Source organism: Macaca mulatta, chromosome 11 (assembly GCF_049350105.2).
Source record: "Macaca mulatta isolate MMU2019108-1 chromosome 11, T2T-MMU8v2.0, whole genome shotgun sequence".
NCBI classification, from domain to species: Eukaryota; Metazoa; Chordata; class Mammalia; order Primates; family Cercopithecidae; genus Macaca; species Macaca mulatta.
In genome coordinates this window covers 56,029,717-56,099,159 of record NC_133416.1, presented here as the reverse complement: position 1 = coordinate 56,099,159, position 69,443 = coordinate 56,029,717, and the positions used below count along the sequence as shown (strand labels likewise).

The following is a 69,443-nucleotide window of genomic DNA, read 5'->3' as shown; positions in this document are numbered from 1 at the left end:
GACTTTGAACATTACCCACCTACTCCTCAAGATAAGATGACGCTTTCTTCCTTCCAGGCTTCTCCAAAGTTCTACTTGGTGACAGACTGCTGATAAGAGTATCTTTCCCAAGTGTTTTCTTTCTTTTTTTTTTTTTTTTTTGAGTCGGAGTTTCGCTCTTGTTGCCCAGACTGGAGGGCAATGGCGCAATCTCAGCTCACCACAACCTCTGCCTCCCGGGTTCAAGCCATTCTCCTACTTCAGCCTCCTGAGCAGGTGGGATTACAGGCATGTGCCACCACACCTGGCTAATTTTGTATTGTATTTTTAATAGAGATGGGTTTCTCCATGTTAGTGAGACTGGTCTTGAACTCCCGACCTCAGGTGATCTGCCCACCTCAGGCTCCCAAAGTGCTAGGATTACAGATGTGAGCCACCACACCCGGCCAGGTGTTTTATTTCTATATTAGCAAATAGATATCTTTCAGAGCTACAACCTCTCATAATGATAATGGAGAGAACTTTAGCTGAATGGTGGGCCAGTGGGGGGTCTTTGGACCCCTGAACAACTTGGAGAAGAGGATGACCTATTCCCTTTTGTCCCTTAGTACTCAATTTAGAATGCTAGGAAGTTGAGGGGAGCCCTCTTGTGGCAGTTGCTGAAACCTTCCTGTTATTTTGAGGGGACGTGGGATGAAGAGGAGACTGAACCTGGGAGGTAAATGCTTAGCACCCAGCTCTTAGGACAAACAGCAACCCCATCTTCCAGAACATGCATAGCATCAGTCATGGACTGGCAGAAGACTTGGACCCAGGGTCCACTTCAGGATAATTTGGGCAAGGGAGCTTCCCAAATGAGCCTGTAGAAAGCCAGTGGAAGGGCTTAGGTTGGCTAAGGTGGGATGGAGGGCAAAACCCTCCCCCTTCATTCCAGAGTATAGGGGCAGTGGTAGAGAATGAATGTATGTGTGGGTTTCTCAGTCTTCAGGTATAAGGTCTGAAGGCTCTGGGAATTCACTGCACACACCACTTGCAGTTCAAGTGCCTAGGTTGGTTACAGCAGGAAGTTGACAAGTGTGTATTTAGTATATTTGATGTTTTTAGGCATCTGCTAAAAGTAGGCATCTGCTAAAAGTAGGTCAAACCACTGAACTCAGGGAGGAGTCTGGGGGTCCGTTTCTGGGATGCTGTGAAATCCTTTTGGGATATCTGTAGTATACCACGTTGGGTAGTGAGAGTTGGGGGACACCCCTTCCATTGCTGCTGCTTAGTGTAGGGAGTGGTGTCTTTGGGCAACAGTCATATTATTAAGAAAAGGTATTTTTTTTTTTTTGGAGACACAGTCTCTGTCACCCAGGCCGAAATGCAGTGGCATGATCTCCGCTCACTGCAACCTCTGCCTCCCAGGTTGAAGCGATTCTTGTGCCTCAGCCTTTCCCGAGTTGCTGGGATTATGAGTGCACACGACAACTCCCTGCTAATTTTTTTTTTTTTTTTTTTGAGACGGAGTTTCACTCTTGCCCAAGCTGGAGGGTAATGGCGTGATCTCAGCTCACCACAACCTCTACCTCTCAGTTTCAAGCAATTCTCCTGCCTCAGCCTCTGAGTAGCTGGGACTACAGGTATGTGCCACCATGCCCAGCTGATTTTTGTATTTTTAGTAGAGATGGGGTTTCACCATGTTGGCCAGGTTGGTCTTGAACTTGTGACCTCAAGTGATTCGCCCACCTTGGCCTCCCAAAGTGCTGGGATTATAGGCAGGAGCCACTGTGCCTGACAGAAAAGCTTCTTTTCCAGTTCTGAAGAGTGTGAAGGTAGGAGAACCAGAATCCAGTTCTCTCACTTTCCAACTCAGTAGCTAGAGAGAGAAGAGTATCATGCTGGTCACTGGGGAGTAATAGGATCCGGATGCCTGGCTTTAGGTTATAGACAGGAGATGGAGAATCTGTTCTTGTCTTTGCCAAATCTTGCATTGATGGGATGATACCTCCTTGGTTAGAATAGCCATAGGGGAAGAGTGGAGGAAGGAAGTAACTGCTTCATTCTTGGATGAATGTGTGCATAAACATAACCTGAAAGAAAACATCTAGTCAGCTGGGGTTATGCATACCCTTGAAAATACAACACCAGGCCAGACACGGTGGCTCACTTCTGTAATCTCAGCACTTTGGGAGGCTGATGTGGGAGGATAGCTTGAGCCCAGGAGTTTGAGATCAACCTGGGCAACGTGGTGAGGCCCCATCTCTATATGAAAATATATATATATATATAAAATATATATATATAATTATATATATGATATATATGTACAATTATATGCATATATATATATATATTTTTACTTTTATTTAAAAATATAGAGATGGGGTTTCACTGTGTTGCCCAGGCTGGTTTCAAACCCCTGGGCTCAAGCAGTCCTCCCACCCCAGCCTCCCAAAGTGCTGGAATTACAGACGTGAGCCATTGTGCCCAGCCAAAAAAAATGTTTTTAATTAGTTGGGCATGGTGGCACGTGCCTGTGGTCCCAGCTACTCAGGAGGCTGAAGTAGGAGGATTGCTTGAGCCTGAGAGGTTGAGACTGCAGTGAGCCATGTTGCGCCACAGCACTGGTGACACAGCAAGACCTGTCTCAAAAAAAATCAAATTTTAAACCCAGATTTGTATATGCCGACTCAGGCTTTTACTTTATTAACAACCTGTTATAAATAAATACTTAAGAACATTTAAAGAGCAGTGTTCTGCTTACTCTTTGGCACATAATAGGCATGCAACCTTGATGAACAAATAGATGAATTAATAAACACCATTGTCTTTAATCAAGCTGGGCATGGTGGGTGCCCCATGAGTCTTGGAAGCTGGGATACTGTGGTAGGGTTTCTTCTACACACTGACAGAGACACCTTTGAGGGTGGAGGCTTTTCTAGGAATGGTTCTGTGATTAAGTTGTATCTCCAGCCGGGCGCGGTGGCTCAAGCCTGTAATCCCAGCACTTTGGGAGGCCGAGATGGGCGGATCACGAGGTCAGGAGATCGAGACCATCCTGGCTAACACGGTGAAACCCCGTCTCTACTAAAAAATACAAAAAACTAGCTGGGCGTGGTGGCGGGCGCCTGTAGTCCCAGCTACACGGGAGGCTGAGGCAGGAGAATGGCGTGAACCCGGGAGGCGGAGCTTGCAGTGAGCTGAGATCTGGCCACTGCACTCCAGCCCGGGCGACAGAGCAAGACTCCGTCTCAGGAAAAAAAAAAAAAAAGTTGTATCTCCAGCCAGGGGTGGGTCAACTCTCCTACTTTTCCAGGAATCATGTCACCTTTCTCTGTTGTTTGGATTTCTTCTAACTTGATCCAAGGAAAAAACTCCTTCTCTGGTCCCTCCAGGGTGCAGGTGGGCTTGTGCTGCCTGTGGGTGGATATTGTCTTTAATAGTTTTGCCCTTTCTATTTTTACTACCACCCTCTCCTACTCTACTCCTCTTCCCCTTCAGGTTCCTCTTCCCCTTCAGAACAGAGCCTCAGACCTGGATAAGACAATAGCCTTCCACCTTCACGACACTGTTAGAGTCTGCTGATATATCAGTGCAGTATGCTGTGTCATTCTTTTGCTTAGAAACTTCCAATGTGTTCCCAATGCCTTAGTCTGACATTCAAGGTTCTTCATAACTAGCCCTTAATTCCCTCTCCAACCATCTTGCTCTAGACTCTGGCCAAATCCCTTACTTTAGACAAATCAGTCCATTAATTTTTCCCAAACATCTGGCCCTCTGCCTTTACCTCCTTTCTCACTTGTTTAAAAATCCCACTCCAAGATCTAGCTCGTTTCACCTCCTCCACAAAGCTGCCTGTGCCCCCTGCAACCACAAGGACTTTTATAGTTTTTCCCCACGTTGGCTCCTTTAGCTCTGTTAGCACAACTCATTTAACACCTCCCACTCATTCCCCTGTGTCACTATATATCTTGTTTATCCATATAATATTTAATATTAAAAATTATTTTCATAACCTGAAGTAACATCTGAGCAGGAAAAAAATTATTTTTATAACCAAAGTAATTTTTATTGTAAAAGATCCAAACAATACAAAAATATACAGAGCAACATATGGGACATTCCCCTCTACTACTATTTCATGCCCAAACGTAACCATCCTCAGCTATTTGATGTGCATCCTTCTAGTTCCTTTTCTAAATGTATGTGCTGATACATGTTTGTGGAGGGGTTAAAATATAAATGGGCTCATATCGCATCTGTTATTCTGCTACTTGCTTTTTTTTACTTAGGGTATATATACATTTGTCTTAGATATTTTCTATATTAGTATAATTAGATCTTTTAATGCCTTCTCAGTATTTCATAGTATAATTTCTTCAAAATAAAACATACTGTCTAGAATCTATTATTTGGAGGGTATCGTGTAGCTAGTACTTAGCTCCAGACATGATTGCAACCTTGACCTTGCCATCAGTTAGCTGGCTCTGGGGGAGATAGGAAGGGAGGAATGGGGCATACACAAATAACTGCAACAAAAGGAAAAATATAATAATATCCACAAGTGTATGCCTGGAGCTCCTAGCTAAGAGAATCAGGACTTCACAGAGGAAATGATATTCGAGCTTAGCCTGGAGGGAGCTTGATAGGTAAAAGAAGTGTATGTGTGCAGGCACAGAGATGGAAACAGAAAGATGTAGGTTTGTCTGATGCCAGACCACAGTCCTTGAGCAGGAAGGGAGTTTGGCTTAATTCACAAACATTTACTGAGCATTTATGTGTCAGACATTAATTATACTAGCAATGAAGATTTAGAAATGAGAAACATGAAGTTCCTGTCTCTAAAAGGGATTCAGTTTAATGGAATAAAAGCCAAGTTTGGAAAAGCAGATTAGGGCCGGATGACAAGCTTTCAGTTGTCATGTCAAGGAGTTGGAATTTTATTCACGTGGGCAATGTGAAGCCATGGTAGGCTTTTTAGTGGGCAGATGATGGGACTGAAACTGTAGATAGCAGCAGTGTACACAATGGTCCAAAGTAGGGAGAGGCTAGGGATGAGGGGCTTATTTTTTGAGACAAGGTCTGTCACCTAGGCTGGAGTGCAGTGGTATGATCATGGCTTACTGCAGCCTTGATCTCCTGGGCACAAGTGATCCTCCCACCTTAGCCTCCTGAGTAGCTAAGACCACAGGAGCACACCACCATACCTAGCTAATTGTTAAATTATTTGTAGAGATAGGGTCTTGCCATGTTGCCCAGGCTGGTCTTGAGCTCCTGGCCTTAAGCAATCCTCAAGTGATCCTCCTGCCTCAGCCTCCCAAAAATGTTGGGATTACAGGTATGAGCCACCACGCCAAGACTTTTCTTAAACAAGATAGAAGTTTAAAGGCCAGATGCAGTGGCTCACGCGTGTAATCCCAGCACTTTGGGAGGCCTAGGCAGGTGGATCACGAGGTCAGGAGATCAAGGCCATTCTGGCTAACACGGTGAAACCCCATCTTCACTAAAAAGAAAAATACAAAAAATTAGCCGGGCGTGGTGGCGGGTGCCTGTAGTCCCAGCTACTTGGGAGGCTGAGGCAGGAGAATGGCGTGAACCCAGGGGGCGGAGCTTGCAGTGAGCCGATATCACGCCACTGCACTCCAGCCTGGGCGACAGAGCAAGACTCTGTCTCAAAAAAAAAAAAAAAAGAAGTGTCTTTCTGCCTCAGTTAAAAGGTGTCTGGGGCTGTGCATGGTGGCTCACACCTGTGATCCCAGCACTTTGGGAGGCCAAGGCAGGTGGATCACCTGAGGTCAGGAGTTCGACACTGGCCTGGCTGACATGGTGAAACCACATCTTTACTAAAAATATAAAATTAGCCTGGTGTGGTGGCACACACCTGTAGTCCCAGCTATCCGGAGGCTGAAACAGGAGAATTGCTTGAACCTGGGAGGCAGAGGCTGCAGTGAGCCACAATCGCAGCACTACACTCCCGCCTGGGTAAGACAGAGTGAGACTTCATCCAAATAAATAAAAATAAATAAATAAAAATTAGCCAGATATGCTCGCTTGAACCCAGGAGGTGGAGGTTGCAGTGAGCCAAGATCTCACCACTGCACTCCACCCTGGGCAACAGAGTGAGACTCTGTCAAAAGAAAAAAAAAAAATGGTGAGCTGGGCGTGGTGACTGACACCTGTAATCCCAGCACTTTAGGAAGCTGAAGCGGACAGAGATCACTTGAGTCCAGGTGTTCAAGGCCAGCCTGGGCAATATGGCGAAACTGCATCTCTACAAAAAATGTAAAAATTAGCTGAGTGTGGTGGCATGCCCCTGTGGTCCCAGCTACTTGGGAGGCTGAGGCAGGAGGATCACTTGAGCCCATGAGGCGGAGGTTGCAGTGAGCCAAGATTGCACCACTATACTCCAGCCTGACTGACAGAGACCCCCATCTCAAAAAAAAAAAAAAAAAAAAGTATCTAGCGGCTGGTCTGAAGATAGGCATCTCAATTGTTCACAGCCAGTTACAGATAGAACTCCTCTTTCCCCCTTCTCACTACTGCACTTGACTAGACTTTTTTTCCCCCCACAAAGAATGGGGCTTCAGATACAACTGAAAAATAAAAGTGTCTGGTGGTAGGCAATCCAGAACTGGCATGGTGGCTCTGCAGTTAACAAGGACTTATGCTTCTTTTTGCTTCACCATCCTAGCATGCAGCTTCCATCCTAATGGTCATCTCATGGTCTAATATGGCTTCTAGAGCTTAATTCATCTCATCTGCATTTCAGATAGCAGACAGAAGGAATGAAAGATGATTGGGGGAGGGAGAGGAGCACAGAAGGATGCTTCCTAGTTAACTCTTTAAAGGGCCTTCTTGGAAGTCCAAGACAATACTTCCAACACTTCGTTTATGTTCTCTTGGCCAGAACTTAGTCAGTTAGTCATATCCAGCTTTAAGGGAGACTTGGAGATGTAGTTTTGTGGTTTTTTTGTTTAACTTAAAAAATATTTTGATACGTAATTTGCAAACAGTGAAATGCACAGATCGTAAGTATAGTTTGATAAGTTCTGACAAATGCATACACCCATGTAACCCACATCCCTCTGAAAATATAGAGCATTTCATCACCCCTAGAAATTCCCTCCTGCTGAGGGGACTTTTTTTTTTTTTTTTTAAACAATACAAATGAGAGATAATGAAGGCTTCTTATCCTGAGGTGGGAGGGTTGTAGCTATGGGAATAGAAGGGAGGAGCTGGAGAGACTGTGGAAGGAGAATCCAGAGTAGACCCGTTGGATGTGGGAGATGAAAGAAGAATGAATGCTGGTAGCAGAGCCACTAACAGAAACAGCAGATAGGGAGGAAGTCCGGGTTGTTACAGATGGATTGGAAGAATGAGTGCAGTTAAGACTGTTGGCCGGGCGCATTGGCTCACGCCTGTAATCCCAGCACTTTGGGAGGCTGAGGCGGCCACATCATGAGGTCAGGAGTTTGAGAGCAGTCTGGCCAACATGGCAAAACCCCATGTACTAAAAATACAAAAATTAGCCAGGCGTGGTGGTGGGTGCCTATAATCCCAGCTACTTGGGAGGCTGAGAAAGGAGAATCGCTTGAACCCGGGAGGTGGAGGTTGCAGTGAGCCAAGATCATGCCATTTGCACTCCAGCCTGGGCGACAGGAGTGAAACTCTGTCTCAAAACAACAACAACAACAACAAACTCTTAAAAAGTGGGCTGGGCATGGTGGCTCACACCTGCAGTCCCAGCACTTTGGAAGGCTGAGGCGGGTAGATCACCTGAGGTTGGGAATTTGAGACCAGCCTGACCGACGTGGAGAAACCCTGTCTTTACTAAAAATACAAAATTAGCCAGGCGTGGTGGCGCATGCCTGTAATCCCAGCTGTTCGGGAGGCTGAGGCAGGAGAATTGCTTGAACCCGGGAGTTAGAGGTTGTGATGAGCCGAGATCGCACCATTGCACTCCAGCCTGGGCAGCAAGAGCAAAACTCCTCCTCCTAAAAAAAAAAAGTGAAGTCTGGCCAGGCGTGGTGGCTCACGCCTGTAATCCCAGCCCTTTGAGAGACCGAGGCAGGCGGATCACCAAGATCAGGAGTTTGAGACCAGCCTGGCCAACATGGTGAAACCCTTATCTACTAAAAATACAAAAATTAGCCAGGCATGGTGGCGGGCGCCTGTGATCCCAGCTACTTGGGAGGCTGAGGCAGGAGAATCGCTTGAACCTGGGAGGCGGTGGTTGCAGTGAGTGGAAATTGCTCCACTGCACTCCAGCCTGGGCCACAGAGTGAGACTCCGTCTAAAAAAAAAAAAAAAAAAAGTGAAGTCGGCTGGGCACAGTGGCTCACACCTGTAATCTCAGCACTTTGGGAGGCCGAGGTGGGCGGATCACGAGGTCAGGAGATCGAGACCATCCTGGCTAACATGGTGAAATCCCCTCTCTATAAAAATACCAGATTAGCCGGGCGTGGTGGTGGGCGCCTATAGTCCCAGCTACTCGGGAGACTGAGGCAGGAGAATGGCATGAACCCAGGAGGCGGAGCTTGCAGTGAGCCGAGATCGTGCCACTGCACTCCAGCCTCGGGGACAGAGCGAGACTCCGTTTCAAAAAAAAAAAAAAAAGTGACGTCTTTACACAAACATAAAGGGGTTATGTGTGCTGTCCTTTGAGAAGTTTGTTGATGAAAGGAGAAAGGAAGTAGTAGCACCAGAGGAAAAGGTCAGGGGTTTACCCTGTTCTTACAGGAAAACAGCGCCTTGCTCTTTTCAGCTAGCTTTTCAAAGGATAGGGATAGGACAGCTCCCTGCCCTCTTTCGGATATTTGGATCTATAACCTCCAGAAATTCAGGCTGAAGTAGTTGGAGGTCGGAGAGGAATGAGACAACTGCCTGGGTGGGGTGGGCCAGCCAGACACTGCCAGGATAGCCACAAGGAGACGTAACTTAGAGGAAAGAGCAGACAGCAACCACGTTGGACTCAGGCAGTTCTGGGTTTGAATCCTGTCTGTATCACCACCTAGCCTGATGACCTTGGGCACATCCTGAGCACCCTGTGCCTTATCTGTAAAATGGAAACAATTATGCTGACCTTTTAGGTTGGTTTTGAGGATTAGAGACTAGCACCTGACACACAGTAGGTAATCGTAAATGGGTGCTATTATTTGGCCCAACCCACATTATAGGACAGAACGTCTAATGAACGGGTCAGAACCTGCGCCCTCCGGATCTTGGAGGGTACAGAGGGCGCCCCTCGGCCTCCTCCCTTTCGGAGGTGGGGACAAGGTGGAGGAAGGGCTGCAGGAGGAGGAGCTCTAGCATCGCGACCCGCCCCGTCCCGTCCAGTCTGGCCTGAGCGCTGCGGGAACGCTGTCCTAGCCGCCGCCACCCGAACAGCCTGTCCTGGTGCCCCGGCTCCCTGCCCCGCGCCCAGTCATGGCCCTGCGCCCCTCACTCCTCCCGCTCCATCTGCTGCTGCTGCTGCTGCTGCTGCTCAGTGCGGCAGTGTGCCAGGCTGAGGCTGGGTTCGAAACTGAAAGTCCCGTCCGGACCCTCCAAGTGGAGACCCTGGTGAGGAGATAGTCCCTAACCTCAGCACCCGTGGACCGAGCCTTGTGGGGTAACACAGGGATCTCAACGAATCTGGGAGCCGGGAAGGAAGTACGGGAACTGAGTTGGGGGTGGTGCTGGGTCTAGGAGCGAGAACGGGATCTTTGGAAGAGCATCCGTGACCCCTGTAGTCCGATCGTAGGTGGAGCCCCTCGAACCATGTGCCGAGCCAGCTGCTTTTGGAGACACGCTCCACATACACTACACGGTGAGGGGTCTCGGGGGCCGGGGCGGGGCCTGGGAGGGGGTGGCGCCCTGCTGAAACACGTCAGCTTTGGCTTGGACACGTGGCAAGCGGTTCGGGAGAAGAAACTCGGGGCTCTGGGGTTGTCGAGCACATGGCGAGGGGAGAGGCGTTGCTCTTCCGTGCCTCTTTTTCCTCCTTGCTTTTCTGCCAGTTCCTACCTGGCACGGAGAAGTGCAGGGTGGAGAGATCTCCGAGAAGCGCCAGCCCTCTGGGGCTTCCTGTTCCTTACAGCGGTAAGGGGAAGGCTAGGCTGCCGCTGTAAGGGGGCTGCCGCCGCCCAGCGGTCCAGGTGTGTGTTGCGCGCCTGCTGGGAGGGAGAGGGTGGTAGGTGTATGCTCTTGATGCTCTCTCCCCCCAGGGAAGCTTGGTAGATGGACGTATTATTGACACCTCCCTGACCAGAGACCCTCTGGTTATAGAACTTGGCCAAAAGCAGGTGATTCCAGGTATGTGACCTGTGCCTCCCATTCTACCTCTTCACAACCTAAGCCCTTTCTTAGCCTCTTCAGCTCCAAAGCTGCCCTGGAAATTCCCCCCTGAAATGAGTAAGACCCTAGGGCTCTACCAGTTACCTTCTGAGGTTCAAACCTCACTTCTAATACTCCACTTGTCCCAATTGGAAGCCAGAGATTTAAGAAGTGGGGGCAAGGCCTATTGAGGATGGAGGAGGAAGACTTTGGTGTTCATGTCATGGGATTTGGGGGAGGTGGATAGCTTCCAGTTCAGTTGTGTCTTCTTCCTCAAGGTCTGGAGCAGAGTCTTCTAGACATGTGTGTGGGGTGAGTATCTGGGCAGGGGTGGGCCTGGGTACCCTCTTTGCATGGGAAGAGGTTTTCTCTGCCATCCTCGCTCCTTAAGAAGCAGGAGAATGTGGAATAAAGGACCCTGCTTCCCACTGGACAGGTCCAGGTCAGTGGGAACCCTGAGGGCATCCAAAGCCTCTGTGCTTCTTGCGCTGTTGCTTTTGTTGGGGAGTTGAGGCACATGGGGAGATGGACACCTTTGCTGGCCAGCCTGTTTGGTGTTCAGGTGGAAAAGTTCGTGTTTTGGGTGTGAAGATCCAGAGGGTTTTGCTGGAGGAGCTTCAGCTGGACTGAGGCTGCTGGCCTACCTCTCCTGCCTCTGGCTGTGACTGACATTCCTTCCCTCAGAGAGAAGCGAAGGGCAATCATTCCTTCTCACTTGGCCTATGGAAAACGAGGATTTCCACCATCTGTCCCAGGTAATCTGACTAGGCCTGTCTCTCAGGCCATCGAAATACCCAGTCCCTAAGAGCTGTAAGGAGCTATATACTTTGTCTAATGCTTGAGAAGGTCCAGACCAAGTTTGTTTAGACAGACAGGAGTGGCTGGCGCCTCCATCTCCAGGGCCACTTTTTTCTTCCTCATATCACCAACAGGGACTAAAGACAAATAACCTGATGAGGCCACCTGGTGTGACCTCTAGCAGCCAGTAACTTGTTAGGGAAGAGAACTGCCTGTGCCACCACCTTTCCCAGAACACTGGGCTTCTTTCCTGCCCTTTTCTACAACTCTACGCTGTGTCAGTTGTACAGCCGCCCCCCCCCCACCCCGCTTCCTTTCAGCCTCCATCAGGGAAGAGATAGTAAAAATAATCACAGTCAAGTAATTCAAAACAAAACAAAAAGCAACTGTTAAAGCCAAGTCTACCCCATAACTTTAAAAGCCATCATAGGTCACTGCCGATGTCTATTTTTGAAGGGTTGAGATGGACAGATTTCCCAAAATGCGTATCTTTTGCTTTCAGTTCTAACAAATGTTCTATTAGCTAAAATGTGTTGTACTTCACAGAGTATTGGGCTCGTAATTCTTCTTCTTCTTCTTCTTTTTTTTTTTTTTTTGAGACGGAGTTTCATTCTTGTTGCCCAGGCTGGAGTGCAGTGGCGCAATCTTCACTCGCCACAACCTCTGCCTCCTAGGTTCAAGCGATTCTCCTGCCTCAGCCTCCCGAGTAGCTGGGATTATAGGCGTGTGCCACCACGCCCAGCTAATTTTGTATTTTTAGTAGAGATGGGGCTTCTCCATGTTGGTCAGACTGGTCTCAAACTCTCAACCTCAGGTGATCCGCCTGCCTTGGCTTCCCAAAGTGCCGGGATTACAGGCATGAGCCACCGTGCCTGGCTGGGCTCATAATTTTTATTCTAGTTCCAGCTTAGAGGAAGGCCTGGAAGGAGGGTAGGGCAACCAAGGAGAAACTCTTTTACCCAAAGCCCTATACCTCCCCATTCCCAGTGCTGCTTATTTGCGCCTCTTCCGCCCACTCATTTCTGTTCCACCTGCCCCTTTACTTCTTAAGCAGCATCCTCATCCTTCTTCCTCTTCAGTTCTTATGCTGAAACTCCTGTTATCTCATAATCACGTTGAATGTGCTCATTGGTTGGTTGATTTTTTAAAGTCTAGTTTAAATCCATTTAATTTCAGACCTGCAAAGACTCTATCCATGTGGTTATTTGGAAATACGATAAGTTAGTAGTTAGTATAGAAGGTTCTCCCACTTACAAATAGAGAAGAGTCTTACATTTCATATTCACAGAAAGTTTTCCTGCATTCAAAGACTTGTCACTGGACCCAAGCCACATGTGTAGTTGGGGTCAACATGACTATCACTGAACTCTGCTCATAATCCTCCTCTACTCTTGTCTAAAGGAATTCAACCCCACATTTAAATCTTGTCAGCTTCATAGTTGTTGGCTTTGCTGTGGCCTACCCTCCCTATTTTCATTCAGATTCTGAGCCCTGGATAAAATGCACTGAGAGTCTAACCCTCTCCACCCCTCTGCCTCTCTAGCGGATGCAGTGGTGCAGTATGACGTGGAGCTGATTGCACTAATCCGAGCCAACTACTGGCTAAAGCTGGTGAAGGGCATTTTGCCTCTGGTAGGGATGGCCATTGTGCCAGCCCTCCTGGGCCTCATTGGGTATCACCTATACAGAAAGGCCAACAGACCCAAAGTCTCCAAAAAGAAGCTCAAGGAAGAGAAACGAAACAAGAGCAAAAAGAAATAATAAATAATAAATTCTAAAAAACTTCTTTGCATTCTTCATCTGATACTTTCTGAGACTGCCTTTGAAAGTGGGAATGAGGTAAAGGGCTGAGGAAAAAAGCATTCTTAGTTGCATCTTGCCTGGCATGGGGGTGGTTGTAGGCCCTGGATCACCTCTTCCCCTGGCCTCTTCTTGCTGTCCTAACTGACTTTAAGGATCTGGTCTTGAGTCTTCCCATAGGATCTCTAAGTCCTTAAGGTATGGGTTTTGGCTCTGATGGCGCCCTGATTCTGAGGAGGGATGCTTAATTGAGCAGTGAGCCTCCTGGTAGTTGCCTAGCTGTTCTCTCTATTCCCTGGGACCACAGTGTTCCTAGTGTCCTCAAAGAGGACTGCTCTGTCCAATATGGAAAAGATACAAGGAGCTCATAAACTCCATGGAAATTTTTAATAGCAACATCCGTACATCTCTCAAAAAAAAAAAAAAATCTCTAGGAGTTGAAAGATTTTTTTCCTTAGATCACAGGTTGTGGAAGATCACGTGGGCTGCTTCAATTATATTTTAAGTGGTTGGATGTTGTTTATCACCTGGATGGGCTATAGGTATGGACAAGGGCTGGGGTAAATTGCTTTGATAGTTGACTATAAAGAGTGGGTTGAGCTGGCTCAGCACTTCGTCACTCACTGAGATGCCATCCAAGTACTGCTTCAGCATCTCCCGCAGCTTTCCATTGATATCTAGCAGCTGGGCTCGTCTGTGTTGGAGGCTCAGTTGCTCCAGTTTCACTTTGTTGTACCTTTTCCAGAAATTCTCCATTCCTGTGTAGTCCACCATCACCTGGGAGTGGAGTTGTAGGGAGAAGGTGTGCAGCGAGACCCACTAGCAAATGCTGCCCAATGCCCCACCATCCCCCAGCCTTTACCTTGGCAAGCTCCTCAGTAAGCTCTTCTAGATTATTCTCCTCAATCCCCTCCTGCTCCTTAGGAGTCAATACTGATGAATAAAAAGGCAGCACCTTTTCTTCCTCAGTTTCAAATTTCCTACATATTTCAGCAAGTTTAAGGATCTTTTCACCCTATTTGAAGCAGGAAGAGAGTTTATATTAGGAAAGGGAGTGGAGAGGGAAGCTAGTGGAGTTGGTTCCCCTGTTTGAACCCAGGGAAGCTACTCATCCAAGTGGGAAACAATAACAATAAATACATATAGCAAATAGAGGTTACCATGTAACACACACTATTCCAAGTATTTTCTATTCTTATTGTAAAATTAATTCATAGCCTGGGAAACATAGGAAGATCCCATCTCTACAAAAAAATTTGCAAAAGCCAGGTGTGGTGGCACATGCCTACAGTCTCAGCGACTGGGGAGGCTGAGGTGGAAGAATCACTTGAGCCCAGGAGGTAGAGGCTGGAGTGAGACGAGATGGTGCCACCACACTCCGGCCTGGGCAACTGAGTGAGACCCTGTCTCAAAAAAAAAAAAAAATCATTCATTCATTATTAATTCATTTCTTTAAAAAAAAAAAACAACTCACTTTTTTTTTTTTTTTTTTTTTTTTTGACAGAGTTTCACTGTTGTTGCCCAGGCTGGAGTGCAGTGGTGCAGTCTTGGCACACTGCAACTTCTGCCTCCAGGGTTCAAGCGATTCTCCTGCCTCAGCTTCCCGAGTAGCTGGGATTACAGGCATGCACCACCATGCCCAGCTAATTTTGTATTTTTGGTAGAGATGGAATTTCTCCATGTTGGTCAGGCTGGTCTCGAACTCCCAACCTCAGGTGATCCGCCTGCCTTGGCCTCCCAAAGTGTTGGGATTACAGGTGTGAGCCACTGTGCCCAGCCAAAAACTCATTCATTATTAATTCATTTCTTTTGTCTTTTCTGTCCTTTTTTTTTTTTTTGAGACAGGGTCTTACTCTGTCACCCAGGCTGGGGTGCAGTGGTGCAGTCATGGCTCACTGCAGCCTCGATGTCCCAGGCTCAAGTGATCCTCCCATCTCAGCTTCCCAAGTATCTGGGCTCACAGGCGTGTGCCACTATGCCCAGCTTTTTTTTTTTTTTTTTTTTTTTGGTAGAGATGGGCTCTCCCTATGTTGCCCAGGGTAGTCTCAAACTCTTGGGCTCAAGCTATCCTCCCACCTTGGCCTCCCAAAGTGCTGGGATTACAGGCATGAGCCACCACGTCTGGCCAATTCATTTCAATTTAAAATGTAGACCAGACGCGGTGGCTTACACCTGTAATCCCAGCACTTGGGAAGCCAAGGTGGGTGGATCGCTGAGGTCAGGAGTTGGAGAATATCCTGGCCAACATGGTGAAATCCTGTCTCCACTGAAAATACAAAAATTAGCCGGGTGTGGTGGTGCGCACCTGTATCCCACCTACTCAGGAGGCTGAGGCAGGAGAATTGCTTGAACCGGGGAGGTGAAGGTTGCAGCGAGCCAAGATCATGCTACTTCACTCCAGCCAGGGCAACAGAGTAAGACTTCATCTCAAAAATAATAATAATAATTAATTAATTAAAATGTAAGAGGGAGCTCGATGCAGTGGCTCATGCCTGTAATCCCAGCGTTTTAGAAAGCCAGGGTGGGCCATGCGCAGTGGCTCAAGCCTGTAATCCCAGCACTTTGGGAGGCTGAGACGGGCAGATCACGAGGTCAAGAGATCGAGACCATCCTGGCTAACACGGTGAAACCCCGTCTCTACCAAAAAATACAAAACACTAGCTGGGCGAGGTGGCGGGCGCCTGTACTCCCAGCTACTCGGGAGGCTGAGGCAGGAGAATGGCATAAACCCGGGAGGCAGAGCTTGCAGTGAGCTGAGATCCGGCCACTGCACTCCAGCCCGGGCGACAGAGTGAGACTCCATCTCAAAAAAAAAAAAAAAAAAAAAAAAGAAAGCCAGGGTGGGAAGATTGTCTGAGGCCAGGAGTTTGAGCCAACCTGGGCAACATGGCGAAACCCCCTCTCTACAAAAAATACGAAAGTTAGCCATGCACTGGGGAGGCTGAGGCAGGAGGAACGCTTGAGCCCAGGAGGCAGAGGTTGCAGTGAGCCAAGATGGCGCCACTGCACTCCAGCCTGGGAGACAGAGTGAGACCCTGTCTTCACCAGAAAGAAAGAAAAAAAAAAGTAGGAAGGGGCTCACCAGGGTGGCTCACACCTCTAATCTCAGCACTTTGGGAGGCCAAGGCAAGAGGACTGCTTGAGGCCAGGAGTTCATAACCATCCTGGGCAACACAGTGAGACCCCATCTGTAGAAATACATAAATAAATAAATTAATGTAAGAGGGGAGGAAACATGGAATAAAAAAGGTATTCCAAGTGTCCACTCAGCCAGGAAGCAGGAAGAAGCCTTCGCTATCCTTTCCAAATTCCTTTAACCTTGCAGGGAGCCAGGTTCCTTGACTTCGTTCTGACTGTCCTCTCCCTTGTGTTACCTTATCAACAATCTTTCTCAGGGCCTTGAGGGTGGCATTACTTTCCAAGGTGAGTTTGACTAAGTTCTTCTGGGATGCTGCCCGGGCCTGAGTCCTTTGGGCCTTAAGTTTTCGCAGTTGTACAAGGACCAATTCCTTGTCGTTACGGATATACCGGTTCTCATCTTCACTCTCACGGCTGTGTATCATGATCTTGCCTTTTGAAATAGTTATGGCATCCTAGAGGAACAGATTAGGGGAAACACTTGGCCAAATGAGGGTCTTCAGTGAGACAGGTAAAAGGGCTGCCTGGGGACTGAAATCAGAGCATATCATCTTTTCCCAACCAATCAGTGATGAGGCCCAGGGGAAACGAGGGGAGGCAGAAGAGGGGATAATAGAGCAGTTAGAGCAGTGAGTATTTCACTGTGAGTAACTCACAGGTTAGTGAGTATACACTAACCTGTAGTTTCTGTATTTTTTTCATCTGTACTTCAATCTCTTTGGAGCTCTTCTCATCCTTCACCTGTAGGGTCTCAAAGGCAGCCTTTCGATCCTCTGTGGCATCAGTGTAATTCTTGAGTACATCCTGGAACTTTCTCCACAGATCTTCTACTATGTTCTCCAGGTGCAGCCTTAGAAAGTGCTTCTCTTCTAAATTCTAGCAAGTGACCCCAAAATAGCAAATGTTTGGAATTACCTCATTAGTGCCCTTTCACTTCCACCAGCAACCTCACCCTCTTGAACTGTTTGTAGCATAGTTTAGTACAGAGGTCTTCAATGAAAATGCCTACACAAGACCAGGCAGATGATATAAATAAGTTTTGTGGGCCGGGTGGGGCCTGTGGTGAACTGGAGAGGAAATGCTGCATTTGGGAGGAGGAGGGGCAGCCACTGAGCTCCACATGAGCCTTGCCATTTGGAAATGTGGCCCAGTGTTGCCAGATCTTTAAATTTTTCAAGGGAAGCTGAAAATTTGGATGTTTTTATGAAATCTCCAATTTTCAAGTGTAAGATGCTTATTCAAAAAATTTTATAAAACACTATGGGATAAATAAAAACAAAGAACTCCATACCCAAACCTAGGTCTGTGGGCTGGCTAAGTTTGCAACCTCGAGGACAACGGAAAGCACTTTGGATCAAGGGGCAGGAGACCTAGATTCTCCTGGTTCTACCACAGACCAGCAGCATGACTTTGGCAGGTCATTTTACCTATTGGGCCTTACTTTCTTCATCTGAAAATCACAGGGGTGAAGCCAGATGATCTCCTTGGTGCTTTTTAGCTCTAAAATGCATTCCCTTGACATTTTAGAATGGTCCTCCCTCCCAACCAATTTTCACAAAATTACAAAAAGCAGTAGGGATACCTACAGTGGCAATAGATACTTTATTCACTGTGTTGGCTAAAGGGGTCTCTTCTACCTCTAGTAGCCTTGAGCATTTTAATTTTTTAATTTTTAAATTTTTTTGAGAGAGGGTCTCGCTTTGTCACCCAGGCTGGAGGGCAGTGTTGCTATCACAGTTCACTACAGCCTCCGTCTTCTGGGCTCAAGCGATCATCCTACCTCAGCCTCCTAAGTAGCTTGGACCATAGGCGCACACTACCACGCCTGGCTCTTTTTTATTTTTTTTTTGGTTGGGGGGTAGAGATGGCAGTCTCTCTGTGTTGCCCAGGCTGGTCTTGAACTCCTAGTCTCAAGTGATCCTCCTGCCTTGGCCTACCAAGGTGCTGGGATTACAGGTGTAAGCCACTGTTCCCAGCCTCCTTGAGCATTTTTCTATCACCTCCTTCCACTTCTTGTCTATCTACTCTCCCTCCGTACCATGTTTTTGAGATCATTCCACATGCTCTGGAACTCCAGCTTGCTTTCATACTCAGAATCTATATAGTTCTGCTCCATGGCCATGAAGATATCTTGTAGATAGTGAATCTCTTTCTCATGTTGGTCAATAATTGTCTTCCTGTAGGAGACAAGACACTGTCCCTGCTCTGAGGGATACAGGATATTGACCAATAATGACAATTCAAAGCAGTATGTAATAAATCTATATGAATGGTACAAACTCTTAGGTACTGATGGAGAACAGAGAGAGGGAAGGCTCTATTCTTTTTAGGACTAGAAAGAATGAATACAGTTATTTTATTTTGATTTCTGAATGGGTAATACATTCATGTACTTTCAAAAAAGTACAAAAGGTTACAGTGAGAAGTCTCTCTCCCATCGCTGTTCCCTGCCAAATGGGTAGGATTTTGATAGTTGAAAATGGGTAGCTGGCCGGGCGCAGTGGCTCAAGCCTGTAATCCCAGCACTTTGGGAGGCCGAGGCGGGCGGATCACAAGGTCAGGAGATCGAGACCACAGTGAAACCCCGTCTCTACTAAAAATACAAAAAATTAGCCGGGCGCGGTGGCGGGCGCCTGTAGTCCCAGCTACTCAGGAGGCTGAGGCAGGAGAATGGCGTGAACCCAGGAGGCGGAGCTTGCAGTGAGCCGAGATCACGCCACTGCACTCCAGCCTGGGCAACAGCGTGAGACTCCGTCTCAAAAAAAAAAAAAAAAAAAAAGAAAATGGGTAGCTGGTAAAAGGAATTTGAGGAGTTAAACTTAAAAAGAAGAAAAAAAGAGTTATTAAAAAAAAGTAAAACAATAACTTAGCCAGGTGAGGTGGCACGCACCTGTAGTCCCAGCTACTGGGGACACTGAGGCAGGAAAATTGCTTGAACCCAGGAGGCAGAGGTTTCAGTTAGCTGAGATCGCACCACTGCACTCCAGCCTGGACGGCAGAGCGCGACTCCATCTTGAAAAAACAAAACACAATAAAAAATAATAATAAATAAAGAAAAAAATAGTGAAAGAAAAAAGAAGAAAGTGGGTGGTGAAGGCACACAGATAGGGGGCCTGACGTAAGTAAAGGGAAGCTAGAGCTGCAAACTTAAGCCAGAGTTTGTTTAAAAGGAACCAAGATATTCTCTGCTGGGGGTCCTGTGATAATCAATGTGGGATGCTCCAAGATACTAGCCACTTGCTTACAGGCAACTCCTTGACACAGACTCTGGACACTCCCCTGGATTCAATTCCCCATCTTCTCTTAGGCCCCCATACCTTTCTGTCTCAAACTCCTTGGTTAGGGCTTCCAGCTCCATGTTGTAACTTTCCTCCAGGAGACTGAGCCGGTGCCTCTGCAGGGCCAAAAGCTGGTCAACACTGTGCAAGTGGCTGCGCAGGGCACGGGCGTACTGCTCCTCAGCTTCGGACAGATCTTTAGCTAAAGACTAGGCCAGAAAGAGAGAGTTACCATTCCAGCTGAATGGCATCTGTGTGAGAAAATAAAAATATATTCAGCTTGCAGTTTTTTATTTGTTCCTACTGCCAATTTGGCTTTAAGAATGCTAGTTGTCCTCCTCACTCGTGTAAAGCAAGAGTGATGGCAAGGGCTGAGCAAGGTGGCTCGCATCTGTAATCCCAGCATTTTGGGTAGCCAAGGTGGGAGGATTACATGAGCCTGGGAGCTCAAGACTAGCCTGGGCAACACAGTGAGACCCCCCCAATCTCTACAAAAAAAAAAAAAAAAAAAAAACATAAAAATTACCCAGGCTGTAGTCCCAGCTACTCACAAGACTTGGGCAGGAGGATTGCTTAAGCCCAAGAGTTCAAAGTTGCAGTAAGCTGAGATCATGCCACTGCACTCCAGCCTGGGTGACAGAACAAGACCCTGTCTCAAAAAAAAAAAAAAAAAAAAGGCCGGGCACAGTGGCTCACACCTGTAATCCCAGCACTTTGGGAGGCCAAAATCCCAGCACTTTGGGAGGCAGGCAGATCACGAGGTCTGGAGTTCAAGACCAGCCTGACCAACATGGCGAAGCCCCATCTCTAGTAAAAATACAAAAATGCCGGGCGCGGTGGCACAAGCCTGTAATCCCAGCACTTTGGGAGGCCAAGGTGGGTGGATCATGAGGTCAACAGTTCGAGACCAGCCTGGCCAACATAGTGAAACCCCGTCTCTACTAAAAATACAAAAAAAAAAAAAAAAAATCCGACCATGGTGGCAGGCGCCTGTAATCCCAGCTACTTGGGAGGCTGAGGCAAGGAGAATTGCTTAAACCTAGGAGGCAGAGGTTGCAGTGAGCTGAGATTGCGCCACTGCACTCCAGCCTGGGTGACAGTGCGAGACTCTGTCTCAAAATAAATAAATAATAAAAAGACAAATATTAGTTGGGTGTGGTGGCGCGTGCCTGTAATCCCAGCTACTCGGGAGGCTGAGGCGGGAAAATTCCTTGAACCCAGGAGGCCGAGGTTGCAGTGAGCTGAGATCATGCCACTGCACTCCAGCCTGGGCAAGAGAGCGAGACTCCGTCTCAAAGAAGAAGAAGAAAAAAAAAAAGTGATAGCAAGGAGCCCCATGAAGCCAGCCAGTGTCCTGTGGATGACTAACATTTACAGTGATGTAGCCACCCCTGAAAGGGATCAGGGATTCTTGGAGAAATGAGTGCTTTGAGGTCTGATGCAGAAAATGAGTTGACCCTGGGGTATCTTTTTTTTTTTTTGAGATGGAGTCTCGCTCTGTCACCAGTCTGGAATGTGGTGGTCTGATCTTGGCTCATTGTAACCTCAGCCTCCTGGGTTCAAACGATTCCTGCCTCAGCTTCCTGAGTAGCTGGGACTACAGGCACCTGCCACCACGCCCAGCTAATTTTTTACATTTTTAGTAGAGACAGGGTTTCACCATGTTGGCCAGGATGGTCTTGATCTTATGATCCGCCTGACTCGGCCATCCAAAGTGCTGGGATTACAGGCATGAGCCACCGCTCCAGGCAGAACCTGGAGTATCTTATCATAAAAGATAGCAAAGAAGCTATCAAAGACCAAAAGGGTCATGTCAGAAGGACCCAGGAACCAATATAAAGTGCCTCACTGAGGCAGATTTTCCAAAGAAAATCACAGCAATATCTCCCATCCTACGATTCTCTGCTATGTGACCTTGCCACTCCCCTATCAAAAGGTGGTGTCTCTTCTTCCAGCTCCTTGAATTTGGGCAGACCCTATGACTACATGGGTCAATAGAATACGGTGGAAGTGGCACTATGCCAGTCCCAGGCATAACCCTTGGCTGGCCTGGCAGTTTCTGCTTCCCGCCCCTTAGAATGCTTGTTCTTAGGATGATCCCTCCAGGAGCCTAACAGTCATTCTGTGAGAAGCCAAGTGCAATGAATTTTTATTTATTTATTTATTTTTATTTTTTATTTTTTATTTATTTATTTTTTTGAGATGGAGTCTTACTCTGTCACCCAGGCTGGAGTGCAGTGGCGCGATCTCGGCTCATTGCAACCTCCGCCCCCCAGGTTCAAGTGATTCTCCTGCCTTAGCCTCCCGGAGTAGCTGGAATTACACACCACACCCAGCTAATTTTTTGTATTTTTTAGTAGAGATGGGGTTTCACCATGTTAGTCAGGCTGGTCTTGAACTCCTGACCTCGTGATCCACCCGCCTCGGCCTCCTAAAGTGCTGGGATTACAGGTGTGAACCACCGCGCCCAGCCAGAAGGTTTTTTTTGTTTTGTTTTTTAATCAGTTATCACTGGAGGATACCAGACAACCAATTTTTTAAAAAACTTAAAGGCAAGAGAAATAATCAAGCATTTATCTTGCTTTTCCTGTATAAACTATAGCTTTGAGTAATTGAATAGAAAATGAGGGGAAGTGGCCGGGCGCGGTGGCTCACGCCTGTAATCCCTGCACTTTGGGAGGCCGAGGCGGGCGGATCACGAGGTCAGTAGATCGAGACCATCCTGGCTAACACGGTGAAACCCCGTCTCTACTAAAATACAAAAAATTAGCCGGGCGCGGTGGCGGGCGCCTGTAGTCCCAGCTACTCCGGAGGCTGAGGCAGGAGAATGGCGCGAACCCGGGAGGCGGAGCTTGCAGTGAGCCGAGATGGTGCCACGGCACTCCAGCCTGGGCGACAGAGTGAAGACTCCGCCTCAAAAAAAAAAAAAAAAAGAAAAGAAAATGAGGGGAAGTATCTCTTTTCAGAAATACTCAAGCTAATGAACAAAAAATGAACGATACTATTAGAAAATCAGGCCAGACACAGTGGCTCACACCTGTAATCCCAGATCTTTGGGAGGCTGAGGCAGGAAGATCATTTGAAGCAAGGGTTTGAGGCCGAGAGTTTGAGACTAACCTGGGCAACAGAGTGAGGGCCCTATCTCTATTTCTTTCTCTCTCTCTCTTTTTTTTTTTTTTTTTCCTTACTGGATCACTACATCTAGACCCCATCTCTATTTCTTTTTGTTTTGAGTCAGGGTCTTGTTCTGTCATCCAGGCTGGGTCAGGTGTCATGATCACAGCTTATTGCAGCCTCAATCTCCCAGGCTCAATTGATCCTCCACCTCAGCCCCCTGAGTAGCTGGGACTACAGGCACACACTACCATGCCCAGCTAATTTTTAAGTTTTTTTGTAAATAGGGTTTCACCATGTTGCCCAGGCTGGTCTCGAACTCCAGGGCTCAAAGGATCTGCCTGCCTCAGCCTCCCAAAGTGTTGGGATTACAAGCATGAACCACTGTGCCTGGCCCCATCCCCATTTCTAAAATACAATTTAAACATTTTAAAAATAAGCATTTTTGCATCTCCCAATGATTTAATGGATCAACAGCTGCTAACATCACAAAAAGAGAGCTAAACAATATGTGTCTCTTGATACAACATCGCTAAGCATCTAAATCCAATTACCCAAATAAAAATACAGAGGAAAAAGTAATGTGGTAAACTGCAATACAGAATACTATGCAGTTGTAAAATAAGAAGCTGTTTACAGGAAAATATGGAACAATCTCATATATATATGAGCACAATCTTGGCTCACTGCAACCTCTGCCTCCCAGGCTCATGTGATCCTCCTACCTCAGCCTCCCCAGTAGCTGGGACTATAGGCACATGCCACCACACCCAGCTAATTTTTATATTCTTAGTAGAGACAGGGTTTTACCATGTTGCCCAGGCCGATCTCGAACTCCTAGGCTCAAGCAATCCACCTGCATTGGCCTCCTAAAGTGCTGGGATTTCAGGCATGAGCCACTGTGCCCAGCCTCCAAGATACATTATTAAGTGAAAAAACCAAGGGGCAGAATAGTATATAATATGATCATTTATGTAAAGAAAAAAGAAAAAAGATTTCCTTATGAAACTAGAATTATTGGAAGGAACACTGGGTACCTGGAAGGCACTGGTGGGGAGGAACTTTTCTCTATATAACCTTTTTTTCTTTTGGATTTTGAATAATGTGAATGTACTACCTTCAAAAAAGTAAAACAAGATTAAACAGAAAAGCATTTATGGAATTGCCCACATGATCCAGGCACCTTGAGTCCACTCACTGTAAACTACCATGACCTCTACACAGAGATAGCTTTTACCTTATATGTTTACAATGATAAAAGGATCCTGTGAAATAGGTTCTGATGGAAGACTATTCACTCACTCAGCAAATGTTTACCTAACCCCTGCTATGTACCAGCACTGTGCAGGATGTTGAGGATTCAGAGATAAAAAGATATGCCCACTGCTCCCAAAGGAGCTTACAGTCTAGTAGGAAGAGTTACATAAATAGAAAATCACAACATAACATGGAAATTGCTATAAGGTTGATGATTTATTGAGTGACAATGAATATAAAGGATTGAGTGCCTACATATGACTAAGCACTGGGAAAGCCTTCACCAAAGAGATGTCATTTGTATCAACTCTTGAAGGAGGAATGAAAGTTTACCAGGATGGTCGGGCTCACTCCTGTAATCCCAGCACTTTGGGAGGCTGAGGCAGGTGGAGGTCACGAGTTCCAGACCAACCTGACCAACATGGTGAAGCCCCATCTCTACTAAAAATACAAAAATTAGCCAGCATGGTGGCGCACACCTGTAGTCCCAGCCACTCAGGAGGCTGAGGCAGGAGGATCACTTGAACCTGGGAGGTGGAGATTGCAGTGAGCAGAGATTGCACCACTGCACTCCACCCTGGGCAACAGAATGAGACTCCATCTCAGGAAAAAAAAAAAAAAAGGGCAGAGTGCAGTGTGGTGTATAATCCCAGCATTTTGGGAGGCTGAAGTGGGCAGATCACTTGAGGTCAGGAGTTCAAGACCAGCTGGCCAACACGATGAAACCCTGTATCTACTAAAAATACAAAAATTAGCCGGGCGTGGTGGCGTGCACCTGTAATCCCAGCTACTTGGGAGGCTGAGGCAGGAGAATCGCTTGAACCCGGGAGGTGAAGGTCACAGTGAGCCGAGATCGCTCCACTGCACTCCAGCCTGGGAGACAGAATGAGACTCCGTCTCAAAAAAATAAATAAATAAAAATAAAAATAATAAGAAAATTTGTCAGGACAACTGGAGAAGAAATGGAGATGAGAATTCCAGACACAGGGAATAGCATATGCAAAGGCACAGGTAAGAAACAAGGCTGGCTGTATGAAAAGTACAGGTGGGCAGAGGCCGGGTGTGGTGGCTCACGCCTGTAATACTCAGCCTGGGCAACAAAAGCGAAACTCCATCTCAAAAAAAAAAAAAAGTACAGGTAGGAACCAGATCATGAAAGGCTTTGATGTTCTTACTATGGAGTTTGGATTTTTTCCTGTAGATGGGGGAACCACTAAGATTTAAGCAGTGGAGTGACAGGATTAGATTTCTGCTTTAGAAAGATAACCCTAGTACTCATGCCTATAATCCCAGCACTTTGGGAGGCCGAGGTAGTTGGATCACCTGAGTCCAGGAGTTAGAGACCAGCCTGGCCAACATGGCGAAACCCCGTCTCTACTAAAAATGCAGAAATTAGCTGGACACGGTGGCATGCACCTGTAATCCCAGCTACTCAGGAGGCTGAGGCAGGAGAATCACTTGAACCTAGGGGGCAGAGGTTGCAGCGAGCCAAGATTGTGCCACTGCACTCCTGCCTGGGTGACTCTGTCTAAAAATAAAATAAAATTAATAATAATAATAATAATCGTAGTAGTTCTGCAGAGAATCTAGAGGCAGTTGAATGTGAAGGGTGGAAAATAGGAAACAAATAGTTTAGGTTAGAGATGATGCCCAGGTCTCAACTACAGGAGGACAGTGGAAAAGGACAGCAGGGTATAGCTTTGAAAACTACTTTAAAGTAGACAACTTATACAACACTTAGTAACAGAGGTCAGGGACAGATGCAAAATCTAGGATGGACTGGGCCCAGTGGCTCATGCCTGTAATACTAGCACTTTGGGAGGCCAAAGTGGGAGGACTGCTTGAGGCCAGGAGTTCAAGACCAGCATGGGCAATGTAACGAGACTACATCTCTACAAAAAATGTAAAAATTTGTTAGATGAGGTGGTGTGCACCTGTGGTCCCAGCTACTCCAGAGGGTGAGGTGGGAGGATCAGCCTGGGCAACACAGTGAGACCTTGTCTCTACTAAAAATTAAAAAATAATTCTAAAATTTAGCCAATCATAAGCTGGGCGCGGTGCCTCACGCCTGTAATCCCAGCACTTTGGGAGGCCGAGGCAGGCAGATCACAAGGTCAAGAGTTCGAGACCAGCCTGACCAATATAGTGAAACCCCGTCTCTACTAAAAATACAAAAGTTAGCTGGGCGTAGTGGCGTGCGCCTGTAATCTCAGCTACTTGGGAGGCTGGGGCAGGAAAATCACTTGAACCCGGGAGGCGGAGGTTGCAGTGGGCCAAGATGGCACCACTGCATTCCAGCCTGGGCGACAGGGTGAGACTCCATCTCAAAAAAAAAAAAAAAAAAAAATTTAGCCAATCCTAGTGAGAGCCTGTAGTCCCAACTGCTCAGGTGGGAGGATCACTTGAGCCCAGGAGCTTGAGTGTAGTGAGCTATGATTGTGCTATTGCACTTCAGCCTGGACAACAGTGAGACTGTCTCAAAAAATAAAATAAAATAAAATAAAATAAAGTCAGGGTAATATGTAAGATTGTCTAGCCCTAGAAAACTGGTTAAAGGGTGAGATGGCCAGACTCAGAAATCTGGGGAATGCTGAAGTTCAGAGGATGGAGAGAGGAAGATAAACTCACTGGAGTGAATGGTTTATGTCCCAGAGGTAGAAAAAATGACAGAATGGTGTCTTGCAAGCCAAAGGAGAGTTTCAAGACCCAGGGCATGACCAAGAATGTCAGTGCCATAGAGAGGTTAGGTTAGATAAAGACTAAATGATGAAAAGTAGTCACAATTCTGAACCGGTGGCTTTTACTTGAGCAGTTTCCTAGAGAAGGGTAGAAATCAGATGTTGTGGGATGCAGGGTAAAAGGGAAGTGAAGAAGTAGAGATAGTGAGGATCACTAACATTTCCACATTTAATATGTGTAGTCTTACTCAGGAATGACCCTGAAGGTGGTTAATATTAACAGTATGTGATTTACCTAAGCAAGAACTGTTATCATAAGCTGAGAGGCTGCTGTGTAGGAAGAAGTTAATTGTGTCGGGGTGAACCTGGTCAACTACTCAGCTTCCCTTAACCCATTCATGCCTAAGGTTGCAAATATTTTTTGTGAAAAATCAGACCTTGGTGATGACCTTGAGCAGTACAAGATACATAACTCCCCAAAACTTAGCATTCCAATAATGGAACACTAGGCAATGAACACTGCTGTTCTTATCAAGTGTTTGATAACTTCCAATAAGTGTCTGAAAAAGCCTCTTAAAAATCCATAAGTTATGGGCTGGGCGCAGTGGCTAACGTCTGTAATCCCCGCACTTTGGGAAGCTGAGGTGGGTGGATCACCTAAGGTCAGGAGTTCCAGACCAGCCTGGCCAACATGGTGAAACCCTGTCTCTACTAAAAATATAAAAATTAGCTGGGCTTGGTGGCGGGCGCCTGTAATCCCAGCTATTCAGGAGGTTGAGTCAGGAGAATCGCTTGAACCCAGGAGGCAGAGGTTGCAGTGAGCTGAGACCGGGCCTTTGCACTGCAGCCTGGGCAACAAGAGTGAAACTCCATCTCGAAAAAAGAAAAAAATCCGTAAGGTATAACTGGTGGGGTGTGAACTTCTAATGAATAATGGTTATTGCAAATTTGAGGACTCTTAATATATATCTCTGGAAGCTGCCCAAGGTCTGCTGAGCTTTTTCCCCAGGGGTTAGGCTATGAAAGAGAAATGTATGTTTTCTAGAGGGGGAATACCATGTTGGCAATGTATAATTTGCTGTTACTGTGGGCTTTGTTTTGTTTACAATTGAAAAGACTCTGGCTGGGCGCAGTGGCTCACACCTGTAATCCCAGCACTTTGGGAGGCCAAGGCAGGTGGATCACGAGGTCAGGATATCAAGACCATCCTGGCCAACACGGTGAAACCCCATCTCTACTAAAAATACAAAAATTAGCCAAGCATGGTGGCACACGCCTATAGTTGTAGCTACTCGGGAGGCTGAGGCAGGAGAATCACTTGAACCCGGGAGGTGGAGGCTGCACTGAGCCGAGTTCACAGCACTGCACTCCAGCCTGGCGACAGAGCAAGACTCCGTCTCAATAAATAAATAAATAAATAAATAAATAAAAAGACTAAGGAGAAGGCAGTAAATGGAGGTAGACTATTAAAAGTAAGAAAAAAGAAGGGGTACAGAAAATCCCTTAGAAGAAAAGATAGGATGGAATCAAGAACTCAAGAACCTCCCAAGAGCATAAGGATGGCTGATTGAATTGCTTAGAAATCCAGAACTGCTCTTACCCATGGAGATCTTCTCAACCTTATCCAGGGCCACTGAAGTTGAATCAAGAGGCCAAACAATTTGGTTGAATGGAGCACTGCAGTGGGAATCAATAAACACAGGCTGGAGTCCTGGCTCTCTCACTGACTAGGTATGTGACCTTGGGCAAGTCAGTTCCCCTCTGGAACTGAGCCTTCTGACATTGAAATGAAGGTGTGGGACTCATTTCAAGTCACTGGGTGATGTCTACTGTGCCTTACAACTCTACTATTGGATAGTGCTGGTTTGGGGCAGCAGATTACAAGGAGAGTGGCTCCTCTAAGGGAGAGAGGGGTGAAAGATAGCCCCATATTCTATTTTTTATTTCTGTGAAAACCGTTGTTACCAATAGCCTGGCTTTCTCACAGCCTGTGTCTTGTGAGGGCTTAAAGATGGACTAATTCACTAGGATCATTCTATTAAGAGGTCAGGAAGCCATACTCAAGGTTTCCTTGGAAAGAGTGCCTACCTTGATGACATTGTCCTTACAGTCCACCACTCGTTCAAATGTTTGGCTGAGGATCTCAATGTCCTTATGAAGCTCTCTGGTCTTGACTTCCCTAAGGACAGTTCTCCACTGTGTGTTAATCTTATTAAGGTTCAAAGCACTGTTGTGTTCCTCCTTGGCCAGCTTGTCCTGTGTGAAGGAATAAATATACCTCCAGGAAGTCAGGGCCTTTCAGTACAACAAACAAGATCACTCTTAATTTATCAGCTGACACCTTACCCCTTTCCGATGGGAACGGCCTGATGGCATTTAGGGAGGGCAAGGGTGAATTTCCTTCAGGGTGGGAGCATCAGAGTAGGATGTTGTTTGTAATGACCCATCTCCAGGGAGAATATCAGCATTCCAGACAGCTGGGATAGCGGACAGGACCTAAGGTCCCAGTTCTGTGATTCAATAGAGACCGCCAGGCTGTATACCACGCACCCCCTCCCTGCTTCGCGGATAACACCCCCGCCTCCCAAACAATGTTGCCTGAAATCTAAGTATATCTGGGTCTCAGGATTTCCGGAGGAGGGGAGGTCAGGATGAAAATGAGGTTTCCTCAGTGACAGGCCAGCGCAGCGGGTGGATGGGGTTGAGCAGGACATAATGCAAAAGGCCATCACCTTCAAGAACTGGCTGAGGAGCCTCTCTTTCTTTTTGGCCATCTCCTCCTCTGCCAGCAACTTCTGTTGAAACAGAAGCAGCTGCTCCTCATCGGACAGGGGCGTCTTGGCCTTTTTTTCTTTCTTAGGCATGGCGGGGCAGGGGATTGGATCCGGGAAAGAAGCTTCGGCCTGTCTCGACCCGCGTTACAGAGCGTAGAAGAAAAATGTCCCTAGAAAGGGGCCTTCCAGAACTGCCCCTGGTTGTGGGCGGTTGTGGGACCTGAGATCTCAGCTCTCGCACAAGAGAGACCCCGGACTATCAGTGAGGCTGAGCTCTCCCACGGTAAGACGCGTCTAGTCTCCTAGCAACGAGGATCTCGCTAATATAGAGAGGCAACGGCTAGAAGAGTCCATGTCTTGGAGCGCCCCCTACCCAGTGGAGGACCGCGGTCGATTTTTGAGAGGGTCCTTTTACCTCTCAAAAACCTGTCTCCTCAGTGCTTTTTTTTTTTTTTTTTTTTTTTTTTTTTTGAGACCGAGTCTCGCTCTGTCGCCTAGGCTGGGCATGATCTCGGCTCACTCAACCTTCGCCTCCCCTGTTCAAGCAATTCTCCTGTCTCAACCTCCCCTCAGTGCACTTTTATAAACCTTCCTCAGACCCCGTGGGAAGCCCAAGATCGTCAAAAACAGAACCAAGAAGTCTGACCGATATGTCAAAATTAAGTGTAACTGGCGGAAACCCAGAGATGTTGACAACAGAGTTCGTAGAAGGTTCAAGGGCTAGATCTTGATGCCCAACATTGGTTATGGGAGCAACAAAAAAACAAAGCACATGCTGCCCAGTGGCTTCCGGAAGTTCCTGGTCCACAACGTCAAGGAACTGGAAGTGCTGCTGTTGTGCAACGAATCTTACTGTGCTGAGATAGCTCACAATGTTTCCTCCAAGAACCGCAAAGCTATCGTGGAAAAGAGCTGCCCAGCTGGCCATCAGAGTCACCAACCCTAATCCCAGGCTGCGCGGCAAAGAAAATGAGTAGACAGCTCATGTGCATGTTTTGTGTTTAAATAAAACTGTAAAAACTGCAAACAACAACAACAACAACAAAAACCTTTTTAAAAAAGGTAAGTGTTGGAGAGAATGTGGAGAAACGGGAACCCTCATATATTGGTGGTGGAAATGTAAAATGGTGTAGCCACTTTGGAAAACAGTTTGGCAATTTTTTTAAATGTTAAACATAAATTTACCATGTGACCCAATAATTTCACTCTTAGGGATCTGCCTAAGAGAAATGAAAGCATACATACACACAAAAACTTGCACAAGAATTTTCTTCTCTGTCTCACTCATAATAGCCCAATTGGAAAAATTAGAGACAACCTAAATGTCCATTAACTTGTGAATGAGGCCGGGCACGGTGGCTCAAGCCTGTAATCCCAGCACTTTGGGAGGCCGAGACGGGCGGATCACGAGGTCAGGAGATCGAGACCATCCTGGCTAACACAACGAAACCCCGTCTCTACTAAAAATACAAAAAAATTAGCCGGGCGAGGTGGCGGGCGCCTGTAGTCCCAGCTACTCGGGAGGCTGAGGCAGGAGAATGGCGTAAACCCGGGAGGCGGAGCTTGCAGTGAGCCGAGATCGCGCCACTGCACTCCAGCCTGGGCGACAGAGCGAGACTCCGTCTCAAAAAAAAAAAACAAAACAAAAAAAAAAAAAAAAAACATGTGAATGAGTAGACAAAATATGCTGTGTCCATACAATGGAATATTATTCAGAACAAACTATGGATACCAGCTACAATGTAGGTGAACCTCAAAAAGAATATGCAGGCTGGGCGCTCTGGCTCACACCTGTAATCCCAGCACTTTGGGGGGCCAAGGCGGGAGGATTGCTTTAGCCTAGGAGATGGAGACCAGCTTGAACAATGTGGCGAAATCCCTTCTCTACAAAAAATACAAAAGAAGTTAGCCGGGCGTGGTGGTGCATACCTGTTGTCCCAGCTACCCCAGGAGGCTGAGGTGAGAGGATCACCTAAGCCCCAGAGGTCAAGCCATAATCAAGCCATTGCGCTCCAACTGGGTGACAGAGCAGCCCTGTCTCAAAAAAGAAACAACAAAAACAAAACAAACAAACCCTTTTTTAGACTGGAGTCTCACTCTGTCACCTAGGCTGGAGCAGTGCCTGATCTCAGCTCACTGCAACCTCCACCTCCCGGGTTCAATAAATTATCCTGCCTCAGCTTCCCGAGTAGCTGGGACTACAGGTGTGCACCACCAAGGCTGCCTAATTTTTGTATTTTTAGTAGAGATAGGGTTTTACCATGTTAGCCAGGTTGGTCTCAAACTCCTGACCTCACATGATCCACCCACCTCGGCCTCCCAAAGTGCTGGGATTACAGTCGTGAGCCACCATGCCCAGCCAAAAAAACCCTATGCTCGGCCGGGTGCGGTGGCTCAAGCCTGTAATCCTAGCACTTTGGGAGGCCGAGGCGGGCGGATCACAAGGTCAGGAGATCAAGACCATCCTGCCTAACACGGTGAAACCCCGTCTGTACTAAAAAATACAAAAAAACTAGCCGGGCGAGGTGGCGGGCGCCTGTATTCCCAGCTACTCGGGAGGCTGAGGCAGAAGAATAGTGTAAACCTGGGAGGCAGAGCTTGCAGTGAGCTGAGATCTGGCCACTGCACTCCAGCCTGGGTGACAGAGAGAGACTCTGTCTCAAAAAAAAAAAAAACAAACAAAACAAAACAAAACAAAACAAAACAAAAAAAACTCTATGCTCAGTGAAATAAGCCAGATACAAGTGATTACATATTGTATGGCTACATTTATATGAAATATCTGGAAAAGGCCAAGCTATAAAGACAGAAAGTAGATTACCTTCTTTCTTTTTTTCTTATTTTCTCTCCTTCTTTCTTTCTCTCTCTCTCTCTGTCTCTCTTTCTCTTTCTTTTTTTGACTGAGTCTTGCTCAGTTGCCCAGGCTAGAGTGCAGTGGCACAGTCTCGGCTCACTGCAACCTGCACCTCCCAGGTTCAAGTGATTCTCCTGCCTCAGCTTCCCAAGTAGCTGGGATTACAGGCACCCGCTACTACACCCGGCTAATTTTTGTATTTTTAGTAGAGATGGGGTTTCACCATGTTGGCCAGGCTAGTCTCAAACTCCTGGCCTCAAGTGATATACCTTGGCCTCCCAAAGTGCTAGGGTTACAGGTGTGAGCCACCGCACCCAGCCAGATTACCTTCTTTCTAACCCCCTAACCCCCAGTGGGAAATCCTAACCCCCAATGGAATGATATTAGGTGGGGTCTTTGGGAGGTATTTAGGTTTAGACAGGTCATGAGAGTGGAGCTCCCATTATGGGATTAATGTCCTTAGAAGAAGAGAAAGAGACTAGCATTGTCTCTCGGCTTTGTGAGGATATTGGGGAAAGACAGCCATGTGCAAACCAGGAAGAGAGCCCTCACCAGACACCAGATCTGCCAGCACCTTGATCTTGGACTACCCAGGCTCCAGAGCTGTGAGAAATAAACATCTGTTGTTTAAGCCACCTAGTATATGGTATTATGTTATGGCAGCCTGAACTAAGACAATTTTCTATTATCTGTGGGAGGGGAGAGGAAGATAGTATAATAGTAAATGTGTATAAATATATATAGTAAATGTGCTTGAGGGATAATACTGGGATGTTGAAAATGCTCGAAAATGTATTTATGTTAAACAAGTTGATAAATTTGGTTTGAAAAGTCATTGAGCCAGATGCCATGGCTCACCCCTATAATCCTGGCACTTTGGGAGGCCAAGGAAGGAGGATCACTTGAGCCCAGAAGTTCAAGATCAGCCTGGGAAACATAGCGAGAACTTGTTTGTAAAAAATAAAAATAGTCTGGGCATGGTGGCTCACGCCTGTAATCTAAGCACTTTGGGAGGTTAAGGTGGGTGGATCACCAGCCTGGCCAACATGGTGAAACCCTGTAGCCAGGCGTGGACATGGTGGCTCACCCCTATAATCCTGGCACTTTGGGAGGCCAAGGTGGGTGGATCACCTGAGGTCAGGAGTTCAAGACCAGCCTGACCAACATGGAGAAACCTTATCTCTACTAAAAATACAAAATTAGCTGGGCGTGGTGTCGCATGCCTGTAATCTCAGCTACTCAGGAGGCTGAGGCAGGAGAATCACTTGAACCTGGAAGGCAAAGGTTGCAATGAGCTGATATCATGCCATTGCACTCCAGCCTGGGCAACAAGAGCAAAACTCTGTCTCGAAAAAATAATAATAATAAAATAAAATTTAAAATAAAAATACGGGAGGCTGAGGCAGGAGAATGGCGTGAACCCGGGAGGCGGAGCTTGCAGTGAGCTGAGATCCGGCCACTGCACTCCAGCCTGGGTGGTAGAGCGAGACTCCGTCTCAAAAAATAATAATAATAATAAAATAAAATAAAATAAAATAAAAATAAAAAGCCTGGTTGGGTGTGGTGGCTCATGCCTGTAATCCCAGCACTTTGGGAGGCTGAGGTGGGTGGATCACTTGAGGTCAGGAGTTCAAAACCAACCTGGCCAACATGGTTAAACCCTGTCTCTACTAAAAACACAACAATTAGCCCAGGTGTGGTGGCACACATCTGTAGTCCCAGCTACTTGCGTGGCTGAGGTATGAGGATTGCCTGAACCCAGGAGGTGGAGGTTGCCGTGAGCTGTGATCATGCCACTGCACTCCAGCCTGGGTGACAGAACAACCTAGTCTCAAAAAAAAAAAAAAAGTCATCAAATTATACACTTTAAAAAAGTGAACTGGCCAGGTGCAGTGGCTCACGCCTGTAATCCCAGCACTTTGGGAGGCTGAGGCGGGCAGATCACCTAAGGTCGGGAGTTCGAGACCAGCCTGACCAACATGGAGAAACCACGTCGCTACTAAAAATACAAAATTAGCTGGGCGTGGTGGCGCATGCCTGTAATACTCATGACAATCATAGTCCTGGGTTCCGTAACTGGTCACGTGGTCATAGCTGGTATTAATAGCTACCTTTTTCTACTACTATCCTGTATTCCCTTTGCCTTCAGCAAGCACCTTAACAGGTGTTTACCTGTTTCTTTTCTTTTTTTTTTTTTTGAGATGGAGTCTTGCTCTGTCGCCCAGGCTGGAGTGCAGTGGCCGGATCTCAGCTCACTGCAAGCTCCGCCTCCCGGGTTTACGCCATTCTCCTGCCTCAGCCTCCTGAGTACCTGGGACTACAGGCGACTGCCATTATGCCCAGCTAATTTTTTTGTATTTTTAGTAGAGACGGGGTTTCACCGTGTTAGCCAGAATGGTCTCGATCTCCTGACCTCGTGATCCGCCCGTCTCGGCCTCCCAAAGTGCTGGGATTACAGGCTTGAGCCACCGCGCCCGGCCTTTTCCTGTTTCTTTACCTGATGGACTGACTCAAAGCTGCATTTCTGAAGGCTCCGGGCCATTAGTAGTCCTGGATTGGTTTGTTCTAGTTTTCCATTTGACCTTAATCACAGGTCACAGTAATACTGAGATGACCTAAGGAATCGCCTGTAGTCTTGATATACTGATACTTACCTACACTGTGAGGTAATATTCCAATTTTTCTTTTTCTTTCTTCTTTTTCTTTTTTTTTTTTTTTGACGGAGTCTCACTCTATCACCCAGGCTGAAGTGCAATGGTGCGATCTCAGCTCACTGCAGCCTTGGTCTTCTGCTTCAGCTTCCCAAGTCACTGGAAATACAGGCGTGCACTACCATGCCTGGCTAATTTTTGTATATTTATTTATTTATTTATTTTTGTTGTTTGTTTCTTTTTTGAGATGAAGTCTTGCTCTGTCACCCAGGCTGGAGTGCAGTGGTGTGATCTTGGCTCATTGCAACCTCCACCTTCCCAGTTCAAGCAATTCTCCTGCCTCAGCCTCCAGAGTAGCTGGGATTACAGGTGCGCGCCACCACGCCCAGCTAATTTTTGTATTTAGTAGAGATGGGGTTTCACCATGTTGGCCAGGCTGGTTGTGAACTTCTGACCTCAGGTGATCTGCCCACCTCGGCCTTCCAAAGTTCTGGGATTATAGGCATGAGCCACCACGCCCAGCCTCCAATTTTTCATTGCTAGTTAGGATCAATCACCCCAGCCAGTACAGTAACTTCTTTCTTCGCCTGCTGACTCAGAGCCATGAGGATCCCAAAGTGGCCTGGCTTCAGTCAATGGATCACTGTGTCTCCTGGTGGAAGCATTCTTCCCTTTGGAGCTAAGACCTCTAGGCCAGCAGAGCATGAGACTGGAAGAACAGGAAACAAAAATGTTGCTAGTCGGCCTCTAGTGGTAATTGTGCATTGTGCCATTCCCATTTCCATCCTTTAATTCCTGGACCTATGAATCCTGGCTGTGGAAGAAACAGCCCTATGTATTGAACACTGATTCAGAACATAGATAGTCTTCTAGAGATCCATGCTAAAAAAAAAAAAAAAGACGAGATCCATGCTCCAGCCTTGCAAGGTGTTGTGACCTAGCTGATAGCATAAATGTGTCTTCAAAAGGTCATTCCAGGCTGGGCGCGGTGGCTCACATCTGTAATCCCAGCACTTTGGGAGGCCGAGGTGGGTGGATCACCTGAGGTCAGGAGTTCGACACCAGCCTGACCAACATGGAGAAAACCCGTCGCTACTAAAAATACAAAATTAGCTGGGTGTGGTGGTGCATGCCCGTAATCCCAGCTACTCTCGAGGCTGAGGCAGGAGAATCATTTGAACCCGGGATGCAGAGGTTGCGGTGAGCTGAGATGGTGCCATTGCACTCCAGCCTGGGCAACAACAGTGAAATTCCGTCTCAAAAAAAAAAAAAAAAAAAAAAGCCATTCCATCATTCTGTCAAACCAGCTTCAAGTTGGTGGGGAACATGGTAAGACTAGTGAATTTATAAGCATGGGCCCATTGCCACACTTCATTTGCTGTAAAATGAATTCCTTGATCAGAAGCAATGCTGTGTGGAACACCATGAAGGTGAATGAAACATCCTGTAAATCCATGGATGGTAGTTTTGGCAGAAGCATTGTGTATAGAGAAGACAAATCCGGATTTGCTCGTTCTCATGTTTATTTGCCATTTGAACATCCTCTTTTGTAGTGTATCTAATCAAGTTCTTGCCAATTTTTATGTTAGATTGTATATCTTTTACTGATTTATAGGAATTCATTTTATACAGTATTCTGGATGTAAGTCTTTTATCAGTATATGTGTTTCAAATTTCTTTTCCCAGTCTATGGCTTACCTTTTCATTTTATTTTCTTTTTCAAAAATTTAATTCACATACCATAATATTCAACCTTTTTTTCACCTTTTTAATAATGTTTTGTTTGGTTTGGGCCAATAGAATATTTAAAACTTTTAATGTAGTAAATTACATGACTGTATTAGAACACGTCATGTACCCCATAAATATATACACCCACTATGTACCCACAAAAATTTAAAATAATAATAATTTTTAAATGTAGTCAAGTATATCAGTCTTTTTCTTTAGGCTTACTATTTGGTTTTTGTATACTGTTTAAGAAATCTTTCCCAAAAAAAGATGTCTTTTTTCTATTCTAAGGTCATGAAGATAGGTTTCTACCTTATTTCTAGAGGCTTTATTGTTCTGCCTTTTACATTTATATATACAATTCACCTGGGTTGATTTTTGTTATTGTGATTTTATATATGCCTTAGAGATACTTCCTTACTGCTCTGCACTGTCGTCCCTTTTGTCATAAATCAAGTGTACATCTATGTGTGGGTTTGTGTTTAGATTTTTTATTCTATCCCATTGACCTACTTTTTTTCTTTTTTCTTTTTTCTTTTTTTTTTTTTTTTGAGACAGAGTCTTGCTCTGTTGCTCTGGATAGAATGCAATGGTGTGATCTTGGCTCACTGCAACCTTTGCCTCCTGGGTTCAAGAGATTCTCCTGCCTCAGCCTCCTGAGTAGCTGGGACTATAGGCACACGCCACCACGCCCAGGTAATTTTGTATTTTTAGTAGCAATGGGGTTTCACCATGTTGGTCAGGCAGGTCTCGAACTCCTGACCTCATGATCTGCCCGCCTGAGCCTTCCAAAGTGCTGGGATTACAGGCATGAGTCACTGTGCCTGGCTTTTTTTTTTTTTTTTTTTTTTTTTGAGACAGAGTATCACTCTTGCCCAGGCTGGAGCACAGTGGCAGGATCTTGGGTAACTGCAACCTCCACCTCCTGGGTTCAAGCGATTCTCCTGCCTCAGGCTCCCAAGTACCTGGGATTACAGGCGTGCACTACCACGCCCAGCTGATTTTTGTATTCTTAGTAGAGATGGGGTTTCACCATGTTGGCCAGGCTGGTCTCAAACCCCGGATCTCATGTGATCCACCCACCTTGGCCTCCCAAAGTGCTGTGATTACAAGCATGAGCCACTGCGCCCGGCCTGTTAGAAAGTTTTTCTTTTTCTTTTTCTTTTTAATTTTTTGTTTTTTGGGTGTTTTGTTTGTTTTTTTTTTTTTTTTTGAGACGGAGTCTCGCTCTGTCACCCAGGCTGGAGTGCAGTGGCCGGATCTCAGCTCACTGCAAGCTTCGCCTCCCAGGTTCACGCCATTCTCCTGCCTCAGCCTCCCGAGTAGCTGGGACTACAGGTGCCCACCACCTCGCCCGGCTAGTTTTTTTGTATTTTTTAGTAGAAACGGGGTTTCACCGTGTTAGCCAGGATGGTCTCGATCTCCTGACCTCGTGATCCGCCCGTCTCGGCTTCCCAAAGTGCTGGGATTACAGGCTTGAGCCACCGCGCCCGGCCGGGTTTTTTTTGTTTTTTGAGACGGAGTCTTGCTTTTGTCGCCCAGACTGGAGTGCAATGGTGCAATCTTGGTTCACTGCAACCTCCGCCTCCTGGGTTCAGGCGATTCTCCTGCCTCAGCCTCCCGAGTAGCTGAGATTACAGGTGTCTGCCACCACGCCCAGGGTAATTTTTGCATTTTTAGTAGAGACAGGGTTTCACCATGTTGGCCAGGTTGGTCTTGAACTCCTGACCTCAGCTAATCTGCCTGCCTTGGCCTCCCAAACTGCTGGGATTACAAGCGTGAACCACTGCCAAGCATGGTAAAGTTTTTCTTTATTTTTTTTCTTCCTTTCTTTTTTATGAGACGGAGTTTCACTCTTGTTGCCCAGGCTGGAGTGCAATGGCATGATCTCAGCTCACCGCAACCTCTGCCTTCCGGGTTCAAGCAATTCTCCTGCCTCAGCCTCCCGAGTAGCTGAGATTATAGGCATGTGCCACCACGCCCAGCTAATTTTGTATTTTTAGTAGAGATGAGGTTTCTCCATGTTGGTCAGGCTGGTGTTGCCTGGTAAAGTTTTTCTGCTAGATATCTTAAACATATTTTGTTAGAATTATTCTAAGGTACTTGATATTTTTATTCAAATGTAAATGGTATCTTTACAAAGTTCTGTTTGTTGCTGACATATGAGAATAAAATTGGCTAGGTGCAGTGGCTCACGCCTGTATTCCCAGCACTTTCGGAGGCTGAGGCAGGCAAATCACCTGAGTTCAGCAAATCACCTGAGTTTGAGACAAGCCTGACCAACATGGTGAAACCCAGTCTCTACTAAAAATACAAACATTAGCCAGGTGTGGTGGTGAGTGCCTGTAATCCCAGCTACTAGGGAGCCTAAGACAGGAGAATCACTTGAATCCCGGAGACAGAGGTTGCAGTGAGCTGAGATGGTGCCATTGCAGTCCAGCCTGGGTGACAGAGACTCTGTCTCAAAAATAAAATAAATAAAATGAAATAAAATAAAATAAATATAAAATAAAATGAAATGAAATTGAAGCCAGCGAGTGAATCTGCCTATCTGAATGTGTTTCTGCAGAAATTTTTATTTATCTATTTCACTGTTTTGAGATAAGGTCTTGCTATCATCCAGGCTGGAGTGCAGTGGCATAATCACAGCTCAGTACCATCTAACTTCTGGGCTCAAGAGATCCTCCCGCTTTAGCCTCCCAAGTAGCTAGGACTATAGACTTGAACCTAAAAATATTTTTAATTTTATTTATTTTATTTTTTTGAGATGGAGTCTCGCTCAGATGGAGTCAGCGCAATCTCAGCTCACTGCAAGCTCCGCCTCCCGGGTTCACCCCATTCTCCTGCCTCAGCCTCCCGAGTAGCTGGGACTACAGGTGCCTGCCACCATGCCCGACTAATTTTTTTGTATTTTTAGTAGAGACGGGGTTTCACCGTGTTAGCCAGGATGGTCTCGATCTCCTGACCTCATGATCCATCTGTCTCGGCCTCACAAAGTGCAGGGATTACAGGAGTGAGCCACTGGGCCTGACCTAAAAATATTTTTAAATTGGCTAATTAGAAAAAAAAAATCTTTTGTAGAGATGAGGTCTCACTATGTTGCCCAGGTTGGGAACTCTTGACCTCAAGCGATCCTCCTGCCTAAGCCTCCCAAAGTGCTGGGATTACATGTGTGAACCATTGTGCCCACCCCTCTTTCTTATAATGTCTTTATTGGATTTAATATCAAGGTTATGTTTGTCTAATAAAATGAATTGGGGAGAGTAGCCTTTTTTTTTTTTTCTGTCTTCTTCTTTCTTTTTGTTTTTATTTTTCTTTTTGAGACAATCTCACTCTGTCACCCAAGCTGGAGTGCAATGGCACAATCATGGCTCACTGCAGCCTCAACCTCCCCTACTCAGGCACTCCTCCCAACTCAAGCCTCCCAAGTAGCTGGGACTACAGGTGCATGCCACCTGGCATGGCTAGTTCTTTGTATTTTTTTGTAGAGATCAGGTTTTACCATGTTGCCCAGGCTGGTCTCAAACTCCTGGGCTCAAGTGATCCACCTGCCTTGGCCTCCCAAAGAGCTGCTATTACAGGCATGAGCCACTGGGTCCAGCTGTTTATTTCTATTATTTGCAAGCATTTATGTCCAGTTGGCATTTTTTCTTCCTTAAATGTTTGGTAGAATTCACTGGTGCCACATCTGGGCCTGGGATTTGATTTGTGTGAATTTAAAAAATAATAGCTGTATTGAGACATAATTCACATGCCAAGCAAATCACCCACTTAAAATGTACGATTCTCGAACTTGTCTCAGAGGCATGAAAAAAATGTACAATTGAATGATTTTTAGTTATTCACAGACTTGTGCAACCATCACCACAACCAAATTTACAACATTTAGAACATTTTCAAAGTTAGGACATAAAGAAAGCTTAGCCATTAGCAGTCATTCCCCTTCTGTGGGATTTTTTTTTTTTTTTTGAGACGGAGTCTCTTTCACAAAGGCTATTAAATCTATAATTAAAATATATTAATATTAAACTATTAATATATATATTAAAAATATTCCTGGTTGGGTGCAGTGGCTCATGCCTGTAATCCCAGCACTTTGAGAGGCTGAGGCGGGCGGATCACTTGAGGTCAGGAGTTTGAGACCAGCCTGGCCAACATGGTGAAACTCTGTCTCTTACTAAAAACACAAAAAATTAGCTGAGGGTGGTGACAGGCGCCTATAGTCCCAGCTACTCAGGAGGCTGAGGCAAGAGAATTGCTTGAACCTGGGAGGCAGAGGTTATAGTGAGCTAAGACTGCACCACTGCACTCCAGCCTGGGTGACAGAGCGAGACTCCGTCTCAAAAAAAAAAAAAAAAATTATAGATTTAATTAAGCATTTTCTCCTTCCTTCATGGTCAAACCCAAGTGCCTACATTTCAGGATTAGCTCTTCCCTGAGAGGTCTGCTCCACAGAATCAATGCCACCAAACAATGAGGTGCTGACTGGCACCAAACAATGATGAGGTGCTGACTGTTTGTGGCACCATGCTGGGAACAGAGACAGAGAAAGGATATAAGTTGATGGGGCACTGAATTCTGGCTCCATAGAACCCTAAAATTTAGCACCAGTTCAGAGACAAGCCTTTGAACAAGGTTAAATTCTGAATTTCTATCTTCATCTGCAAAGTAGGGTGAGTAATCTCTTCTGTATTTTTCAGGATTGGAGTGGGCCAAATGAGAGAATATGTGTAAAAGCACCTTGAAAATTGTTGTTTTTGTTTTTGTTTTTTTGAGACAGAGTCTCTGTCACCCAGGCTGGAGTGCAGTGGCATGATCTCAGCTCACGGCCACCTCTGCCTCCCTAATTCAAGCGATTCTCCTGCCTCAGCCTCCTGAGTAGCTGGGATTACAGGCCCATGCCACCACGCTCGGCTAATTTTTGTATTTTTTAGTAGAGACGGGGTTTCACCATGTTGGCCAGGCTGGTCTTAAACTCTTGACCTCAGAGATCCACCCGCCTCAGCCTCCCAAAGTGCTGGGATTACAAGCATCAGCCACTGCACGCGGCCGCACCTTGAAAATTGTAAGCCTAGGCTACAGGAGGAAATCCTGTCTCTACAAAAAGCACAAAAAATTAGCCAGGCATAGGGGCATGCCTCTGTAGTCCCAGCCCCTTGGGAGGCTGAGGTGGGAGAATCACCTGAGCCTGGGAGGTCAAGGCTACAGTGAACCATGATAGCACCACTGCACTCCAGCCTGGGTGATAGAGTGAGACCCTGTCTTTAAACAAAGAAAGGGGCCAGGTGCGGTGGCTGCTGCCTGTAACTCCAGCACTTTGGGAGGCCGAGGCAGGAGGATCACAAGGTCAGGAGTTCGAGAGCAGCCTGGCCAACATAGTGAAACCCCATCTCTACTAAAAATATAAAAATTATCCAGGCATGGTGGCACGTGTCTGTAGTCCCAGCTACTCGGGAGGCTAAGGCAGGAGAATCACTTGAACCCTGGAGGTGGAGCTTGCAGTGAGCCGAGATCACACCACTGCTCCACCTTGGGCAACGGAGTGAGACGTCATCTCAAAAAAAAAAAAGAGAAGAAAAGAAAAGAGGCCAGAGGCCAGGGCCGGGTGCAGTGGTTCACACCTGTAATCCCAGCACTTTGGGAGGCCGAGGCGGGCAGATCACGAGGTCAGGAGATCGAGAGACTATCCTGGCTAACACAGTGAAACCCCGTCTCTACTAAAAACACAAAAAATTAGCGGGGTGTGGTGGCGGGTGCCTGTAGTCCCAGCTACTTTGGAGGCTGAGGCAGGAGAATGGCGTGAACCCGGGAGGCAGAGCTTGCAGTGAGCCGAGATCACACCACTGCTCCACCTTGGGCAACGGAGTGAGACGTCATCTCAAAAAAAAAAAAGAGAAGAAAAGAAAAGAGGCCAGAGGCCAGGGCCGGGTGCAGTGGTTCACACCTGTAATCCCAGCACTTTGGGAGGCCGAGGCGGGCAGATCACGAGGTCAGGAGATCGAGAGACTATCCTGGCTAACACAGTGAAACCCCGTCTCTACTAAAAACACAAAAAATTAGCGAGGTGTGGTGGCGGGTGCCTGTAGTCCCAGCTACTTTGGAGGCTGAGGCAGGAGAATGGCGTGAACCCGGGAGGCAGAGCTTGCAGTGAGCCGAGATCTGCGCCACTGCACTCCAGCCTGGGGGCAGAGCAATACTCAGTCTTAAAAAAAAAAAAAGAAAGAAAGAAAAGAAAAGAAAAGAGGCCGGGTGTGGTGGCTCATGCCTGTAATCCTAGCACTTTGGGAGGCTAAGGCAGGTAGATCACTTGAGGTCAGGAGTTCAAGACCAGCCTGGCCAGCATGGTGAAAAGCTGTTTCTACTAAAAATGTGAAAATTAGCTAGGCGTAGTGGCACATGCTGGTAATCCCAGTTATTTGGCAGGCTGTGACAGGAGAATCGCTTGAACCTGGGAGGCAGAGGTGGTTGCAGTAAGCTGAGATTACACCACTGCACTCTAGCCTGGTGACAGAGCAAGAGTGTCTCAAAAAAACAAGGAAGGAAGGAGACAGAGAGAAAAAAAGAGAAAGAGCAAAAGAAAGAGAGAGAGAGAAAGGAAGGAAGGAAGGGAGGAAGGAAAGAAAGGAAGGAAGGAAAGGAAGGAAGGAAAGGAAGGAAGGAAGGAAGGAAGGAAGGAAGGAAGGAAGGAAATTATAAAGTAGTGCTCACTTGGGCAGCACATATTCTAAAACTGGAATGATACAAAGAAGACTAGCATGGTCCCTGCACAAGGATGACATGATTTAAAAAATTCTAAAGTATGCCAGGCGTGGTGGCTCAAGCCTGTAATCCCAGCACTTTGGGAGGCCGAGGTGGGTGGATTACCTGAGGTCAGGAATTTGAGACCAGCCTGGCCAACATGGTGAAACCCTGTGTCTACTAAAAATAAACAATTAGTTGAGTGTGGTGGCATACGCCTGTTGTCCCAGCTACTCAGGAGGCTGAGGCAGGAGAATCACTTGAACTCAGGAGGCAGAGGTTGCAGTAAGCTGAGAAAAAAAATTCTAAAGTATTATTAAGGTATTATTATTGAAGAGCTGGCGATTGATTCAGCAGAGGAAAAATATAGAAATAACAGAAATCATTACTAAAGATACACAAGCATGTACAACCATAACTACATTTTTTGAGCACTCACTATGTGCTAAGCACTGTATTTTTTTTTTTTTTTTTTTTTTTTGAGGCGGAGTCGCTCTGTCGCCCAGGCTGGAGCTCAGTGGTGCAATCTCGGCTCACTGCAAGCTCTGCCTCGGGTTCATGCCATTCTCCTGCCTCAGCCTCCCAAGTAGCTGGGACTACAGGCGCCCGCCACCACGCCCGGCTAATTTTTTTGTATTTTTAGTAGAGACAGGGTTTCACTGTGTCAGCCAGGATGGGCTCGATCTCCTGACCTCGTGATCCGCCCGTCTCGGCCTCCCAAAGTGCTGGGGGATTACAGGCGTGAGCCACCGCGCCCGGCCGCTAAGCACTGTATTAAGTGCTGTATGTGAATCGCCCCTCATTGATTTTTACAATAACCCTGTAGAGTGTTGCTATTATTTTTATTTTACAGATAAGAAAAGTGATCCTTAGAGGGGCTAAGTCACTCACTCAAGGTTACATGGCTACTAACTGACAGTCGGTGAGGAGGTTTGGACTATGAGAGGACTGCATTTATGGTCTGTCAGGGAAGTTGACCCTCTCCACAGGGTACCAGTTATTCAATAACCCTTATAGGCAGGGCGCGGTGGCTCAAGCCTGTAATCCCAGCACTTTGGGAGGCCGAGACGGGTGGATCACGAGGTCAGGAGATCGAGACCATCCTGGCTGACACGGTGAAACCCCGTCTCTACTAAAAAATACAAAAAACTAGCCGGGCGAGGTGGCAGCGCCTGTAGTCCCAGCTACTCGGGAGGCTGAGGCAGGAGAATGGCGAGAACCCGGGAGGCGGAGCTTGCAGTGAGCTGAGATCCGGCCACTGCACTCCAGCCTGGGCAACAAGCGACACTCCGTCTCAAAAAAAAAAAAAAAAAAAAAAAAACCTTATAAAGCAATCCCGCCCCTTCACCCAGATTTCTTTCTCTCTCTCTCTCCATATTTTCTCTGAACCTTTTCCCTTTTGCCCTTCGTTTATCTCTCTGTCCCCCCCAACACACACACACACACACACACACACACACACACACACACCCCCCCCTCCAGATTCTTCTCATAGCTTCACAGATCAGCTCTGGGATGGATGCAGAGGCTCCTGTTTCCATGGCGACGCGGGGAGGCTGGTACACCGCACGCCAAGTGTAGGCGAAGCAGAGAATTGGCCGAGGATCCAAAGGTGCCGGCAGTAACCAGGCTCTGGGAAAAGGGATCGATGAGAAAGCCAAGTCTGGATGACTGGACCTCCCTTGAGCTCCAGAAGGACCTCCACCCCCACCACGCCCCCTGCCCTCCCTAAGCTCCTAATTTGGAAGTCGAAGACGGGAGAATCGGGAAGAGAAGTGAGGGGGCTCCAAAGCAGAAGCCACCACCTCTAACTTGCTTTGAAGACAAAGCCTAATCGTCGGTGGGAAGGCTGCCCAGTGGGCGACGGCCCCCTCCCGAGGCCCCTCCGCCTCGCTCCCTCCCTCTCCCCGCTCTGACCTCAGTCGGAGCCACTGGGCTCTCGGCCGGTCGCTGAAGGGGAGCCGGGTAACCAGCAGGGGGCAGAGCCCCCCGCATTAAAGGCGTGTGTGGGCCTGCTTCTCTGCTTCCACCTCGCCCCTGCCTTCACTGGGATTATTTTCAGCTGACAGGCTGCAAAGGCGCAGTAGGTGGATTTCAGAGCGGGAGATGGGTTCTGGCAGGGGCTGTGAGCCTATGAAGCGTTGGTCTTAAGCTGTGGGCCCCACTGAGGAGCCGCGTATTAAGGACCACAGAGTCAAGGGCTGAAGCAAGGGGCACTTTAACTTTTTCTGGCAAAGGTTTCTTCTGAGGTTTTTCTCGATCCATTGAAAACATTTAAAACACTCTAATTGTGAAGAGGAGGCTTATTCATTCGTTCAATAATGTTTATTGAGTATCACCTATTATTGTCATGATGGATGCATCCAGTCAAAAAAGAGTATTTACAGAAAGCTTACACACACTGATTCTTAACCTTTTTTAGGGGGCAGGGGTGTCACATATCCTTTGAGAGTATGATATAAAAAATACAGATTATCTCCCAAAAAGAATGCACTATAAGCATACAAACATTTTCATGTGATTTTGGGAGCGTCATGAACCCCTGGCAGCTAATCCACGGGCCCCAGGGCATAAACCCTGGTCTATTTTGAGCCGGGCTCTGGGCTAGGCACTAGGGATGCAACAGCAAATTAGATAAGCACAGTCCCTGCCCTGCCTGGGTTCTGTAGGCACGTGGGAGGCACAAAGAGATGCTTAAAATATAGCGCCAATGACTGTGCTGGAAGACCCCAAAGGAGGGCCACTTACCTAGACCCAGGGGCTTCATGGAAGGCTTCCTGGAGTGACAGGTAAGCTGAGAGACCTGAAGAAGGAGTAGGAGCTGGCCAGGTGAGGACCTGGGGAGGAGCACTTTGGGCAGGAGGGAAGCACCTGGAAAGGCCCTGAGAGGGAACAGCAGACCTGAGAAGCTGACAGCAAGCCCTCGTGGCTGGCTCAGAGATGCCAGGAGCAGGACTGGTGAGAAATGAAGCTAGAGCCATAAGTGCCATATGTAGGCCCTGGGATGCAACAGAGAACAGGCAGACAGCTGCTCTCCTCAAGGACACTGACGAGAAAGCCGGTGGTTATGATGCAGAAGTGTTAAGCTCCACATCGGGAATGAGCATTGGGTGGTATGGGAGTATGTGGATGAGCACCGAACTCAGCCATGGGGATCAGGACCAAGGCTCAGAAAGCGGGGCTCTAGATGCAGGTGAATTAGTGATATATTTAGTGTATTCAGAATACTCTCAGTCTCTGAAAACAGCTGGAGGGAAGAGGTGAGGGGAGAGGAGGAGGGAGAGAGAAGGAAGGGGAGTCACCAATACACCTTGATTTAACTGCAACCAACCATTAGGAACATCTTTTATTCTGGTGGTGAGGAGGGCTGAGTGGGGATGAGCTCAGCTCTACCTATTCCCTCTTTTATGTTGCCCAGGCTAAACTCAAACTCCTGGGCTCAAATGATCCTCTCCACTTAGCCTCTTGAGTAGCTGGGACTACGGGTGCATGCCACCACACGTGGCTGTTTTTTTTAAGTACCAGAGTTGTGACCAGAGGAAGCCTTGGACAAAAAAGTGGGTGAGTAGAGAGAACAGCAAGCTGGGCCTCTTGCTCCCTGCTGTAGACCTAGGGGTGGGACTGGGAGAGCATGGGATGAGCTAGGAAAATAGGAGATGTTGTAGTGATTTATTGCTGGTGATTTCGTTTAAGAAACAGTCTGAGTCGGGCACAGTGGCTCATGCCTGTAATCCCAGCACTTTGGGAGGCCAATGCAGGAGGATCACTTGAGCCCAGGAGTTTGAGACCAGCCTGGGCAAATAGTGAGATCCTGCCTCCAAAAAAAAAAAAAAAAAGAAAAAAAAACCACTCATAAACAGTAGCGCCTTCTTGTCCATGGTCTTCTCTTCCATAGTTTTGGTTACACGGATGAAAAGGGGCTACTGGCCGGGCGCGGTGCCTCACACCTGTAATCCCAGCACTTTGGGAGGCCGAGGCAGGTGGATCACGAGGTCAGGAGATCGAGACTATCCTGGCTAATACGGTGAAACCCTGTCTCTACTAAAAAAATACAAAAAAACTAGCCGGGCGTGGTGGCGGGCGCCTGTAGTCCCAGCTACTCAGGAGGCTGAGTCAGGAGAATGGTGTGAACCCGGGAGGCAGAGCTTGCAGTGAGATGAGATCGCACCACTGCACTCCAGCCTGGGCGACAGAGCGAGACTCTGCCTCAAAAAATAAAAAAAAAAAAAAAAAAAGAAAAGGGGCTACTGTATGTCTATGTATGTGGTCTCACCTTCTGTGGTCAATCACGGTTTGAAAACATTAAATGAGGCTGGGCACCATGGCACATGCCTGTAATCCCAGCACTTTGGGAGGCTGAGGCAGGTGGATCACCTGAGGTTGGGAATTCAAGACCAGCCTGACCAACATGGAGAAACCCTGTCTCTACCAAAAATACAAAATTAGCTGGTGTGGTGGCACATGCCTGTAATCCCAGTTATTTGGGAGGCTGAGGCAGGAGAATCGCTTGAACCCGGGAGGCGGAGATTTCAGTGCGCCAAGATCACGCCATTTCACTCCAGCCTGGCCAAGAAGAGTGAAACTGTATCTCAAAAAAGAAAAAAGAAAGCATTGGCCGGGCGCGGTGGCTCACGCCTGTAATCCCAGCACTTTGGGAGGCTGAGACGGGCGGATCACGAGGTCAGGAGATCGAGACCATCCTGGCTAACCCGGTGAAACCCCGTCTCTACTAAAAAATACAAAAAACTAGCCGGGCGAGGTGACGGGCGCCTATAGTCCCAGCTACTCGGGAGGCTGAGGCAGGAGAATGGCGTGAACCCGGGAGGCAGAGCTTGCAGTGAGCTGAGATCCGGCCACTGCACTCCAGCCTGGGTGACAGAGCGAGACTCCGTCTCAAAAAAAAAAAAAAAAAGAAAAAAGAAAAAAGAAAGCATTAAATGGAAAATTCCAGAAATAAACAATTCATAAGTTTTAAATTGCCACCATTCTGAGTAGTGTGATGAAATCTCACACCATCCCACTGCTGCCCAGAATGTGAATCATCTCTTTGTCCAGCGTAGCCACACTTTAGATGCTACCCACCCATTATCACTTAGTAGCCATCTCAGTTATCAGATCCACTGCCTTGCTATCGCAGTGCTTGTGTTCAAGTAACCTTTATTTTGGCCAGGCGTAGTGGCACACACCTGTAATCCCAGCTAATCCGGAGGCTGAGGCACGAGAATCACTTGAACCCAGGAGGCGGAGGTTGCAGTGAGCCAAGATCGCACCACTGCACTCCAGCCTGGGTGAAAGAGCGAGACTCTGTCTCAAAAAAAAAAAAAAAAAAACAACTCTTATTTTACTTTATAATGGCTCCAAAGCACAAGAGTAGTGATACTGATATGCCATCATAATTGTTCTAGTTTATTATTAGTTATTTTTGGTAATCTCTTACTGTACCTAATTTAAAAATTAAACTCTAAGCCGGACATGGTGGCTCATGCCTGTAATCCCAGCACTTTGGGAGGCCAAGATGGGCGGATCACAAGGCCAGGCATTTGAGACCAGCCTGGCCAACATAGTGAAATCCTGTCTCTACTAAAAATTCAAAAATTAGCCGGGCATGGTGGCACGTGCCTGTAATCCCAGCTACTCAGGAGTCAGAGGCAGGAGAATCGCTTGAACCCTGGAGGCAGAGGTTGCAGTGAGCCAAGATCACGCCGCTGCACTCTAGCCTAGGCGACAGAGCAAGACTCCATCTCAAAAAAAAAAAAAAAAAAAAAAAAAAATTAAACTTGGCCAGGCACGGTGACTCAGGCCTGTAATCCCAGCAGTTTGGGAGGCCAAGATGGGCAGATCATGAGGTCAGAGCAAGACCATCCTGGCCAACATGGTGAAACCCCGTCTCTACGAAGAATACAAAAAACTAGCCAGGCGTGGTGGCACACACCTGTAGTCCCAGCTACTCGGGAGGTTGAGGCAAGAGAATCACTTGAACCTGGGAGGTGGAGGTTGCAGTGAGCCGAGATTGCGCCACTGCACTCCAGCCTGGGCAACAGAGTGAGACTCCATCTCAAAAAAATAAATAAATAAAATTAAACTTTATCATAGGTATGTATGTATAGAATGAAAAAAAAAATGGTCCATATATAATTCGGTACTATCTGCAGTTTCAGGCATCCACTGGGGGTCTTGGAATGTATCCCCTGAAGATAAGGGGGGATTATTCTAGTACTTATATGCCAGGCTGTGTCCTAAACACTTAGCAAATATTACCTTATAACACTCCTAGGAGATAAGCATGGTCCTCATTTTACATATGAGGCATGAAGCAGTTCAGTAACTTGGCAAGGTCAAACAGCAAGTAAGTGACAAAGCCACTATCTGAACCCAGGCAGTCTGGCTCCAGAGTTTGTGCTTTCACTACCAAACTGCACTACCTCTTGAGAGGGAAGGCCTTTGCAAAGGCAATTAATTGAACCTGAATTTCCCACACAAGACATGAGAATTCTACCACTCCACCTCCTGGGGACACTCATAAGGTACAAGGAGCACCTGCTACTATGAAGAGGTCCTGGGGAAGTGGGAGGAGCCATGGGGGAATGGTTGAGGCCTAGCAACTGCAGGGAGCTGCTGGAGACCAAGGCCTAGAGGCCTAGGACTGGAGAGGGGCAGCTAGTTAAGAGACAAGGTCAGGCCGGCGTGGTGACTCACACCTGTAATCCCAGCACTTTGGGAGGCCAAGGCAGGTGGATCACCTGAGGTCAGGAGTTGGAGGCCAGCCTGGCCAACATGGTGAAACCCTGTCTCTACTAAATACAAAAAATTAGCTGGGCGTGGTGGTGAGTGCCTGTAATCCCAGCTATTCAGGAAGGAGGCTGAGGCAAAAGAATCGCTTGAACCTGGGAGGTGGAGGTTGCGGTGGGCCAAGATTGGGCCATCGCACTCCAGCCTGGGCAACAAGAGTGAAACTCCGTCTCAAAAAAAAAAAAAAAAGAAAGAAAGAAAAAAAGAGATAAGGTCAAGTTGGGCATGGTGACACATGCCTGTAGTTCTAGCTACTCGGGGGCTGAGGCAGGAGGATCGCTTGAAGCCAGGAGTTTAAGGCTGTAATGTGCTATGATTGCACCTGTGATTAGCCACTGCATTCCAGCCTGGGCAACACAGTGAGACCCTCCCCCAACATTTCCAAATATTAAAAAAAAGAGGCCGGGCGCGGTGGCTCAAGCCTGTAATCCCAGCACTTTGGGAGGCCGAGGCGGGCGGATCACGAGGTCAGGAGATCGAGACCATCCTGGCTAACACAATGAAACCCCGTCTCCACTAAAAATACAAAAAAATTAGCCGGGCGTGGTGGCGGCGCCTGTAGTCCCAGCTACTCGGGAGGCTGAGGCAGGAGAATGGCGGGAACCCGGGAGGCGGAGCTTGCAGTGAGCCGAGATCGCGCCACTGCACTCCAGCCTGGGCGACAGAGCGAGACTCCGCCTCAAAAAAAAAAAAAAAAAGAGAGAGAAAAAAATTATCAGGGTATTAGGCAGCATGGAAGCTCCTACTGTCGCCTATGAGATCTAGCCCTGCCTCACTTGTCAGTGTCATCTCTCGATGCTCTCCCCTCACTCACAATTTTCCAGTCACACTGTTCTTTCCTGCCCTGGGGCCTTCTTCCTTGACGTTGCTTCTACCCTGAACCCTTCCCTATAAACATAAACATACACCTGCCCTTTTCCAGGCTGACCCCCCTCATCCTCCAGATCTCAGCCTCACTGTCAGTTCCTCAAAGAGTCTCTCTAGATTAGATCCCTTCTCTTAGTCTCTCACAGTAGTGCCCTATTATTTTCCACTGTACTCTGTATCACAATTTGAAATTATGCATTTAGTTGTGGGCTAGGTGTGGTGGCTCATGCCTATAATCCCAGCACTTTGGGAGGCCAAGACAAGAGGATTGCTTGAGGCCAGAAGTTTGAAACTAGACTAGGGAACATAGCCAAGACCCCTGTCACTAAAAAATAAATACGTAAATATAAAAATGTATAGGCCGGCACAGTGGCTCAAGCCTGTAATCCCAGCACTTTGGGAGGCTGAGACGGGTGGATCACAAGGTCAGAAGATCGAGACCATCCTGGCTAACATGGTGAAACCCTGTCTCTACTAAAAAATACAAAAAACTAGCCGGGCGAGGTGGCAGGCCCCTGTAGTCCCAGCTACTCAGGAGGCTGAGGCAGGAGAATGGCATAAACCCGGGAGGCAGAGCTTGCAGTGAGCTGAGATCCGGCCACTGCACTCCAGCCTGGGCGACAGAGCAAGACTCCGTCTCAAAAAAAAAAAAAAAAATATATATATATATATATATATATATATATATATTCAGTTGTGTTTATTCAATGCTTGACTCTTCCATTAGACTATAAGCTCTATGAGGGCAAGAATCCCTGCTATAAGCTTTGTTTCTGGCATAGTGCTGGGCACATGTAGATACTATATAACATTTTGCTAAATGGGCTTATAAATTTAGAGAAATCTTAGAAGTCTACTCGTCCAATGCTGCTTTCTTTTCACCATATGTTCAATAGGCTATTTACCTTCTCCTTGAATATTCCCATAAGCAGAGCACTCACTACTTCACCAAGAGGCCCATTTACTTTTGGAGACATTTAATAGTTAGAAAGTTCTTCTTATTGAAGAAAACTCTGATCATCTGTCACCCCTCAGTCCTAGACTGGCCCTCTGGAATTGTGTCCTTGAAATGGATGCAGACAGCTGTCCTGCTGGCGTCTCCCTCTGCCCTCAGCTTTCACTGTGCCATCTCAATAGTTCTTTCAGCTTAGGAAGGCTTGGATTCTCAACCCTTTCCTCCCCTTCTCAAGAAACTCCCTTCTCAACCTTTCTTGTCGTTCTTTTTTATTTTATTTTTATTTATTTATTTATTTTGAGATGGAATCTCGCTCTGTCGTCCAGGCTGGAGTGCAGTGGCACGATCTCAGATCACTGCAACCTCCACCTGTAGGGTTCAAGCAATTCTCCTGTCTCAGCCTCCTGAGTAGCTGCGACTATAGGTGCCCGCCACCAAGCCTGGATAAATTTTGTATTTTTAGTAGAGACGGGGTTTCACTGTGTTGGTCAGTCTTGTCTCAAACTCCTGACCTCTGGTGATCCGCCTGCCTTGGCCTCCCAAAGGGCTGGGATTACAGGCATGAGCCACCGCACCCGGCCTCTACCCTTCTTCTTTACCCTTCTCAAGAAACCCCCGGCCGGGTGCGGTGGCTCAAGCCTGTAATCCCAGCAGTTTGGGAGGCCGAGACGGGTGAATCACGAGGTCAGGAGATCGAGACCATCCTGGCTAACACGGTGAAACCCCGTCTCTACTAAAAAATACAAAAAAAAAACTAGCCGGGTGAGGTGGCGGGCGCCTGTAGTCCCAGCTGCTCGGGAGGCTGAGGCAGGAGAACGGCATGGACCCGGGAGGCGGAGCTTGCAGTGAGCTGAGATCTGCCCACTGCGCTCCAGCCTGGAAGACAGAGCGAGACTCAGTCTCAAAAAAAAAAAAAAAAAAAAAAAGAAACTCCCTTTGGTCAGCACCAGATTTGCCATCTATTCTCATTTCCCCAGGCACTCCAGCAACTGCAATACAGATGTGGCAGGATAAGGGAGGAGAAAGTGAGAAAAGAACGCTGTTTCTTTCTCACTGTCTAACCAGATATATTTCCCAGAAAACACTATTAGTACTGACGGTTGGGTCCCCAGGCTATTCCTGAGCTAGATGTAGCATTGTTGGCTACATCCTGGGTCAAGTGGCCTTTCTGGACCCATTTAACTTTTTTTTTTTTAGATGGATTCTTGCTCTATAACCCAGGCTGTAATACAGTGGTACGATCTCTGCTCACCGCAACCTCCACCTCCTAGGTTCAAGCGATTCTCTTGCCTCAGCCTCCTGAGTAGCTGATATTACAAGTGTGTGCCACCACTCCTGACTACTTTTTTATATTTTTAGTACAGACAGGGTTTCATCATGTTGACCAGGCTGGTCTCGAAATCCTGACCTCGTGATCCGCCCACCTCTTGGTGGTGGATCTCAAACTTCTGACCTCAGGTGATCCGCCTGCCTTGGCCTCCCAAAGTGCTGGGATTACAGGCGTGAGCCACTGTGCCCGGCCCATTTAACATTTTGTCTCTGGGAAAAATGTGTATGGGTTCCAAACAACCAAGTTATATATAGACCCTTTAAATAACCAGCTTGCAAATTGGGAACTGCTTCTAGAGAAGTATTTAGGTAACACCGAGTGGGAGAGGGAAGGGAGAGAACAGAGTGGGCTCTCTCAGAAAAGTTTCCAAGAAGTTTTTGAAGCAAATGTAGGAAAAATGGGAAAAGTCAGACAAACCTGGGTTTAATCCCAGCTCTTCCACTTACCGGCTGTGAGTGCGCGCCTGATTTACCTAAGTTCCCCTCAGATTCCTCTCTCTAGTAAAAGAGGACAGTCATTTTTACCTCACAGAGTTGTAGGGGGCATTAAGCTAGAGACTGTATTGCCTTCAGCACAGTGCCCAGCATGTAAGTGAATGATCTGTGTTGTGATGTTTTCCAAACGAAGGTCTCTCCTCTCAAAGTGAGGTAACAGGATCTATGACCTGACGTCCCTGAACCCTGCATGTAGCTCTGGGAGCCCATGCTCATGAAAGAGAGGACTGTCCTCTGCCTTCCATAAACATTCCAAAGAAGGGAGACTAACGGGCTCCAGAGGAGAGGCTGGGAACAAAGGAGCAGGGGATCTGAGTGTCTTCAAAGACCATTGTTTCTGTAGGAACACCTATGTGTCCTGTGTGATCACTGTGACTGTGTGTGTCAGTGTGGCAATGTATGCAGGCCTGCTGCATGTCCTGCCTGTTAGTGGGACCACGGAGATTCCTCTCGTCTCTGGGGCTCCATTACTCAGCTCTCTGCGGTCCCAGGCCTTATCACTTAGCCGTCTGCCCTCTGGCCTCTTCCCTTTGTTTACCAACTTGGCTGGCTTTCTCCTCTGGAAACAAAGGAGGTGTTTAGTTCTGGGCAGTGCCTGGCTCCAGCTCCCCGCCCCCATCACCTCCCCTTTCCAGGAGGGTTGCTCCTGTCTCAGACCCCTTGGCTCTGACAGGCCCCTTCCCACAGCTCCAGGAGACAGGAGGCTGAGCTCCTCAGTTGGCACCCCCTTTTTTCTCACCCTCTGGCCCCATTCCTGTCCCCAGAAAGGCCCCTGAAGCTTCACTCCTCTAGGCTGGAGACAGCTCCTCTCCCCATTGTCTGGCCAGGATTTGGAAGCTCTGGTTTCCATAGCAACCCCTGGGCATTTAATTAAGGGAGGAGGCCTTCATCCCTTCCAGGCTGGGCAGTTCCAAATCTCAACCCGAAAAAGGATACCCTGAGGGGGTGAGGAAGAAGTGTGTTCCTCCAGTATAGCACAATTCCGGCTTCCCCACAAAGTCTGTTATGGCTTTCCCAGCCCACCCCCTCCCAGCTGCCACCCCGATCACCACCTCATGCCAGAGCAGGCTGGGGAGGCCTTTCAAATCAGCTAGGGCAAAACCCAGGTCCCAGGCCAATAGAGGTTTCAAGGAAGGGATGGTGTGCAATTGCTGTAAGCGCCCCCCATATGCACTGTTGCTTTGTTTACTGGACTGTGGGGTCAGGGATAAGGGTGGGAGATCATTCAACGCTGGCCTACAGTCCAATTTCTTTGCCATGGAATGGGCTTTGGGGCTCTTTGATCTCCCTGAAATTGAATGTAATATGTGTAAGTTCATTATAAGGCTTTTCCTAGGTACTGGGTACATAGCTTTCATTAGATCCTCAGGAAAGGGCTCTGTGATATCAGAAAGGCACAGCCAGCCATTTGCTGGCTGTGAGACCTCAGTCAAATTGCTTAACCTCTCTGTGTCTCTGTGTCCTCATCTATAAAGTGGAGATGATACTACTTCACAAGACTGTTGGCATCTTAGTAAGGGGTTGTTGTTAAGATAGTTATGATTACTCTGAGTGTGGGCTAAATAGTGGGTCCCCACCTTATCCATCCTATACCTACATTCCCTGGAGGTGACAGGTCTGCCCTCTCAATTGGGTGCATTCACCTCCTCCTGACTCCTTCCCTTATTCCCTCTCTGCTCCACCTCAGGCTGCTGGAAAGAGCTCCAGACGCTGATGGGAAGCAGTTGCTCTCCAGAGACTCGTCACACGGTGGAATTTCCAAGCTCAGGTCACCGAGTTATCCCAGTTCCTGAAATTCTTGTCTCAGATTTCTCAGCTGTCGCTGTGACCACTTTTCCCCATTTCTGGTTAGGTTAGTTTGTGTGTGTGTTTCCTTTTCACTGTATTTTTAGTCTTTGGAAAAAACAAACACATTTCACATGCTAGCACCTTCCTGATGTTTCAGTTCTCCGCAGGCAGCGGGGTGGGGCCACTTCTTCCCCTGACCTTTCTTCAACCCTGTCTCCTGTTCCCAGACTTCCACCCTCCAGCACACATCCTTACCTTCTGTTGAGAATTCCAGGACTTACCCCACCCTCCTCCCATCTCTCTGTCTCTCCTGTCCCCTCAGTACTGAGTATATCCCTACGTAGGCTGGACTGATATATGCAGATTGTGACACAATTCTGAGTCTCTGGGTTCCTTATCCTTTTTTTTTTTTTTTTTTTTGAGACGGAGTCTTGCTCTGTCGCCCAGGCTGGAGTGCAGTGGCGCAATCTCGGCTCACTGCAAGCTCTGCCTCCCGGGTTCACGCCATTCTCCTGCCTCAGCCTCCTGAGTAGCTGGGACTACAGGCGCCCGCCACCACGCCCGGCTAATTTTTTTTGTATTTTAGTAGACACGGAGTTTCACCGTGTTAGCCAGGATGGTCTCGATCTCCTGACCTCGTGATCTGCCCCGCCTCAGCTTCCCAAAGCGCTGGGATTATAGGCGTGAGCCACCGTGCCCGGCCCCTTATCCTTTTTATCTTGTTTCCCTTCTAGAAATTCCTCCTCCTTTTTCACTGTGACATTTTCCCCCTGTTTCAGAAAAGGCAACTCTATCCCTGCGGTTCTGGCTTGTCCCACTGCAGTAGCACCCTGATTCAAACGAGCTGTGAAGTTGTTGCCGGAAAAAGGGGTCCTCATCCAAACCACAAGAGAGGATTCTTGGATCTCGTGCAGGAAGGAATTCAGGCAAGCCACAGGGTGCAGTGAGAAGAGATAGTTGATTGAAAGCTACTCAGTTACAGAGTAGGGCATCCTTAGAAAGCAAGAGGAGGAGGCAATCCCAGCACTTTGGGAGGCCGAGGCGGGAGGATCACGAGATCAGGAGATCAAGACCATCCTGGCTAACACGGTGAAATCCCGTCTCTACTAAAAATACAAAAAAATTAGCTGGGTGTAGTGGCGGGCGCCTGTAGTCCCAGTTACTTGGGAGGCTGAGGCAGGAGAATGGCGTGAACCCGGGAGGCAGAGCTTGCAGTGAGCCGAGATTGCGCCACTGCACTCCAGCCTGGGTGACAGAGCCGAGACTCCCTCTCAATTAAAAAAATAACAAAAAATTAAAAAAAAAAAAAAAAAAAAAAGAGGAGGAGGAATGTGCCGACTCTTCTTCTTCTTCTTCTTCTTTTTTTTTTTTTTTTTGAGACCGAGTTTCACTCTTGTCACCCTCACCCAGGCTGGAATGCAGTGGCCTGATCTCGGCTCACTGCAACCTCCACCTCCCGGGTTCAAGTGATTCTCCTGTCTCAGCCTCCCAAGTAGCTGGGATTACAAGTGTGCATCACCACGCCCAGCTAATTCTTTTCGTATTTTTTGTAGAGATGGGGTTTCACCATGTTGGCCAGGCTGGTCTTAAATCCCTGACCTCAAGTGATCCGCCTGCCGCAGCCTCCCAAAGTGCTGGGATTACAGGCATGAGGCACCACGCCCGGTGGACTCTTCTTATATAGGGATCTTATCTATGTAAAAACTAAGCTATGTCTACATATGGGTGGGCTGATAGCATGGCAAAATTGTTATTCTGTTGATTTAAAGAAAACTATCCTTATTATTATTACTTTTTTAGGGCATAAGTACATAAAAGCATAACTATGACTATCTTTTTTTTTTTTTTTTTTTTTTTTTGAGACAGAGTCTTGCTCTGTCGCCCAGACTGGGGTGCAGTGGCCGGATCTCAGCTCACTGCAAGCTCCGCCTCCCGGGTTTAGACCATTCTCCTGCCTCAGCCTCCCGAGTAACTGGGACTACAGGCGCCCGCCACCTCGCCCGGCTAGTTTTTTGTATTTTTTAGTAGAGACGGGGTTTCACCATGTTAGCCAGGATGGTCTCGATCTCCTGACCTCGTGATCCGCCCGTCTCAGCCTCCCAAAGTGCTGGGATTACAGGCTTGAGCCACCGCGCCCGGCCAACTATGACTATCTTACAAGCATAATTGTTATGCAGTCTCAGGGTATCCAGATATTCTGTTGTGATAGGAGTTTGTCCTTGCAGGCATTATTAAGCTGCTTCCTTAGTCATAAACATCTTATGACCATGGGTTGTGACTGGCAAGGAATGTGCCTTAATAGTTTTATTTTTATTTATTTATTTATTTATTTATTTATTTATTGAGACAGGGTCCATTCTGTCATTCAGGCTGGAGTGCAATGGCGTGATTTTAGCACACTGCAGCCTCTGCCTCCTGGGTTCAAGTGATTCTCCTGCCTCAGCCTCCCAAGTAGCTGGGATTACAGGGGCCTGCCACCACGCCCGGCTCATTTTTTTTTTTTTTTTTTTTTTTTTTTTTTTTTTTTTTTGAGACGGAGTCTCACGCTGTTGCCCAGGCTGGAGTGCAGTGGCGCGATCTCCGCTCACTGCAAGCTCCGCCTCCCGGGTTCCCGCCATTCTCCTGCCTCAGCCTCCTGAGTAGCTGGGACTACAGGCGCCCGCCACCGCGCCCGGCTAATTTTTTGTATTTTTAGTAGAGACGGGGTTTCACTGTGGTCTCGATCTCCTGACCTTGTGATCCGCCCGCCTCGGCCTCCCAAAGTGCTGGGATTACAGGCTTGAGCCACCGCGCCCGGCTCATTTTTGTATTTTTATGGAGATGAGGTTTCACCATGTTGGCCACGTTGGTCTCTAACCTCTGACCTCAAATGATCTGCCCCCCTTGACTTCCTAAGGTGCTGGGATTACAGGTGTGAGCCACCGTGCCTGGTCCATGCCCGGCTAGTTTTAATATGGAGTTGATTTTAAAATGGTGTCACCCTGGTTCTCCTATGCTGTTTCCCTAACAGAGTCAGATGAACCCAGAACCCTGTACCCCACCAAGTATGTTTAGGTTTCATCATTAATACAATAGTATTATATTTAGTAGAGTTGCAGAAAGGTTTACGTGAGATCATACAAGGAGGGCACTGTAGGGGCTACGAGAAACTTTTCCCTTCTTCCTCTAAGGGTTCGCTGAAAAATCAAATCACAAAAGGCAAATTAATTGGAGGAAAAGCATACAAATGTATTTAACACATGTACATGAGGAGAATCATGGTGATTGCCCACTCCCTGATGGGATTCAGGAGCTTGTATACCATCCTGGCAAAAGAGGATGGGAGGCAGAAGAGGAATTCTGTTGAGGAGATTTCCAGGGAGAAGGAATGCATCCGGGGAACAGAAACTAACCTGTACATTATCTTGCGAAAGGGTCTGTTCAGGTGTGGTTACTTACGTTCTTGTTCTTACAGAAAGGGGAAGAAAAAACAGTGGTTCCTTTTGGTGGGTCTGGATCTTAGGCAGATAAAGGAAGTTCACTTTGGGAGACAGTGGGTGGGGAGAGGGTCAGAGACACGTTGAAGTTTCTTCAGTTCAGCATGACAAAACACTGTATTTTGGGATATTGGTTTCTGAGCCCCAAGAGCACTTAGCACAATGCCTTCCAGGTGGCAATGACCTCAGGAATGGAGCCGATGATTCCCTGGATCTGAGAGGTCTGAGGGACACAGGGTTATTTCTCAGCCCTCTTGCTCAATTCAGTTCAAACCCCAGCCAAAGGGGTGAAGCTGGACTTGGTGTTGTCAGTGTCATAAGACACAGGTGATACAGAGAGGTGGCAAAGGACAGATGTGGGAAAGGACTGAGAGAATTAGATTTGTGAGAGGAAGAGAGGGATTTTTTGGCTGGGCGCAGTGGCTCATGCCTGTAATCCCAGCACTTTGGGAGGCCAAGGCAGGAGGATCATCTGAAGTCAGGAGTTCAAGACCAACCTGGTCAACATGGTGAAACCCCATCTCTACTAAAAATACAAAAATTAGCCAGGCGTGGTGGCAAACACCTGTAATTCCAGCTACTCGGGAGGCTGAGGCAGGAGAATCGCTTGAACCTGAGCCGAGATTGTACCACTGCACTTCAGCCTGGGCGACAAGAGTGAAACTCTGTCTCAAAAAAAAAAAAAAAAAAGAAAGAAAGAAAAAGGAAAAAAAAGAAAGGGTTTTCATTATTCAACCTGGAGAAAGTTGGAAGAGGAAAAAAAAAAGTTTTTTTTTTTTTTTTTTTGAGACAGAGTTTCAGTCTTGTCTCCCAGGCTGGAGTGCAATGGCACGATCTTGGCTCTCTGCAACCTCCACCTCCCCAGTTCAAGTGATTCTCCTGTCTCAGTCTCCCAAGTAGCTGGGATTACAGGTGCCTGACACCACGCTTGGCTAATTTTTGTATTTTTAGTAGAGAGTAGAGATGGGGTTTCAGGTTTCACCATGTTGGCCAAGCTGGTTTTGAACTCCTTCCCTCAGGTGATCCACCCACCTCGGCCTCCCAAAGTCCTGAGATTACAGGGATGAGCCACCAAGCCCAGCAGATTTTTTTTTTTTTTTTAAACAGGGTCTCACTCTGTCATCCAGGCTGGAGTACAATGGTGCCATCATGGCTCACTGCACTCTCAACCTCCTGGGCTCAAGTGATCCCCCTGCCTCAGCCTCCTGAGTAACTGGGACCACAGGTGCTCACCACCATGCCTGGCTAATTATTTTATTTTTTGTAGAGACAAAGTCTCCCTATGTTGCCCAGGCTGATCACAAACTCCTGGGCTCAAGCCATCCACCCGCGTCAGCCTCTCAAAGTGTTGGAATTAAGAATCTTGGCCAAGCCACCACTCCTGGCCAAGATTCTTAGTGATAACAGAGTTAGGGCTCTTTGTGGCAATTCTGTTTCCTCTCCTTCAGGGAAGAGAAAATGTTGAGGTAGGGGAGACTGAGGCTGGCTGTCAGAACATTCCAGCTATGGATAAAACCCTGGCTCAGGAAATCCTAAGTCCTTGTAAGAAAACTGAGGTTCCCAGAGGTTGTGGCTTATCTAAGGTCACAAGTTAGATGAGTGCTGAACTCTGGACTCAGAACTCAGCTTTGAGCCTTCCAATCGGCAAATTGTACTCAGAGGCCAGCAGCCCACGGGATGGAAGCCAATGGGAGATTCCAAGTTTGTTTAGCATTACTAATCCCCAGGAAAGCTTTCCAGAAATGTGCCGGAAAGAGCATGAGTTAATGCAAAATGCAATGAATGCACCCCCATTAAGACATAAGAAAGCTCAGGCTGGGTGTTGTGGCTCACGCCTGTAATCCCAGCAGTCTGGGTGGCTGAGGTGGGCAGATCACTTGAGGTCAGGAGTTCGAGGCCAGTCTGGCCTACATGGCGAAACCCCATCTCTACTAAAAATACAAAAATTAGCTGGGCGTGGTAGCGCTCACCTATAGTCCCAGCTACTTGGGAGGCTGAGGCATGAGAATTGTTTGAACCTGGAAGGTGGAGGTTGCAGTGAGCTGAGCTCACACCACTGCACTCCAGCCTGAGTGACAGAGTAAGTGAGACTCCATCTCAAAAAAAAAATAAGTAAATAAAATAAAAAAGAAAAAAAGAAAAAAGACATAAGAAAGCATAGTGAGGACTGGCGTGGTGGCTCACGCCTGTAATCCCAGCACTTTGGGAGGCCGAAGCGGGTGGATCACAAGGTCAGGAATTTGAGACCAGGCTGGTCAACGTGGTGAAACAACGTCTCTACTAAAGATACAAAAAATTAGCCCCGAGCGTGGTGGCATGAGCCTGTAATCCCAGCTACTCGGGAGGCCGAGGCAGGAGAATAGCTTGAACCCAGGAGACGGAGGTTGCAGTGAGCTGAGATCGCACCATTGCACTCCAGCCTGGGCAACAGGGTGAGACTCAGTCTCAAAAAAAAAAAGGACGGTGAGAGGTTGAGTGATTTACTCAAAGTCATATAAGTAGTAACTGGTAGGGCTAGGATTCAAACCCAGGCATTGTGGCCCAAGCCTGCATTCTCCACCTGTGCAAGTGTTGTAGTCAGGTTTTGAATCTGATCTGGCTGACTTCGGAGCCAGAATGCATCATGATGTCCGGTACCACCTCTTCCACCCTCAGAGGACCAAGCATTGAATGAGACGATGCAGGCAGAGCACACAGGAAGTACATCAACACGGTTGTCTTCATGATGTCCGGCTGGCTCCAGTTCTGCCTTTCCATTCTTTGTTTTGTGCCTGGGTTTATATCCTTGGCCTTCAGCAGCCTGGAAGCAAGGCCCCCTCTCAGTATCTGGCCTCAGTTAACTGCTTGGCCATCTCTGTCCCACCTACTGGCCAACCCTGGGTTTCTGGAGCACATCCTCTGGTGTTTCTTGGAAAACTGGATTGATAGAGCTGGAGGGGCTCTTGGGGAGTGGCTCCGACCTCACACTGTATAGAGGAGAATGCCGAGGCCCAAAGAGTGCAAGAGTCTTGACTAGGCCCATTCCCACAGTCTACTAATAATACTGAGTACCTGCTGTTTCCAGGCACTGTTCTAGTTATCACACCAAAGTGAGAAGGTCACTGCACCTACAGAGTCCACCTTATCATAGCGAGGGAGAAAGACATAGGTCAAAAAAATAGGTCAACAAAAAACATAAACTAGAAAAATATCAGAGTGATAAAGACCACACTGAGCAGATGAAAGAGAAGGATCAGGTGGCTACTTCAGGCTGGGTGACTTCTCTGGGCAGGAGACGCTTAACCTGAGATCTAAAGGATGAAAAGGTGCCAATGGGGGCAGTCAAGGGGAAGGGCATTGTTGGTAGAGGGAACAGCCAGTGAAAAGGCCCTGAGTATAAGCTTGGTGTGTGAGCACAGTGGATAGTGAAATCGATTTAGTGAGTCCTGACAAGCATTCAAAAAATGAAGTAGCTGGGCGCAGTGGCTCACACCTGTAATCCCAGCACTTTGGGAGGCTGAGGCAGGCGGATCACGAGGTCAGGAGATGAAGACCATCCAAGCCAAAATGGTAAAACCCCGTCTCTACTAAAAATACAAAATTTAGCTGGGCATGGTGGCGCACTCCTGGAGTCCCAGCTACTTGGGAGGCTGAGGCAGGAGGACGTTGCAGTGAGCCAAGATCGTGCCACTGCACTCCAGCCTGGTGACAGAACAAGACTCCGTCTTAAAAAAAAAAAAAAGAAAGAAAAGAAAAAGAAGTAGAAAAGAAAACATCAGTGTGCATTGTAAAGGTAAATGAGGAAACTTTAGGAGATATATATATATATATGTCTGTGTGTGTGTATATATATGTATGCAGAGATACATATAGCATGATGCATGATATATATTGGTATATCTATATCTGTAAATATAATATGAGTGTATGTTTTGGTTTGTGATATAACATGAATTTCTGACTGTGGCTTGTGAACAGAAAAGTTTTAAAGCCATTATTGGAGGAATTTTAAAAAGTTCAATGTGGTTGGAGACAGAAGAACTGCAGGAGATGAGGTCAGCCAAGGGGCAAGCATAGGTCATGTAGGGCTCTAGGAACCAGGATAAGAAGCTGGATTTTGTTCAAAATGGACTTGATGGCTGGGCTTAGTGGCTCACGCCTGTAATCCCAGCATTTTTGGTGGCCGAGGTGGGCAGATTGCTTGAGACCAGGAGTTCAAGACCAGTCTGGGCAACATAGGGAGACCTCTGTCTCTACAAAAAATACATTAAAAAATGAGCCAGTCATAGTGGCTCATGCCTTTAAGTCCCAGCTACTCAGGAGGCTGAGGTAGGCAGATTGATTGAACCCAGGAAGTTGAGGCTTCCGTGAGCCATGATCGCACCATTGGACTCAAGCCTGGATGGCAGAGTGAGACCCTGTCTCAATTGAAAAAAAAAAAAAAAGCCAGGCAAAGTGGTTTAGGCCTGTAATCCCAGCAATTTGGGAGGCCAAGGTGGGAGATCCCTTGAGCCCAGGAGTTCAAGACTAGCCTGGGCAACATAGTGAGACCCCATCTCTACAAAAAATACAAAAATTAGCCAAGTTTGCTGGTGCACATCTGTGGTCCCAGCTGCTTGGGAAGTTGAGGTGGGAGGATCACTTGAGCTCAGGAGGTGGAGGCGGCAGTGAGCCGTAATCAAGTCACTGCACTCTAGCCTAGGTGACAGAGTGGGACTGTCTGAAAAAAAAAGTTGATACCACAGGAAGACTAAGCAGAGGATGAACATTATCTATGTAGTTTCTTGTGCTTTGCTTGTTTGTTTGTTTGTTTGTTTGTTTGAGACAGAGTCTTGCTCTGTCACCCCAGGTACAAGTGATTCTCCTGCCTCAGCCTCCGGAATAGCTGGGATAACAGGCACATGCCACCATGCCCAGCTAATTTTTTTATTTTTAGTAGGGGTTTAGCTGGGATTACAGGCATGAGCCACCGCGCCCAGCCTCTTGTGTTTGTTTTTAACCTAGCCATTTAGAAATAGAGAAATTACCTCTCCTTATAGTCATTTTCCTGTCATAACTAGTTTACCTCACTTTTGCAGGCGAAAAATCCAGGGATGGGCAGGGGAGGCTTAGACTTATGTCCACCTTGCCAGATCAAGAAAGACCTCCCAGAGGGGCCCAGGAGAGTAAATGCAAGAACATCCCCAGGAAGGCTGTCACAGGTGGTGAGAAGGAGAAGGATCAAAAGAGAGTAAAACAGAAGCTGGGCGTGGTGGCTCACGCCTGTAATCCCAGCACTTTGGGAGGCCAAGGCGGGTGGATCACCTGAGGTCGGGAGTTCAAGACCAGCCTGACCAACATGGAGAAACCCCGTCTCTACTAAAAATACAAAATTAGCCAGGGTGGTGGCGCTTGCCTGTAATCCCAGCTACTCAGGAGGCTGAGGCAAGAGAATCGCTTGAACCCGGGAGGCGGAGGTTGCGGTGAGCCAAGATTGCGCCATTGCACTCCAGCCTGGGTAAAAAGAGCGAAACTCTGCCTTAAAAAAAAAAAAAAAAAAAAAAAAAAAAAAAAAAAAAAAAAAAAAAAAAAAAAGAAGGTAAAACAGGCCGAGCGCGGTGGCTCACACCTGTAATCCCAGCACTTTGGGAGGCCAAGGCAGGTGGATCACCTGAGGCGAGGAGTTCAAGACCAGTCTGGCCAACATGGTGAAACCCCATCTCTACTAAAAATACAAAAATTAGCCGGGCGTGGTGGCGCCTGCCTGTTATCCCAGCTACTGGGGAAGCTGAGACAGGAGAATCGTTTGAACCCGGGAGGTGGAGGTTGCAGTGAGCCAAGATTGTGCCACTGCACTCCAGCCTGGGCGACAGAGCGAGACCGTCTGAAGAAAAAAAAAAGAGGGTAAAACAGGCTGAAGGAATTGCTGCTACCTGGGAGGATGAGGAGGAGGGAACTGGAGAGGAAGCAGGCCTGGCTCAGGGTCCACATCATTTCCCAACTCACTCCTGTGCTCCTGAGGTCCTTTCATGCCTTGGAATTACTGTTTCCCACTCACCCAGCAAGTGTTCACCTTAGTCTTGGCCAAGCCCTGGGGTAGTGGCAAGAGATGGCAGGAAGGCCTGCATGTGTGGTCTCCGGTCTCCTGACTCCAAGTGTGGCTACTCTAAGCTCCCTTCAGCTGCCCTCTGCTCCTCTCTGTGCTTCCATTCCCTACCCCCAACTCAGCCAGAACCAGACAGAACACAGGCTTCTTCACCACCACTATCTTCACCGCCTTCTTCTGTTTTTTTTTTGTTGTTGTTGAATTTTATTTTATTTTTTGAGACAGGGTCTTGCTCTGTCACCCAGGTTGGAGTGCAATGGTTCTGTCACAGCTCACTGCAGCCTCGATCTCTTGGGCCCAAGTGATCCTCCCACCTCAGCCTCCTGAGTAGCTGGGACTACAGGTGCATGCACCACCATGCCGGCTAGGTTTTCATTTTTTCATTTTGTAGAGACAGGTCTTACTAGGTTGATCAGGCTGGTTTCCAACTCCTGGGTTCAAGCGACCCTCCTGCCTTGGCCTCCCAAAATGTTGGGATTACAGGCGTGAGCCACTGCACCTGGCCCCTTCCTCTATTTTCACTCTGGCCCCATCCTTGGCCACCTCTGTACCTCCCTCCTGATTCTCTCTCTCTTTTTTTTAGTTTGAGAGGCCTCCAGTCTTCCCTCCTCCCCCTTCTCCTCCTCCTCCTCCTCCTCCTCCTCCTCCTCCTTCTTCTTCTTCTTCTTCTGAAACAGAGTCTCACTCTATTGCCCAGTCTGGAGTGCCGTGGTGCGATCTCAGCTCACTGCAACCTCTGCCTCCCGGGTTCAAGGGACTGTCCTGCCTCATCCTCCGGAGCAGCTGGGATTACAGGCGCACACACCATACCCGGCTAATTTTTGTATTTTTAGTAGAGACAGGGTTTTTCCATGTTGGCCAGGTTTTAAACTCCTGACCTCAGGTGATCTGCCCGTCTTGGCCTCGCAAAGTGCTGGGAATACAGGTGTGAGTCACCGTGCCCAGCCTCCCTCCCCATTCTTAGTCCAGCTCAGGTGGCTTGTTTTGTTTTGTTTTTTCCCCTCCTATTCACACATGCATACATACACATGCACTGGTCCTCTTCCCCAGGCCTCCTTCTCCTGCTTCCAAGCTGCCCCATTCTCCTAGAACATTCCCTGTACTCTGGCCCAACTCTCAGCATTCTATTCTTGCTTTGCCTCATAGCTCAGTGCTACTTTTTCCAGAAAGTTTTCCTGGAAAAATTGTCTTTCTTTTTGTTTTTCCTTTAGCTCTCTCACCACTTATGTAACAATGCCCAGCTCCCAGGAAGAGGAGCAGAAGAGGAGCTGAGAAGGAGGAAGCAGCTCCCGGCAGTCAGGAACTTGCCTGGCACTCTCAGCAATGCTTTGGTTTTCTCGTAAGCATTTCACAGAATACCAGCATCAGGCAAGGCCACACTGTGACCGACCTCAAGAGATCCAGACAGAAATAAGATCTCTCAGTAATCATATCTGAACACAGACAGAAGCAAGAACATTGTCCAAACCACAAGAATAACCAACCATCCATGCATCCAAGCTAACATGAGCCCATGCTGCTTCTTTACCACACTTAGCCTTGCTTCATTCCTCCCACCTTGTACAGGACAGAAGATTTATTGATACTCCACTTTCTTTTTCTTTCTTTTCTTTCTTTCTTTCTTTCTTTCTTTTTTTTTTTTTTTCTTGAGTTGGAGTCTCGCTCTGTTGCCCAGGCTACAGTGCAGTGGCACGATCTCAGCTTACTGCAGCCTCTGCCTCCTGGATACTTAACTTTCTGACCAGCATCCAATCCTGAGAAAAGCCTCACTTCCTTGACCTCTTCACCAAATCACCAAATGTAAGCTCAGATCCTAAGTCCTTTCTAACACTCATTTATTGGATGTGCCACAGTTCCACCATGGCAAATGTTCTTATTGAAATTAGTCTGCCAGGCACAATGGCTCCCACCTCTAATCACAGTACTTTGGGAGGCTGAGGCAGGAGGATCACTTGAGCCCCAGAGTTCAAGGCTGTAGTAAGCTATGATCTCACCACTGCATCACTCTAGGCTGGGCGACAAATTGAGACCCAGTTTTTGTGTGTGTGTGTTTTTTTTTTTCTTCAGCTAAAAGAGCGGAAGAGGTGATTTATTTTAGGGTTGTTACACTCGGCCACAAATAAACACAGAAATAGTCCAGAATGTCACAAGTCCAGGGCAGAGGACCAACATGGGCAGTTTCGTTTATGAGCAAAGTGGGTCTCAGAGGTGATCGGTGATCAGAGGGCGATGAAGTTCTAGATCCATTGAGACAAGCTCTAGACAGTAGCATGCAGTCCCACAACTTGTACCAGCATCCCCAGCGCCTGGCATTCCATGTTTCTGCTCCTGTGGCCTCCACGATGCAACAAGCTAGCGGTTTACTTGGACCTCTGCCTCATCTTTCTTCTTTTGCGCTTCAGCCTGCGCATTTGCTTCTTCCTCCACTTGGCTCTCATGGCGCAGAGGTTTCCAGAAAAATGGCGCTAAGGCCGAGAGCCCAGTTTTTGTTTTTTGTTTTTTTTTGAGATGGAGTCTCGCTCTGTCACCCAGGCTAGAGTGCAATGACACGATTTTGGCTCACCGCAACCTCTGCCTCCCGGGTTCACATGGTTCTCTTGCCTCAGCCTCTTGAGTAGCTGGGATTGCAGGCAAGTGTCACCAGGCCCGGCTAATTTTTGTATTTTTAGTAGAGACAGGGTTTCACCATGTTGGTCAGGCTGGTCTCGAACTCCTGACCTCAGGTGATCTGCCTGCCTCAGCCTCCCAAAGTGCTGGGATTACAGATGTGAGCCACCGCGCTCAGCCTTTGAAGTGCTTTTTTTTTTTTTTTTTTTTTTTGAGACGGAGTCTCGCTCTGTCACCCAGGCTGGAGTGCAGTGGCGCGATCTTGGCTCACTGCAAGCTCCGCCTCCCGGGTTCACGCCATTCTCCTGCCTCAGTCTCCCGAGTAGCTGGGACTACAGGCGCCCGCCACCACGCCCGGCTAATTTTTTGTATTTTTAGTAGAGACGGGGTTTCACCGTGGTCTCGATCTCCTGACCTTGTGATCCGCCCGCCTCGGCCTCCCAAAGTGCTGGGATTACAGGCGTGAGCCACCACGCCCGGCCCTGAAGTGCTTTTACAGATATTTTAGCCAGTCGCAGTGGCTCACGCCTGTAATCCCAGAACTTTGGGAGGCTGAGGCGGGCGGATTATCTGAGGTTGGGAGTTTGAGACCAGCCTGACCAACATGGAGAAACCCTGTCTCTACTAAAATTACAAAATCACCGGGTGTGGTGGCACATGCCTGTAATCCCAGCTACTTGGGAGGCTGAAGCAGGAGAATCACTTGAACCCGGGAGGTGAAGGTTGTGGTGAGCCAAGATCGTGCCATTGCACTCTAGCCTGGACAACAAAAGCAAAACTCCGTCTCAAAAAAAAAAAAAAAAAAAAAAAATCGCAGCAGATTTTTTTTTTCTTTTCTTTTCTTTTCTTTTTTTTTTTTTTGAGAGGGAGTCTCTCTCTGTTGCCCAGGCTGGAGTGCAGTGGCGTGATCTTGGCTCACCACAACCTCCGCCTCTTGGGTTCAAGTGATTCTCCTGCTTCAGCCTTCCAGTAGCTGAGACTATAGGCATCTGCCACCATGCCTGGCTAATTTTTGTGTTTTAGTAGAGACAGGGGTTTTACCATGTTGGCCAGGCTGGTCTCGAACTCCTAACCTCAAGTGATTCACCCGCCTTTGCCTCCCAAAGTGCTAGGATCATAGGCGTGAGCCACTGCTCCTGGCCTGCTTCTTTCTTGTCTCCCTGCTTAGCTGTAAACTCCCCCAAGGCAGGACTGTGTCTTAGAGTGCTCAGTTAAAAGATCAGCAGTCAAAAGGTCAGGTGTTCCCAGGTGCCAGGGACCAGAGACCCCTGAGATCACAAGTTATTGCTTAGGACTGAGGAGTGCAGCACCTGCGTCATATGAAGGGAAGGGGATAATGGGCCTTGTTCTGGGAGATGCAGGTGGCAGCGTGCCTGGGGGCTCTTTGCAAAGAATCCCTAGGGCAGAGAAAGTATGAGGCTTGTGTATTCTCTAGTACAAGTCAGCATGAATTTTAATTTGTTACAACCCTGAACATCTTTGTATATTATGCCACTGTCCCAGATAGGGAACTTATCAGAGTAATCAGAACCAAAAAAGATAGGGCAGCCCTGAACTTTGAGCATGTGGTATACACACACATATTTGTGCTAGAGGGTATTATCCAGACCAGTAGTTTTATTTTATTTTATTTTGAGACAGGGTCACACTTGGTTGCCCAAGCTGGAGTGAGGTGGCATGATCACGGCTCACTGCAGCCTCAACCTCCCCAGGCTCAAGCAATCCTCCCTCCTTAGCCTCCGGAGTAGCTAAGACCACTGGCACATGCCACCACGCCCAGCTAATTTTTGTATTTTTTGTAGATCCAGAGTTTCACCATGTTGCCCAGGCTGGTCTTGAACTCCTGAGCTCAAGCAATCTGCCTGCATCGGCCTCCCAAAGTGTTGGATTACAAGCATGAACCACTGTGCCTATCCTGAATTCACCAGTTTGAACTATACAATTTGATGATTTTTCAGTCACTCCCCGTTTCCTCCTCAATTCCACA

General features: G+C 47.4%; 2 protein-coding genes, 2 long non-coding RNA genes, 1 other non-coding gene and 1 pseudogene across 10 annotated transcripts; 4 read left to right on the top strand and 2 right to left on the bottom strand.

Moving 5' to 3' along the window:
- Positions 1-118: 118 nt before the first annotated feature.
- On the top strand, positions 119-4,217 carry LOC144332831 (uncharacterized). Its single transcript, XR_013401015.1, has 2 exons — positions 119-1,721; positions 2,419-4,217. It is a non-coding gene; the product is annotated as an uncharacterized LOC144332831 (long non-coding RNA).
- A 5,034-nt stretch (positions 4,218-9,251) lies between these two features.
- FKBP11 (FKBP prolyl isomerase 11) lies at positions 9,252-12,872 on the top strand. Of its 5 annotated transcripts, none has more exons than XM_077954041.1 (6): positions 9,252-9,522; positions 9,649-10,041; positions 10,167-10,254; positions 10,554-10,587; positions 10,960-11,030; positions 12,617-12,872. In XM_077954041.1, the coding sequence occupies exons 1-6, from the start codon at positions 9,388-9,390 to the stop codon at positions 12,832-12,834; spliced, it is 939 nt and encodes a 312-aa protein (XP_077810167.1). In that variant the 5' UTR covers positions 9,252-9,387; the 3' UTR covers positions 12,835-12,872. The 5 variants fall into 5 exon arrangements, with proteins under 5 accessions (XP_077810167.1, XP_001104575.2, XP_077810169.1 ...); XM_001104575.5 differs by having other exon boundaries at positions 9,265-9,522; positions 9,704-9,769; positions 12,617-12,865; XM_077954043.1 differs by lacking the exon at positions 12,617-12,872 and adding an exon at positions 11,217-11,455 and having other exon boundaries at positions 9,265-9,522; positions 9,704-9,769; positions 10,960-11,047.
- Positions 12,873-13,043: 171 nt separating this feature from the next.
- CCDC65 (coiled-coil domain containing 65) lies at positions 13,044-29,431 on the bottom strand. 2 transcript variants are annotated; one of them, NM_001194281.3, is given in 8 exon segments: positions 13,044-13,650; positions 13,736-13,888; positions 16,248-16,466; positions 16,690-16,887; positions 18,050-18,188; positions 19,329-19,498; positions 28,427-28,594; positions 29,071-29,431. In NM_001194281.3, coding segments are annotated over 8 exon segments (1,455 nt in total). In that variant the 5' UTR covers positions 29,203-29,431; the 3' UTR covers positions 13,044-13,374.
- A 33-nt stretch (positions 29,432-29,464) lies between these two features.
- Positions 29,465-30,216, top strand: LOC107000855 (large ribosomal subunit protein eL32 pseudogene; annotated as a pseudogene).
- Positions 30,217-43,048: 12,832 nt separating this feature from the next.
- On the top strand, positions 43,049-43,150 carry LOC114671135 (U6 spliceosomal RNA). Its single transcript, XR_003721031.1, has one exon. It is a non-coding gene; the product is annotated as a U6 spliceosomal RNA (small nuclear RNA).
- Positions 43,151-43,540: 390 nt separating this feature from the next.
- On the bottom strand, positions 43,541-46,933 carry LOC144332841 (uncharacterized). The gene is made up of 2 exons (XR_013401027.1): positions 44,209-46,933; positions 43,541-43,708 (listed from the first exon to the last, which is right to left on the bottom strand). It is a non-coding gene; the product is annotated as an uncharacterized LOC144332841 (long non-coding RNA).
- Positions 46,934-69,443: the final 22,510 nt, after the last annotated feature.

Bases quoted from the DNA above. Each gene is read 5' to 3' on its own strand.
- FKBP11 (XM_077954041.1), top strand. From the start codon at position 9,388: ATGGCCCTGCGCCCCTCACTCCTCCCGCTCCATCTGCTGCTGCTGCTG. The intron at 10,255-10,553 runs GTATGTGACCTG...TTCTTCCTCAAG, and splicing joins CCAAAAGCAGGTGATTCCAG to GTCTGGAGCAGAGTCTTCTA. The intron at 11,031-12,616 runs GTAATCTGACTA...CTGCCTCTCTAG, and splicing joins ATTTCCACCATCTGTCCCAG to CGGATGCAGTGGTGCAGTAT.
- CCDC65 (XM_077952788.1), bottom strand. From the start codon at position 19,369: ATGGAGCTGGAAGCCCTAACCAAGGAGTTTGAGACAGAAAG. The intron at 16,888-18,049 runs GTACGGAGGGAG...GTCACTTGCTAG, and splicing joins GGAATGATCTCAAAAACATG to AATTTAGAAGAGAAGCACTT. The intron at 16,467-16,689 runs GTTAGTGTATAC...CTGTTCCTCTAG, and splicing joins AAAAAATACAGAAACTACAG to GATGCCATAACTATTTCAAA.